The 72,089-nt window shown below is 43.3% G+C and overlaps 3 protein-coding genes across 3 annotated transcripts; 2 read left to right on the top strand and 1 right to left on the bottom strand.

The window, feature by feature from the left end:
- Positions 1-2,048: 2,048 nt before the first annotated feature.
- On the bottom strand, positions 2,049-3,732 carry LOC120877090 (elongation factor 1-alpha 1-like). Its single transcript, XM_040259419.1, has one exon. It carries the CDS (start codon positions 3,661-3,663, stop codon positions 2,275-2,277), a length of 1,389 nt encoding a protein of 462 aa, XP_040115353.1. The 5' UTR covers positions 3,664-3,732; the 3' UTR covers positions 2,049-2,274.
- Positions 3,733-12,830: 9,098 nt separating this feature from the next.
- On the top strand, positions 12,831-13,773 carry LOC120877089 (olfactory receptor 10W1-like). The gene is given in 3 exon segments (XM_040259418.1): positions 12,831-13,209; positions 13,212-13,250; positions 13,253-13,773. Coding segments are annotated over 3 exon segments (939 nt in total).
- Positions 13,774-34,698: 20,925 nt separating this feature from the next.
- LOC120876011 (olfactory receptor 10Q1-like) lies at positions 34,699-57,437 on the top strand. The gene is given in 3 exon segments (XM_040257737.1): positions 34,699-34,921; positions 34,924-35,014; positions 56,816-57,437. Coding segments are annotated over 3 exon segments (918 nt in total). The 5' UTR covers positions 34,699-34,716.
- Positions 57,438-72,089: the final 14,652 nt, after the last annotated feature.

Genomic DNA, 72,089 nt, shown 5'->3' with positions numbered 1-72,089 from the left:
CAAAATTGATATTTATAAAGCACTTCTGCCAGTACCCATTCCATATTCCCTTTGTCCTCAGAATGTACCACAATATTTGGCAGTATTGGAGAGGGGAGGTTGGCAGTATCGGGGGCGTCCCTGGTAGCTCAGTTGGTAAAGAGTCTGCCTGCAGTGTAGGAGACCCTGGTTCCATTCCTGAGTCTGGAAGATCCGCTGGAGGAGGGGCAGGCTCCCCACTCCAGTATTCTTGGGCTTCCTTGTGGGCTCAGCTGGTAAAGAATCCGCTGTAATGTGGGAAACTTGGGTTCAGTCTCTGCATCGGGAAGATCCCCTGGAGAAGCGAAAGGCTACCCACTCCAGTATTCTGGCCTGGAGAATTCCATGGACTGTATTCCATGGGGTTGCAAAGAGTCAGACATGACTGAGCGGCTTTCATTTACATTTCCTTCTTTATGAGGACCCAGCCTGCCCTTAATTCAAGGAGCTCTGGGTCTATAAACTAGCTCAGGTCTGAGAATTGATCCTCTGTTTTACGATTTAAGTTAAGACTGTTGATCATTTGACCTAAAGCTCTTCCACTTAATAGACTTCCCATCTGTTTCACTTTCAGGAGCACTATAATCAACTAGCCAAGGTCATTCACAGAAGTCTGAGTCATAACATCCTGATTGCTGCTTTGACTTCGTGTGCATTAAGACGACCATATCACCTTGCCTTTGGCAATTAAATACCGCACTTGGACCTTGCCACCAAGAATCCAATTATCCCCATTACATTTAAGCTTCTCAAGTCAGTGGCAGAAGATCCCACTGTAATTTCTGAGAAGAGCATTCACAGAACTCCTCAAGACTCTGAAATTCTGCTTGTGAATTTGTTCCCCATGGTTATAGTGAAAAGTGTGTCCTCTGGACCCTCCTGGGGTGGGTGAGCAGGTCTTAAATCCTCTAACTTTCTAAGTTCTAAAGTGTGTGAATTGTTCTCTCAATGTGATACCAAGGCACTCTGGTATTTCTGCTTTCTCTGGTGAAAGCCACCCCGTGGTCCATGTTTCAGCCAAGCAAGCAAACGATTAAAGTCCTTTATAACACCCCAAATTACAAAATTAATTTCAAAATTTATGCCTAGTGTTGTTGTTGCCCAGTTGCTAAGTTGTGTCCGACTCTTTGAGACCTCGTGGACTGCAGCACACCAGGGCTTCCCAGGTAGCTAGGTGGTAAAGAATCTGGCTGCCAATGCAGGAGACACAGAGATGTGGGTTCGATCCCTGGGTCAGGAAGATCCCCTGGAGTAGGAAATGGCAATACACTCCAGTACTCTTGCTTGAAAAATTCCATGGACAGAGGAGCCTGGGCTACAGTCCATGGGGTCGGAAAGTCAGACACAAGTGAGCAGCTGAGCATGCATGACTGGAATATATTGAACATGGGAGTAAACAGTGAAATAAACTCGGAAATTTAGGCTTAAATGGGTTATTGCAAAGATACATGTGCCATGCTTTGCTTTTATTCCAAAAATGATAGAAAACAAATAACTTAAGCAGAGCAGTATCATAATTTGATTCTCAGTGGGCTCATCTCTATAAATTCAGCCCAATTCAGCTTTGTGTTTCTTTCATCATTAATCCACATATTTAATATGCATTTCTGCACATATTCCTCACTTTTGTTTGTGTAAAATGGTGGGGGTGGGGGGCATTGTGATTCTCTTGTAATTTTGTGCAACTCCTCCTCAGTCAAACTTTGTACTTCACCTTTCAGGGCCTACGGGGACTGGAGTCTAGTTTTAGGTCCGAAGTAAAAAGGGTAATGGGTGTGGGTCCCGTGGAGAATTACCGGGGTTTTGTAAGGCAAATACCACAAGAAAGGCTATTATACGTAAAGTAGGATTGATCTCTCTTGCACTGTTCCCTTGATATTTCCAGTTTTCTTGAAGACCTTTCTAGTCTTTCCCATTCTATTGTTTTCCTCTATTTCTTTGCATTGTTCATTTTATTTTTTTTATTTTCTTTTCTCATTAAACTTTTTTTAATGGGTCTCAAATTCTGTGACAGATTTTTGGTCAAGTTGTTTTCATTAAAAAGTACTGATTTTAAAAACTAATAACTTAAACTGCCACACACAAAACATATGGTCCACAAAAACATTCTCCTTTCCTTCTGAAGGTTTTACGATGCATTGTTATCATTAACCAGTCTTTTACTATTAAACTTAAATGGCCAATTGAGACAAACAGTTCTGAGACCGTTCTTCCACCACTGATTAAGACTGGGGTTACAGGTATTGGGGATAATATTCATTTAGCCTTCTGAGCTTTCTGGGCAGACTTGGTGACCTTGCCAGCTCCAGCTGCCTTCTTGTCCACTGCTTTGATGACACCCACAGCGACTGTCTGTCTCGTGTCACGCACAGCAAAACGGCCCAGGGGAGGATAATCAGAGAAGCTCTCGACACACATAGGCTTGCCAGGAACCATATCAACGATGGCAGCGTCACCAGATTTCAAGAACTTAGGGCCATCTTCCAGCTTTTTCCCAGAACGACGATCAACCTTCTCCTTCAGCTCAGCAAACTTGCAAGCAATGTGAGCTGTGTGACAATCCAGCACAGGTGCATATCCAGCACTGATCTGGCCTGGATGGTTCAAAACAATCACCTGAGCTGTGAAGCCAGCAGCTTCCATGGGTGGATCATTTTTGCGGTCACCAGCCACATTGCCACGACGGACATCTTTGACAGACACGTTCTTGACGTTGAAGCCCACACTGTCCCCAGGAAGGGCTTCACTCAATGCTTCATGGTGCATTTCTACAGACCTCACCTCAGTTGTTACATTGACTGGAGCAAAGGTGACCACCATGCCAGGTTTGAGAACACCAGTCTCCACACGACCCACAGGGCCAGTACCAATACCACCAATTTTATAGACATCCTGGAGAGGCAAACGCAAAGGTGTGTCAGTTGGGCGAGTTGGAGGCAGGATGCAATCCAGAGCTTCAAGCAGGGTGGTTCCACTGGCATTGCCGTCCTTACGGGTGACTTTCCATCCCTTGAACCATGGCATGTTAGCACTTGGCTCCAGCACGTTGTCACCATTCCAGCCAGAAATTGGCACAAATGCTACTGTGTCGGGGTTGTAGCCAATTTTCTTAATGTAGGTGCTGACTTCCTTAACAATTTCCTCGTATCTCTTCTGGCTATAAGGTGGCTCAGTGGAATCCATTTTGTTAATGCCAACAATTAGTTGTTTCACACCCAGGGTATAAGCCAGAAGGGCATGCTCACGGGTCTGCCCGTTCTTGGAGATACCGGCTTCAAATTCACCAACACCAGCAGCAACAATCAGGACAGCACAGTCAGCCTGGGATGTGCCTGTAATCATGTTTTTGATGAAGTCTCTGTGGACTGGGGCATCAATGATGGTAACATAGTACTTGCTGGTCTCAAATTTCCACAGGGAGATATCAATGGTGATACCACGCTCACGTTCAGCTTTCAGTTTGTCCAAGACCCAGGCATATTTGAAGGAGCCCTTTCCCATCTCGGCAGCCTCCTTCTCGAACTTTTCAATTGTTCTCTTGTCGATCCCACCACATTTGTAGATCAGATGGCCAGTCGTGGTAGACTTCCCTGAATCTACGTGCCCAATGACAACGATGTTGATGTGGGTCTTCTCCTTTCCCATTTTGGCTTAGGTTTAACGGTGGTTTTCACGACACCTGTGTCCTGGCGGCAAACCCGTTGCGGAAAAAAAAGTGCATTGTTCATTTTAAAAAGGCCTTCTTATCTCTCCTTGAAATTCTCTGGAATTCTACATTCAACTGGGTGTATCTTTCCCTTTTCCCCTTCTATTCCTCACCTATTTGTAAACTCTCCTCGGGCACCACTCTGCCTTCTTGCATTTCTTTTTATTCGGGATGGTTTTGGTCACTCCGTCCTATGATGGTTTTGAATGGTGGTACTGCAGAAAATTTGAGTCCCTTGGACAGCAAGGAAATCAAACCTGTCCATCCCAAAGGAAATCAGCCCTGACTATTCATTGGAAGGACTAATGCTGAAGCTGAAGCTCAAGCTCCAGTACTTTGGCCACCTGATGTGAAGAGCTGACTCTTTGGAAAAGACCCTAATGCTGGGAAAGATTGAAGGCAGGAGGAGAAGAGAGCACCAGAGGATACTATGGTTAGACAGCATTACTGACTCAACAGACATGAATCTCAGCAAACTCCTAGAGAGAGTGGAGGACAGAGGAGCTTGGCGGGTTACAGTTTATGGGGTCACAAAGGGTTGGACATAATTTAGCGACTGAACAACAGCAAGAATGATCTCAGATGGGAGTGAAGCAGCTGCTGCTCCTAGCAAAGAAGACCCATCCGAATCAGGAATTCCATGTCCCCAGTTTTTGGATTATCCCATTGGTGCCCCTTGCAATTTTCAGGATCCCACTCTTTTACAATTAATGCCCTTAGTTAACAGTAGAAGCCCTGTGAGGTTAGGAATTGAATTTACATTGTAAATCAGCCACTCAAAGGATGAAATTCTGGGTTGGGTTTTCAGCTCTGCGACTATAGGATGGTTAAGTTATCCCTTAGTATCTGCAGGGGATTGGGTCCAAGACTCCCTACAGGTAGCAAGATTTGTGGGTGCTCAAGTACCTTATATAAAATGGCATTGGTTCAGTTTAGTCGCTCAGCTGTGTCTGACTCTGCAACCCCATGGATCACAGCACGCCAGGCCTCCCTGTCCATCACCAACTCCCAGAGTTCACCCGAACTCATGTCCATTGAGTCGGTGATGACATCCAGCCATCTCATCCTCTGTCATCCCCTTCTCCTCCTGCCCTCAATCTTTCTCAGCATTAGGGTCTTTTCAAACGAGTCAGCTCTCCATATCAGGTGGCCAAAGTATTGGAGTTTCAGCTTCAATATCAGTCCTTCCAATGAACACCCAGGACTGATCTCCTTTAGGATGGACTGGTTGGATCTCCTTGCAGTCCAAGGGACTCTCAAGGGTCTTCTCCAACACCACAGTTCAAAAGCATCAATTCTTCTGTGCTCAGCTTTCTTTATAGTCCAACTGTCACATCTATACATGACCACTGGGAAAACCATAGCCTTGACTAGATGGACCTTTGTTGGCAAAGTAATGTCCCTGCTTTTTAATATATATTTTATATATTATTTCATCTCTAGGCTACTTATAATACTTACTACATATAAATGCTATGCAAATTGTTGCCATCATGTAACAAATTTAAGTTTTGTCTTTTGAAACGTTCTGGAATATTTTTGATAAGTGGCTTGTTGTATCTGCGGATGTGAAACCAATGAATATCAAGGGCTTACTATGTACTAGTCTCTTTCAGGGCAGACATAGAAGTTTCCAGGTCATTTACTCAGTAGTTGAGCTGAGAATGTGAATCCTCCAGCTCATCCTTTTCTTTTTTACTTACTCTTGTGCAATTAGAAGCAACCCACCAATCTCATTACGTTTGTCACTTTGACAAAAGCATTTGAAGGTATCACATGCATGCTTACCCCACATCTCTCCTGCTATAAGCATCTGATTGTTGTACCCAATGTCACATTCTGCGTCTCTCTATTCCCATGACCTACCATGCCCTCTCAGTGCTCTGCTACTGGAAATAGAGGTATTAGTGTCTTTAAATCTAATCATAAGAGACAGCCATTTCCACAAAACCCAAAGCCAATTCAGAAAACTCACTCTTAAGATTTCTTCCATTTAGAAACAGTTATTGCTATCAAAGGGCTTCCCAGGTGCTGGTAGTGGTGAAGAACTCACCAGCCGATGCAGGAGACACAAGAGACAAGGATTTGATCCCTGAGTGGGGAAGGCCCCCTGGAGCAGGAAACGGCAACCCACTCCAGTATTCCTGCCTGGAGAATCCAATGGACAGAGGCGCCTGGTGGGCTATAATCCACGGGGTCACAAGGAATCAGACACGACTGAAGTGACTTGGCATGCACTCATGTGTTGCTGTCAAAAGCTGTATCAGTCAGGGTTCTCCAGGAAACAGAGCCAACAGGATTTATTTAGAGAAAAGAAAGAAAGAACATTTGATGTTAAGGATTTTCCTTTTTTTAGTTGAAGAATCTGGCAAGTTCAAAATGTGCAGGGTAAGCCAACAGGCTGGAGACTCAGAGAAGAACTGATTTTGCAGCTTGAGTGCAAAGGCCAGCTGGAGGCAGAATTTCTTCTTCTTCAGGAAACCTCAATCTTTCTTCTTCTCCTTAAAGTTTTCAACTGATTAGATAAGGCCCACCTAAATCACTGAGGGTAATTTGCTTTACTAAAGTCTAATTTTTTTGTAATTGTAAATCTCATTTGTTAAAAATACTTTATGTAGACTGATATTTGACAAAATATTTGGGTACTGTGGCCAGGCAAGTTAACACATCACAAACCAGGAAATAAGAAGAGATCTGATATAACTTTAAATCTCAATTGCGTTAATGTTTCTATCTCAGAAAAACTGTGATGAAATGCTTTTAATAATATTTTATTCTGTCAGATACTCATCATACAAGTATTGCTTCAAAACATGCAGTCATCTTCTGAGTCTTAGAAATAAGTACATGCATGCTCAGTCATGTCCAACTCTGCAAACTTAGGGACTGTAGCCATCTGGGCTCTTCTGTTCATGGGATTTTTCAGGCAAGAATACTGGAGTGCTTGCCTTGCCCTCCTCTGGAAGATCGTCTCAACCCAGGGACTGATCTTTTGTATCAGATCTCTTCTTATTTCCTGGGTTGCGATGGTCAGCTTTCTGTGCTAACTTGGCTGACCACAGTACCCAACTATTTTGTCAAATATCAGGGGTCGAACTTGCATCTCCCGCATGTCTGGCATTGGCAGGTGAATTCCTTTACCACTGAGCCGTCTTAGAAATATATTTAATTTCAAACAAGTTTGTACACTGATTAGTTTTAATTGTCAGAAAAAAAGGGTAAATCCTTGGTCTAACGAGTTTGGAAGTCATATGATATTCTCTTAAAAATAGATACTTATTGTCCACCCACTTCCTTGGTGACCCTGAAGAGCTGATGGGTTTTATCACTTGATAATCAGCAGACAGGTAAAGAAATTTTCATTAGCAATTTTAATATGGCAAAGTAGTAGTTGGGAACATGATCAAGCCTATGAAATCTATTTGGTACATTGAGTGAATATCTCTATTTTCTTCACATTCTGGAAGACTATAATAACAGTTTTGTTTTGTTTTTTTAAGTAACAGAGAAGAGTTAACTCTCTGCCTGAGCTCACCCTCACTTTGTCCCGTTATGCACGGCCAAGGTTGTCAGCGCCCCTTTTTCATAAAAGCCATGGGACACGGTGTCAGTGCTCCTGAGCAACAACCGTGTAAGACCTGGCTGAACCTGGCTATGCAAATCTGGTGGGCATGAGCTCCCACTTTATATGTGGGGGAGATTATTTTGACTGAGAATGCTGATAAAAGGTTTAATATTGGCCTTTACTTTGACGAGAACAGATTTAATTTGGACTGGTTATTGGTAACAAGGGAGTTGAGCAAACACCAAAATGCCTTCTGGGAGATGGAATTTATGAGACAAAATCCTGACTAGCAAAGCAATTTTCCACTGCTTTTGTCTGGGGAGAGCACTGAAGTCTCAGTCTCACTGGGCAATCTCTCCAGGCTCACGCTTCTCCCTTCTTTACCCACCAGAGCAGCCAGATAACACCTGCCAGGCCCTGTCTTTCGTGAATGCAGCTAACAGGAGTGGTTCGGTGTACTCCTTTCTCTTCTGATGGTACAGCCAAGAGCTTCGAAGCCTTTGGCAACCTCCTTCTTGATTTACAAAGTTCCAGGCGCCAGCTGACATTAAGTTAGAAAAGTGAGTAATGGCTCTACAACTCAAGACTCCAGTATTTCAGAACTAGTACAGACCATGACTTGTGGTATTTTCTCTGAATCCACTTGGAAGCCCAGTTTATCTGAGTGGAATGGCAATAGCTAATCTCAATCAAAGAAACAGCGAGAGAATAAAGAATATAAATTGTGGTATAGCTTAAGATTATAAAAACCCTCTCCTGATATGGTATGTCATTTAATCTTGACAGAAAATGAAGCAGATATTATCTGTTAATATTAACTTTTCTATAGATTCAAAGAGATACAGGAAGAATTAGCATTTTATGCAAATTAATAGGTTTCATACTTTCCAGATTGCTCAGTGGTAGAAGAATTCTCCTGCCAATGCAGGAGATTCAAGAGACTCCAATTTGATCCCTGGGTCAGGAAGGTCCCCTGGAGAAGGAAATGGCAACCCACTCCAGTATTCTTGCCTGGAGAATCTCATGGACAGAGGAGCCTGATGGGTTACAGTCCATGGGGTCACAAAGAGTCAGAGATGAAGAGCAAACACACACACACACACACACACACACACATCAAGCCAAGTGTTCTAAAAGCTTTATCTCATTTAATCTCATCAAATTCTGGGTATGGTAAGATTTATTATTTGCATCTTTTAAACAAGGAAACCAAAAGTAATGCAAGGTGATCCCCCAGAGGATAATGCTATTAATAGGAAACTGAGATCTTAGCACTGATCTGTTTATTGCCACATTCTCCAACTCTCTTTTAAAATAATGTTTATTAGACTGCAAGGAGATCAAACCAGTGAATCCTAAACGAAATCAATCCTGAATATTCATTGGAAGGACTGATGCTGAAGCTCCAATCCTTTGACCACCTGATGTGAGGAGCCAACTCATTGGAAAAGACCCTGATGCTGGGCAAGATTGAAGAAGGAGGAGAAGGGGGTGGCAGAGGATGAGATGGTTAGATGGCATCACCGACTCAATGGACATGAATTTGAGCAAACTCTGGGAGATAGCGAAGGACAGGGTAATTCTTCTCCTAACATCCTACCAACTGGGGCTGGGCTGGCTGGAGAAGTAAGAAGGAGGGAGGGTATGACATGGGCTGTGACTTGGAGTTGCTGATATGGGGGCGGAACAGGTGTCACTCTGGGCAGATTTCTGAAGATGGTGCTAAAGTGCTCTTACCTTGCCTCAGTTGTATGCAACATATTTGAAAGCAACTTGGATGAACAAGTTGATGATATGTCGATATAATAGGTTTTACTTCTGGGAACAGTAACTACTCCTATTTCATCTGTCCCCCTATTTCATATGGACCCCATGACTCAGCCTGTCCCTCTGCTCCTGGTTAATTTCTATCTTTCAGATCTAAGCTTAAATATGATTCCCTCTAGGAAGACTTTTCAGAATTGCTTAATCAAAAGTTATGGCAGAGCCCCATGTTGCACAGTCTTATCACACACTACTTTTTTTAATATTTATTTGGCTGAGTCAGGCCTCAGTGGTGGCACTCGGGATCCTCAATGTCTGTCATGGCGTGCATGCAGGATCTTCAGCTGCGGCATGTGAACCCTTAGCAGGGGCATGTGGGGCCTGGTGCCCTCAAGTGCATCCCAAGCCCGCTACACTGGGAGCATGAGTCTTAGCCACTGGACCACCAGGGAAGTCCCTATCTTTTCTGGATAGCAGTTAATTATATACATACATATATATATATATATATACACATATATATATATATATAAGCAGATTGTTTTATCAACAGTGTCTGCCTCTCATTAGGATAGACTATCCAGCTGAGAAGCAATCATCCCATTTTGATCACCATTGTATGTGGTGCTTGACACTTAACACACAAAAGGATAGCTAAGATGGGAAGTGGATTTTTTAAAGTCTCAATATTGGCAGACTAGAACAATAGGCCAGTGTTACAGGAATGGTAGAGGACGTTCTGATTCTCTGAAAATGAGAAAAATAATTAGGAATTTTAGCACTAAGAAGTTAACATCCGTCAAAGTGTGAGCAGACCACCAAAACCATCAAACACAAAGCTATAAATCAACCTGATTGTATTAGACTATTATGATATGTTTGAGTTAGTTTTCCTGGAGTACAGCTGCTTTATGATATCGCGTTAGTCTCTGCTGTACAGCAGGTGAACCGGCTACCTCTGTGTGTGCACCCTCTCTTTTGGATTTCCTTCCCCTAGGCCACCACAGAGCACCGAGCGGAGCTCCCTGTGCTATAGAGTAGGTTCCCTCCAGTTATCTGTCTTACTGTATCTTTTTAAGGATGGTCATTTCTGTGATCTGCCCCTTCCAGCATACTTTTAAGGATGATATTTGAAATAAGGGGATTTCCAGAGCTAAAATTGTGAAACGCATCAAAACTATGTCACACGATGAATAGCTAAACAAATCAGAATTAAAATGTCGGGCTGCATGATAATGGCTATTCAGTATCTGAAGTGTTTCCTGTAGAAACAGCCCCATTGCGTAGAACAGAATGAATGAACACATAGAGGCTGCATAGAAGAGTGTGTCTGCTCATTATGAGAAAACACTTTCAGAGCATTGACCCAACCGTGGAGCAAGAGAACCAGGACGCAATGAATGGAAATTCTACTAGATGTCCAATGTTGGATCTTTACATTTTGGGCTCGTCAAAAACACATAACATAAAGTTTATTATCCTCAAATGTAGAGCATACTACAATTAACCACATACTCGTTGTGCAAAAGATCTCCACAAAATTTTCACGTTACAGGATTGACATTCTATCCATTGATAGAATGGTTTGATAGTTCTATCCATTGCTTTTTCCTGTCACCCCTACCCCCAGTAAACACATTCCATTTATAGTTTCTAAGGGCTTGACTAAGGTCGGTCTAGTCAAGGCTATGATTTTGCCAGTGGTTATGTATGGATGTGAGAGTTGGACTGTGAAGAAGGCTGAGCATTGAAGAATTGATCTTTTGAACTGTGGTGTTGGAGAAGACTCTTGAGAGTCCCTTGGACTGCAAGGAGATCCAACCAGTCCATTCTGAAGGAGATCAGCCCTGGGATTTCTTTGGAGGGAATGATGCTAAAGCTGAAACTCCAGTACTTTGGCCACCTCATGCGAAGAGTTGACTCATTGGAAAAGACTCTGATGCTGGGAGGGATTGGGGGCAGGAGGAGAAGGGAACGACCGAGCATGAGATGGCTGGATGGCATCACGGACTCAATGGACGCAAGTCTGAGTGAACTCTGGGAGTTGATGATGGACAGGGAGGCCTGGCATGCTGCGATTCATGGGGTCGCAAAGAGTCAGACATGACTGAGCGACTGAACTGAACTGAACTGATCTGAAGGGCTTGACTACTTCAGATACTATCTATAAGTGGAATCATGCTGCAATTTGCTTTTTCTGACTGGCTGGTTTCACTTAGCATAATGTCCTCAAGGTTTAACCATGTTGCAACATATGACAAGATTTCATTTTTTAAGGTTGAATAATATTCCTTTGTATGTTTATATCACATTAGCTTTATCCATTCACTTGTTGGTAGACAATTACATTGCCTCCACCTCCTGGCTATCATGAACAGTGTTGCGATGAACACAGGTGTGCAAATATTTCCTCAAGAACCAATATACATTTGTTTTAGAAATATACTAAGAAGTGAAATTGCTGGATCATATGGTAATTTTATGTTTAATTTTTCTGAGGAACTTCCATACTGTTTTCTATAGTGGCTACACCATTTACATTCCCACCAAAAATGCAAAAGATTTCTAATTCCTCCACATACTTGCCAAAACTTGCCATTTTCTTTTTTTTATAGTGGCCATCCTAATGGGTGTGAAGTAACATTTCATTTTGATTTTGTAAACCTGATGATTAGTGATGTTGAGCATCTTTTAACATGCCTGTTGGCCATGCATGTGTCTTCATTGAAGAACTGTGTATTCAAGCCTTTTGCCCATTTTTAATTGCATCATTTGTTACTGAGTTAGGCAAGTGTTTTGTATATTCTGGATGTTAAGCCTTTATCAGACATACAGTGTGTAGATATTTTATCTGAATCCAGCGGTTGGCGTTTCACTCTGCTGGCTGTTCTCTGCGGCACACGGCGCTGCTCCTTCTTAAGCAGAGCTCTGATGATGTCATCCCATCACTGCTGCTCTTACCAAATGGTACACACCCTCCTACCGTACTACTCCAAGTATTTACCCTTGTAAAAACTTGTGGCAGTCTCCTCTTTCTGTTCTCCTTTGTAGCATCTTACACTCCATCCAGAATGAATCAGCTTTTCATGACCCTCCCACTGTTACAATTTTAAATTGTGTTTTCCATTAATTTCCTTTCCTTAGTCATCCTTACATGCTTTCTCTCCCATGAAGTCTTGACTGACTCCCAAAATTGAAAATGCATTCTATCTATAAAACTTAATTATCTAATATATATATCTCTTATGACTCTTATCTAGTTTCTGTTACAATCTTGTTGCGTATATTTCACACCATATCATGAACTTTTGAATATTGTACCCATACATCTCCAACTGAATGTCTTAGGAGGTACTGAGTATACATACAAATGAATTAAGTGATGAATAGCTTCCACCCTCCCCTTCATAATCTCTGAACTTTAAAAGTTGTTGACAGTTTCTTGGGAGTTAACTGAAATAACCTTCATTCCACTTCTACTGAAAATAGTTTGAAATTCCACAAACTTCCTCTGACTCTTTTCCTCAAAAAATTCTTACACAATTTAGCCCAACTTTTGGCAGTTAGAAGTATAATTGTAGATATTTGTGTGAAGAAGCTTGTTAAAGGGGAAGAAAAGGAGAGTAAGTCTTAATTCTTGTGGTTTCTACCTCAGTCTTAGATTACATCACGGTGATGCAGATTACATCATACATCACGGGAGTATGAGCTGACGTATCGTTAGTCTGATTCTTTCTTTGTATTAATAACTCTCGACAGAGAAAATCTGTTAACTCAATGTCCTGGAGAAACCGCTCAGTGTGGATGGAATTCGTGTTCCTGGCCTATCCCTCCCAGTCAGAGCTGCGCCTCTTGTCCCTCCTTGGGCTCAGCCTGGTTTATACATGGGTCATCACCGGGAATGTCCTCATCATGGTGGCCTTCCAGACTGAAGCCCGCCTCCACAGGCCCATGTACCATCTCCTGGGCAGCCTCTCGGGAGCAGAAATTGGCTACACTGCTGTGGTGGTGCCCCACACCCCGGCCAACATCCTACCGTCGGAGAAGACCATCACTCTGCTGGGCTGTGCCACTCAGATGGGCTTCTTCGTGGGACTGGGCAGTGCCGACTGCTTCCTCTTGGCTCCCATGGCCTACGACCGCTGCGCTGCCGTCTGCTGCCCCCGCAGCACCCTCTCACCATGCCTCCGACGCTCTGCGCCGCTTGGTGGCGGCCTCCGTGGCCCTCGGCCTCTGCCTGTCCTTCCAGCTGGCGGCCTTTGTCTCCTCTCTGCCCTTCCGCCCAGCTCGGGGCGTTCAGCACTTTCACTGTGATGTGCCCCCAGTGAGGTGTCTCGTTTGTGCCCAGAGCCACAGGCATGAACAGTCAGTGCTGGTGGCGGCCACCCTGGCCATCGCGGTGCCTTTCCTCCTGATCGCCGCCTCCTACGCCTCCATCGTGGCCGCCGTGCTCCGGGCCCACTCGGCCGCGGGCCGCCGCCGGGCTTTTTCCACCTGCTCCTCCCACCTCGCAGTGGTCCTGCTGCAGTACGGCTGCTGCGCCTTCATGTACCGGCGGCCCAGCTCCAGCTACCACTCCGAGCAGGATTGGTTCATCTCCTTGGTGTACACACTGGGGACCCCATTGCTGAACCCGTTTGTCTACACCCTGAGGAACAGTGAGATGAAAGGCGCCATAGCAAGAGTTCTTACCAGGAATCGCCTCCCCCAGGAAAGCTAGTCCATCCTAAAGGAGCTGAGCTACTGAACTGATCACTTTCTTTGATCTCACACGGAGAGACATTTGGGTTGATTCCCAGGCTGCGCACCGAAGAATTGATGCTTTTGAACTGTGGTGCTGGAGAAGACTCTTGAGAGTCCCTTGAACTGCAAGGAGATCCAACCAGTCCATCCTAAAGGAGATCAGTCCTGGGTGTTCATTGGAAGGACTGATGCTGAAGCTGAACTCCAATACTTTGGCCACCAAATGCGAAGAACTGACTCATTGGAAAAGACCCTGATGCTGGGAAAGATTGAAGGCGGGAGGAGAAGGGGACGACAGAGGATGAGATGATTGGATGGCATCACCGACTCAATGGACATGAGCTTGAGTAAACTGCGGGAGTTGGTGATGAACAGGGAGGCCTGGTGTGCTGCAGTCCATGGGGTCACAAGAAGTCAGACACGACTGAGCGACTAACTGAACTGAAAAACTAGGAGAGGGTCTTACCTCTCAGGCAAGGATTAGTTTCCAGCTCATGCAAATTCCCATGCAACAGAGATTTCTCTCAGTTGATGTTAAAACTATCTTTCGAAAGGGTACAAGTTATTTGGACACTATTTAGCTAAGTGTACTAGAGACCTTTAAAATGTTTCTGCCATTTGATTCAGTAATTTCTTTGTCTTTTTCTTTTTTTTGCTTATATGGCTGTGCTGGGTCTTAGTTGCAGCACACAGGATCCTAGATCTTTGTTGGGGTATGCGGGATCTTTATTTGCAGCATGCAGAAAATGTCCTTTTTTTAATTGTGCATGTGTGATCTAGTTCTCTGATCAGAGATGGAACTGGGGCCCCTGCATTGGGAGCAAGGAGTCCCAGCCACTGGACCACCAGGGAAGTACTGACTCAGCAATTTCTATGAATGAAATACATAAGCAAATCATCATAAAGTAATATAGAGTGGTACTTATAAGGCAATATCCAGGTATCAGTTGGAAGCAGATGACCCATTCAATAGATTTTAACTGAAAAAAAATATTCTGATCATATGGAGACATATGAGTAAGGGAACCAATAATTGTAGTCAAGGCACTTACGTACTAGCAATAGCGGGAAGCCATCATCACCCCTACACCTAAAAGGCAAAAGGATGATAGAGTATTATCTGAGACCAATAAGAGCAAGATTTATCGAAAAGAGACTCTTGGTGGAACTCTGGCCTCAGGGGGAAAAGCCTATTATAGAATAAGGGCCATGCAGGGAAAGAGCAGGGAGATAAATACTTAACCCACTCTCTGCCTGTGTCCTCCCGTCGCTTGCCTTTTCTCCCATTGGCTGAGTCCATCTGGAAGCAAGAGGACAGAGAGATTGAGTGATTCAGTCCACAGAAGTGAGACTCTGGGGACAGACTGGAGCACAGAAGGTCCTTGAGAACTGGGGCAAGAAGATAATAATCAGAACAGAAGTTGCTCGTTAGCATATTAGATATAATAATGAAGATACATTAAGAGTTCAGTTTCCTCATAATAAAGGATTGGTTAAACAATTACTTATGAGATAATATTACGTAGCCTTGAAATATGTTTCAAACGCTAGTTGTTGGTTGCTAGTCGCTAGTTGTTAGTGATGGCTGACATTAAGTGCCTTCTGTCTGCCAGAATCTGTGCTAGGGGACTTGCTTTCTCTCCCTTTCCTTCTCCTCTCCCTGCCCCTCCCTATCTCAGTCTATCTACCTATCCATAAAAGTCAGCAGATGGAGGAGGTGATGGACTCGTGTCCTCAAGAACCATCTTAATTTGGGGTAGAATTTAAGTATCTTTCCTTATTTTCTGAGGATAAAACTGTATCAAAGAGATTACATAGCTGGTAGGTGTCAGACAGCTCACGAGTGGCAGGGTTGGGATTTGAACCCAGATTCCAACTTCAGAGGCAATATTAACACTTAACTGGTGAAAGTTGTAAAACTACTTCTACAGCATGACCCAATATTTGGAAAATACACCGTGTGCACATTTTAGGAAAAAGTGGCCACAAATGTACCAAGATGTTGACTATGGTCATCTCCAGTTTGAGGGCTAATGAATGATTTTCATTATATTCACTCTCCATCTCTATCTTTTTCCACACTTTCTATATTACAAATCTATTATTTTTAATTCAGAAAAAAATAACTGTTGAGAGGCATTTTCATAAAGAATCTGATGTTAATGCATTAGCTTGAATCATGTGAAATGACTACCATTTGACCACTTGTGATCTACAAGACAGTGATCTCACATGTTGCAAGCTAGTGCATTTATTTAGCTTAAATCTTCTATTCCTACAAGAACGCCCTTCTACTTTTCATATAACCCTGAATTGATAGTTTTATCTTTAATGTTTCCTTTTGTCTCTTCAAACCCTTGATGATTTCTTAAAATGAGGACAATTATTTTAATATAATTTGACATAGAAATAGTGAGAAGGACTTTACATTTTGTAAAGTGTAAGGCATTCTCCTCCTATCCTCTCAAGACCTCATGCATCAATTTTATCTGCAACATTTTTCTGGGCGTTGAGAAGAATGTAAAAAGGTAGGGGGAGGGAAGCAGGGAAGGAAGGAGAAGGTAAGGTTTTCAATTACATTTCAATGTGACATTTGATGTCATGAATCATATTTCTCATTAACTTATTACTCAAAACAGGTAAGTCAAGAAAGAAAGGATGAATTATAAGGCCAGTGGAGAAATGCCGCTGAAGGAGTGATTCCAAATTATTGAGTAGCTCCAGTCCCCCATCATCCAGACATATAATAAACGATGAGGGCTACTTGCTTATCGAAAATCATTGGCAAACTCATGTGTCTACTGTCTAGTTAACAAGAGTCCTTAGCCATCAAAAGTACATAGTACAGTAGAGTCATGGAAGAAAGCATGCCTATGTCTGCCTGGGGGTAATTTTTTTTACTAGGTCCTCATAAAGCTATATTTCACCACTCATAATGAGTGCCCTAGGGTTCTTTTCCTCTGACTGGATAAACTAGACACCTATGATCATAAATGCCTGAAAAGCACTTCCTCTGTCTAGAGATGGGGCCATAAACACAGAGCTAACAGGCTCTCTGACTGTGTATCAGTGTCTCCTGGCTCTGAATTCTGCTGCTTCTTATTTTCCTTGTCCCAAGTCTTCTGGGATGTGTATCATTGGCCCCCACCTAAGGTACTCTACCTTGTGGAGCTTCCCAGGTGGCGCTAGTGGTAAGGAACCGCCTGCCAACTCAGGAGACGTAAGAGACACGGGTTCAGTCCCGGGTCGGGAAGACCCCCTGGAGGAGGGCCTGGCAACCCACTCCAGGATTCTTGCCTGGAGAATCCCACGGACAGAGGAGCCTGGCGGGCTAGGGCCCACAGGGTCTCACAGAGCGGGAAAAGACTGAGGTGATGTAGCATGCACGCATGTGAAGCTTATTTGGGTTGACTTTCTAAACTACTCTTGGGCTTGATGATGCTTTACCTCAATTGTCTCTTTAGTGATTATCCGTGGGTCTTTGCCTGTGGTTCTGTCCCTCCTTTCCTCTGTGCTTCAACTCTCAAATCGCAGCAGTTTTATCACCCAAATCCCATTAGTCTGGAAGGGAATACTCAGTGAGAAGTATAGCCAGTGCCTTGAGGTAACTAAAGAATAAACTTTTCATCTATCTCTGCATCAAAATTACATTCTCTTAATCACTGTGGATTCACAGTAATGCCTGGTATAAAGTAGAGCAAGCCGACTCATCATGTTTTTCTTCAAGAATGTATGAGCTATTCTTGGTCCTTCAGAAATCCTTAAGATTTGAAGATCAACTTATCAAGTACCTGCCTCTCTCTCTCTCTTACACACACACACATGCACACACCCACATACACACATACATAAACACACCCCTACTGGAATTTTTATTCAGATTGTGATGTGTCTACAAATCAATTTCAGAAGTCATATCTTTAAAAATAGTATACTATGATCCATGACCATGGCATACGTTTTCATTTACTCAGATTTTAACCACTATCTTTCAATGAAGTTACATACTTTTGCAGAAAGAAGTCTTGCATTTCTATTATTTTGGGTTAATGGTCCTTTACTGGGATATAGCATCTTTGCCATAAAATGCACACATTTAAAACTTCAGAGCTCAGTGAACTGTGATAAGTATATCCAGCTGTGTAAACTCGGCTCAGCCCAAGATAACACAGAAAGTTACTTTGTACCTCTTTCTAGTCAATTCTCCACTTCAGAGGCAACCACTATTTATATTATTCTTCCCATAGAATAGTTTTACCAATTCTTGAACTTCATGATTTGGAGTAAACAATGCAACAGTTATCAACCTCTTGCCTCTCAGCTCCCAATTCACTCTTTTCTATTCTGCTTCATGACGCACCACGGCTGCTTTGCTAACTGGCAGAATACGGAGGGTCCTCTGTAGAGAGTTTCATTAGAGGGACACATCGGGAGGGAGCAGCGTCCTTCCTGGTTCTGTAGGCTCTGCTCTGCTGATGCTCAGCCGTGTCTGACTCTGAGTGACCCCCTGGACTGTAGCCCACTAGGCTTCTCTTTCCATGAGATTTTCCAGCAAGAATACTGGAGTGGGTTGCCATATGCTCTTCCAGGGCATCTTCTCGACCCAGGGAGTGAACCTGTGTCTGCTGTGTCTCCTGCACCAGCAAGTGGATTCTTTACCACTGAGTCCACCAGGGAAGCCCTCTGGTAGGCCATTTCTGTTCTATTCCTGTAAGTCAAGGCCAGTGGTGTGTGGGACAGCCATAGACACTCACGTTCCAGTGGCTCTTGCTAGAATTCTAAAGGATGGTTTGGCACTGAGTTTTTTTCCAACATCCCAGCTGGTTTCCTAGCAAGTATCACCAGTGCCTCAGTGGACAGCTTCCCAAAGAGTTTCACCTGCATTTCAAGGAGTATGTTTCTGTGACTTCAGCAAACTTCTCAAACTTTCTAGAAGGCTACAATCACATACTCTCCAGGCAGGTCAGAATCCCAGCCTTGGGGGGTAGGGGGATGCCTTCCTAAAAGTTGTTTCTTCTTTGATTCTTTTTGTTCCAGTGATGCAGGCCTTTTGGTATCCACATAAAGGGAATTTTAATTGGGTGGGTTGGACACCACTGAGCGACTTCACTTTCATTTTTCACTTTCCTGCATTGGAGAAGGAAATGGCAACCCACTCCAGTGTTCTTGCCTGGAGAATCCCAGGGACGGGGCAGCCTGGGGGGCTGCTGTCTATGGGGTCGCACAGAGTCAGACACGACTGAAGTGACTTAGCAGTAGCATAATGTGTGGAGTTTTTAAATTTTTTACTGGAGTATAGTTCCTGCACAATGTTGTGCTAGTTTCTGCTGGACAGCAAAGTGAATCAGCTATACAGACCCCTTAGCCACTTAGCCAGGTGATTCCCAGGGGGATTTCTAAGTTTTCATGTGCCTTTCTTTTCACCAGACAAGTAGGGATTTCTTTTCTCTTTTCCATCTGTAAATAGGCAATACATGTCCATGTACACAATGACCCCTGTCACCCTCTGTCCAGTCTGCACCAAAGTCAACCTCATTTTACTATATATATGACATCATTTATATACATATATATATACACACACACATATATGGATATATATTTACATGTATATCTCTTCCTTGGGGCTTCCCTGGTGGCTCAGTTGGTAAAGAATCTGCCTGCAATGCAGGAGATGCAGGTTCAATTCCTGGGCCAGGAAGGTCCCCTGGAGAAGGAAATGCCAACCCACTCCAGGATTCTTGCCTGGAGAATCCCGTGGACAGAGGAGCCTGATGGACTACAGCTCATGGGGTCGCAAAAGAGTCGGACATGACTTAGCAACAAAACAATAACAAAAGCATACATTTCTTGATTCTTTAGCCTCAACTCTAGAAGTCAAGGATACTCCTTTTATCTTCAATTCCTGTATTAAAGTTCCCTTTGCCCTTTTTGGAGAAGGAAATGGCAAGCCACTCCAGTATTCTTGCCTGGAGAATCCCATGGACGGAGGAGCTTGGTGGGCTACCGTCCATGGGTCGCAAAGAGCCAGACACGACTGAGCGACTTCACTTTCACTTTGCCCTTTTCCTAGATAGCCCCCTATTACCAGACTAGAAATTCCTTTTATATTAAGTTTTCCCTGTCCCCGGTCTTAGTCTGGCTTGGCTCCAGCCTGGGTCTTGACTGCTCCATGTAGTACATACCCTTTTGTGTCTGGTTTGTTTTGCTGAACAGTGTTGCATTGTGTAAGCAGGTAAAAGGTTATCTATCCTTTCTCCCGGAAACCCTACAGAAAGACATTAAAGGGACAAAATAGGCATAAGCCCTTGGGATAACGAGCACGGATGAGGGCAGGCAGCAAATGAATATGCTTTTTGGAAAATGTAAGACAAACAGGTAATTTGTAAACAAGTTAGTAGAAGAAAGTATTAATACCTATCAGCTTGAAAGGAAAGAACCCAATAAAAAGAAATCTTGATTGCAGAAAATCTGGATGAACATAGTAATTGGAACCCTCAGGTGCTTCAAAAAATCAGGGAGGGACTAAAAGGAAGAAAAGTAGTTGAAAATCTATATTGTTACAGAGACTATTAAGTACATTGAGGAATAAAGCAAAGAAGTGATTATATTTGTGTCATGGAATCTTGGAAAGGAAATACAGATAGAAGGCTGAGGTAAAACCTTTATAGTTCTAAATTTGAATGTGAGAAAAGAACATTCCTGTTCTCCAAAATCAAGAAAGAAAAAGACTGACTGCTTAGAGGTCATATGTGTCAGTGGTCCAGTGATCAGCCAGCTGTTTGATGCTTTGCTAGAAGGACTCATAAGATTTAGCTTATAACTCTACTCATGGCTAACACCCATTAGAGTCAACAGCATACACTATAGAAGCAGAAAGGGCATGGCAGTGCGGGCCTCCTGTGTTCTTCCTGACGGAGTCGCAGAGAACACGCCCTTCTACAGAGGCTAAAGGCAGCAACATGTGTGTGACGTTTCTGCCCGGGAAGCCCACTAGAGACTCAGAGCCTAGCGTTTTATCCGGGGCTGGTCACACAGACACGCTACACTTGTATGATAAGGCACGATTATCAAAATTCCAGGCTCCCAAGACGAAAGCAGGCTGCCTGAAAGCAGAAATACGTCAGAGCATCCCATTCAGAATCACCTCTCTCCATCATTGCTAGATCAACTGATATCTCAAGAGAAACTACATCTGAAATTTTTTACCTACTGATTTAAGTGCTTGCCTAAATCAAGAATGACTCCTCCTCCAAGCTAAAATTATTTTTGCTTCCTTAAAACTAATCTACTCACCCACTCATAAGAACATCTACTCATAAGAACTTCCCTGGTGGCTCAGACAGTAAAGCGTCTGCCTGCAACGCGGGAGACCCAGTTTCGATCCGTAGGTCAGGAAGATCCCCCGGAGAAGGAAATGGCAACCCACTCCAGTACTCTTGCCTGGAAAATCCCATGGACAGAGGAGCGTGGTAGGCTACAGTCCATGGGATCGCAAAGAGTCAGACACAACTGAGCTACTCCATTTTCTTTAAAACTAATCAGTGAAACAGGAATTTCCAACCTTCAAGGGACCTGGATATCAGATTTTAAAAGTGTTTTCTTAACGTTTTATTCTCTATTTGAAGAGTATGATAAAACTTTATAGTTGCTGCCTGTTAACCACGAGATAATCACCTTTCATATTCTTAAGCAGAATTGGATATGCATTCTGCAGTGAAGGAGACACAAAGGACTTTGCCGATAACTGGATGTCTGCTTTACAGAGGGGAAGCTTTGTACTCCGTGTATAAAAACACCTGCATCAGATACAATTGATGATAAAAAAAAAACTCCCAATCATAACCTCATTGGCTCATTTTGGCCACATTTAATAAGCTATTTGCTGTCCAGATTTCCCACGGAACTTCTGCAAGCATTACACTTCTTACGAATAATATTTTGACAAAAGTGAATGCAGATTTGATGAGACATACTGAAGCAGAAAACACTAACAATGTGCATCTATATTCTTTCCTGAAATAAAGGGGGAATATGTGGTGGGCAATGAGAGGGAGGGAAGGCTTAGGTCTGTAAAGGAGGATTTAATCAAGGATATCGTAGAATAACAAATAATTATACTTTTTTAAAAATCTCTGGGTGGATGAGTAGTGGAGGTTGGGAGGTGGAAGGAGATGTATCTGCATGCAATTTTGAAGCCAGTTTAGAGTTTGATATTAAAGCATACATAATTTTTAAATAATGAAGATTGACCAGTTTATAGACAGTATTCATCAAGTCAAAAGGAAGAACATATTCTAACATCTAGTTCCCAAAATAACAAATTCTTCTCCCCCAGACATTAGAGAATCTAGACTCAACAGACCTCTTTTTCGTAAATCAATTTAAATGATTGCAAAGCAAGACAAACGAATGCACTGAAATCCAGAAGGGAACGCCTCCCTGAAGCAGCGCTGGCTGCAGGACACTCCTCAGTCCCCAGTGTTCCGATGCCGGCCTGGGGTCAGGACTGCCGTCTGCATCCTTGGCACCCCTCAAGCACATTGTTTGTCACTGAGAGGCGGTCAGTGACGGCACGCCGCAATCACATCGGCATCCATGCTCCACGCTGCCCAGGGTCCCGCCTGCAAGATGAAGTTGACAAATGTCGGATGCGTGTTCAAAGGCAGTGAAGTCAGGCAAAATCAGAAGATGATGCGGAAGTATTCTTCCCCTGGTAATTCACACGCATCTTTCCAAGAAACTGAAGATTGGTTTTCAAAACAAACGCTTTTAATTTAATCACTTTGAAAGCATATTAAAATACACTGGCAGTGCCTGGCATGGCACATAGAAGTAATGTGATGGTCCCACTCCTGGCCATATATCTGGAGAAAACCATGGTTCAGAAGTGTACAAGCACCCCAATGCTTATTTCAGCACTGTTAACGATAACCAAGTCAGGAAAGGAACCTAAATGACTATCAACAGAGGAATGGATAAGGAAGATGTGGCACGTATACCCAATGGAATAGTCACTTCAGTCGCTCAGTCGTGCCCGACTCTTTGTGACCCCATGAATTGCAGCACGCCAGGCCCCCCTGTCCATCAGCAACTCCCAGAGTTCACTCAAACTCACATCCATCGAGTCAGTGATGCCATCCAGCCATCTCATCTTCTGTCGTCCCCTTCTCCTCCTGCCCCCAGTCCCTCCCAGCATCAGGGGAAAGGTGGTGGTGAGGGACAAACTGGGAGTTTGGGATTGACATATAGACACTGCTTTATTTAACATGGATAACCAACAAGGACCTACTGTATACAACAAGGAATTCTGCTCAAGATTCTATAATAACCCAAATGGGAAAAGGATTTGACAAAGAACAGATACGTGTGTGTGTATATATGAGTGTGTGTGTATACGTGTATGTGTATATACGTGTGTGTATACATGTGTGTGTATATGTGTAAGCCTGAATCGCTTTGCTGTGCACCAGAAACTAACACAACGTTGTTAGTCAGCCGTGTGCTGCGCTGTGCTTAGTCACGCGGTCGTTTCTGACTCTGAAACCCCCTGGACTGTAGCCAGCCAGGCTCCTCCGTCCATGGGGGTTCTCCAGGCAAGAATACTGGAGTGGGTTGCCATGCGCTCATCCAGGGGATCTTCCCAACCCAGGGGTCGAACCCAGGTCTCGCCAATATAAAATAAAACTTTTTTAAAAAGGGAAGTAAAATGATGGTCGCAGGCAGTCTAGTCTGCACAGACTCACCCAAAGCTGAGCCTTATGAGCCTGGAGTACAAAGATGGATGTGCCCCGCCTTGTCCCAGGAAAGTGCCGATTGTGTCAGGCGTCTTGGACAGAGAATTCCTTGAACACCGACAGGCCTTTTGGCTATCAGAAAGCTCTTTAAAATGCTCAATACAGAATAATGAAATAAGCAGACGAGGGTTCTGGTACAAACCTGAGTTCCTCAAGAGCAACGTATCTCTAAGGGCGCTGTCAGCTGGATTCCTGCATCGCAATCAGCAGCAGTAATTGGGGAAAGTGTTGCTCCCAACATCCCTTACCCAATGCCACCCAATCAGACGTCTATAAAGAATGAGAAATATCCTTTTGAAACAAATATCCAGTGACCCTGTGTAAACTCAAGTTTACATATCAAAGATGTGCAAACCAATGTTCTTTTCATATTGGCCCACACTGAGATAGCAGAGCCTATTCATCTTCATTCTTACTGATGTTCCTTAGTTATCGTTGATAGTCCTGAGGGTTCAGCTGTTGAGGTCGCATCCCCAGTGACCCTCTGCTAAGCCTTTCTCTGAAGTCCTTACTTTTGCTTTGTGCTTGTCTCAACTAGGACATGAAAGTTCCTGAAAGATGGCATGTGTAGGAATTCCACAAGGAATTTTTCTGCATTGATAATTTATATCCCCACTCACAGTCTTTAATTTTTTTTTTAAGTTGCTCTTTAAAAATAGTTTTCTTGAAGGAAAGTATGCCAGTAAGCTTTACTTCTTCACCCAAATTCCCTTTGGGATTAATTAAATCCAGTCCCTGAAAATCAGGGAAGAGAAGTAGTTATTATTGCAGCAACAAATTTCTCGTTCCATGCAGTGCTTGGTCCATCCTTACAGTGTTTCCTAATGGTTTCATGATAAAATACGGGACATGGGAAACACATTCTTCGGTAACCAGATATGTGAGTTTCCTTCACCTACTCCAAGTGGTTTTCCCCTGAGGGTAAACGAATGGGGATTGGGGGTTGGGGGCAATGGTTCCAGCAGTGCACCCAGGCTCTGACAGGCAGCCAATGGCTTGAACCAGGATGCAAACCCGGGTCAAGGCCATCCCAAAGTCTAGGTGCTTTCTAGCTTTCTGTGGTCAGCTATGTGGCGTGAATGAGTGTGTGTGTGTGTGTGTGTGTGTGTGAGCTCACTGTCATGAGTCTCCTGCCCAACCTTCCCTTACCCTAGATGTGTCTTGAACTCTTAGCTGTAGAACCATTCACTGGTTCCCTCATTCCCCCCAAACAAGGATCCACACAGACAACTTACTTCCATTTTTACCTATTCTCTTTTTAATATTCTTTTCCATTATGGTTTATCACAGGATACTGAAAATAGTCCCTGTGCGACACATCAGGGCCTCATTGCTGACCCACTCTAAATGCAATCACTTTCATCCACCAGCCCCAGGTCCCGAGTCCAGTCCTCTCCTCCTCACCTCCTCGCCTCCCACTCGGCAGCCTCAAATCTGTTCTCTATGTCTGTGAGTCCGTTTCCTTCCTTCTGAAGAAAACTGTCAGACAGAAGTTTATCTATGTTACTTAAAATGAAGAGTTGGTAAGAAAGAACTGATGCTTCCTTAGAAATGCATGAAGAAGATGCTCTGATTTTAACTGAAGTATCTTTACAACAGTGAGGCAAATGCATCACACAATATTTGGGGGATAAAAAGATGTATTCCACATACAGCTCAGTTAGCTGCAATTCTGGGTTCATATACTAACCTCTCAATCTTTATCTTGAATTGAAAATTCCATTCCCATAGAGTCCCAGTCCTGGGAGACTTGAGCTATTTATTCAACAAATAGTTTAGAGGTTTGGGGCCACTCTCTGTGTCCTGTGGGATCTTAGTTCCCTGACCAGGGATGGAACTTACACCCCGTGCGTTGGAAGTGTGGTGTATTAACCATGGGACTGCCAGGGAAGCCCCAACAACAAGTAGTTTTGAGAACCTTCCATATGCCTAGCCCAAAGAGTCTCAACTGAGGGCAACTGAGGCTCCCAGAGAAACATTTATAACGTCTGGAGAAAGGTTTGGTTACCATAAAGAGAGCAGAAGCTACTGCACTGTGACCCAGCAAGGAGGATCCAGGACACCGTGAAATATCCCACAGCAAGCAAGACAGCCCTCACAGCAGAAGCGTCTAGCCCAAGGTGTCGGCAGCACCGAGACTGGAAACGCCTTTCATTATAGACACGGTATGCACACAAGTTGGAGAAAAGGAGACTCAGCCTTTGCCCTCATTGAGCTTACACACACCCAGTGGAAATAGAAGCTAATCCATAAATGTATAGCAGTGATAGTCGCAGTGATGGATGGATAGTGGAGACTCCAAAAAGGAATTTTCCAAAAAGTGCTCTTGACCCTGACACTACCAAGGTCAGGGAAACCTTCCCTGAGAAACTTGTCATGAAATTGGGACAGAGGATAAATGGAACTCATTTATTAAAGAGAAAAGAGAAGAGGGAGCCCCAGCAGAGTGAACAGCATGTGCAGAGGTCCCGTGGTTGGGAAGAGGTGTGGTGAGAAGGAACTGCAAGAAACACACGGTCGCTGGAGCAAAGCACCAGGAAGAAGCTACAAGTTAGTAGGGGCAGCCATTATACAGCCATGTGAGCAACATTACGGTTCATCTTTGGCATAAGAGCCAGAGTTTGTTTGTTTTTTCAGAAGTCTTAAAGTTAATTTAATTTTATATACTACTGTCACAAAATGACAATTCAAATGGCAGTGATATACAATGAAAACTTGATCACAATACCACAGAAGCCAGAGAAAGAACAGTGCAGGTGGATGCTTTCAGGCAATGTGTTTGCAGAGGTGGGAAGTAAACTAGCAAGAAAACACAATGCCACACAATACGTCATCACTGCGTACCTACAGTTCACAATGCATTTGGCCCCTCCCCACACGCACCTACAATTTACTTGGGAAGATGCCATGCATGAGAAAAGCTGCACGTAAGACTGTTATATACAGTCTCTCAGGGCAGACAACTAGCACAAAGACTGCCAAACAGCACATGTCCTTAGAGTTTATACAATGTAGCTCTCTCATTGGGCTTCCCTCATAGCTCAGTGGGTAAAGAATCCGCCTACCATGAGGAGAGACAGGTTCGATTCCTGGGATGGGAAGATCCCCTGGAGAAGGGATAGGCTACCCACTCCTGTATCCTTGGGCTTCCCTTCTGGCTCAGCTGGCAAAGAATCCCCCTGCAATGTGGGAGACCTGGGTTCAATCCCTGGGATGGGAAGATCCCCTGGAGAAGGGAAAGGCTACCCACCCCAGTATTTTTTTAATTAGTTTATTTATTTTAATTGGAGGCTAGTTACTTTACAATATTGTAGTGGCTTTCGCCATACATCAACATGAATCAGCCACGGGTGCACACGCATCCCCCATCCTGAACCCAAGAGCCAGGTTTTACTTTCACTAAGAGATAACAGAGCAATGTGGTTGGATGAAGCTTAATGAAAAGGGGGAAAAAATATGCTTTAGGGTTAAGCAAATGTCACCTCAGCTGCTTGCTGCATCTCCTTTCACAAATTATTCAAATTCTGTCAGTCTTTTACCTTTGACTTTCACCTATTAGATAAGGATAGCACTTACTCTGCAGAGTTCTTATAAGGATTAAATAGTATAATAATGTAATATGTAAGTGGCTTCCCTGGTGGCTCAGTTGGGAAAGAGTCTACCTGCAATATGGGAGACCCAGCTTCGATCCCTGTGTCAGGAAGATCCCCTGGAGGAGGAAATGGCAATCCACTCCAATATTCTTGCCTAAAGAATTCCATGGACAGAGGAGCCTGGTGGGCTACAGTCCATGGAGTCACAAAGAGTCAGACACAGTTGAGTCCTTTCATTTCATAATATGTAAATGGATACCAATAGCACCTGCTTCTTAGAATTGTTGTGAGGATAAACTGAGTTAATACATGCAAACTATGTGAAATTTATTAATAGTAAGTACAACATAAGACTTAGCTATTGTAATTATTGCAATCCTTGGCACAAAAGATACCTCAAAAATCGCTGGGTAGCTCAGCGAGTCAGGTAGCTCAGCCCTGTATGGCTGTTGAGATGTGACTGACCTACAGAAATGCACACAAACACACACACACACACACGTGCACACATATCAAAGAACTACATTAGTCACTCCAGACCCATGTGGAGCACTTTCCCTTGAATAAATGGGGCACATGGAATCATACATTCACACACAGATATTTAAACATTTGTAGACATACGACCAAGCAACATTTTTTCAAGGAATAAGCTACTTTACTAAGACCTAAGGGAGTGTCTCTGCTCACTGGGAGTTAAAGAAAGATACCATGGTAAGTATGCATTGAGGTAAATATTCATTGAGGACCTATTAAATATAGAGCAGTATGCTACATCTCATGAAAGCTAGAGAAGATACAAGTATGGTCTCAGTTCTCCAGGGTGATGTTGATTTGGCACCTGGGCTGAAGCCAGCTGTGATCATCTTGTGGGAGGACACTCCTTGGAACAGGAGGTTCAAATGACCTTGATCATGCGACTTCCCAATTCTCAGAAAATTATTTTGGAGCACTGAGAATGTTGATAAAGGGTTTAACAGTGGTCCCTACTGTGACAAACATACCCTAGATCTTCCGTTGACCGGGTACCCCACGTGGAGAGACCGTTTTAATTGGACGGTTTATCTAGTAAGAGGGGAGGAGCGAGGCAATCACTACACCACTTCCTTCTGGGAGATGGACTTTATAAGACAAGATCCTAGATAGAAAGGTAATTCACTGCTGCCATGGCTTCTAGTTTAGGGAGGCTCCTGGAGTCTCGGTCCCACTGGGCAGCCTCTCTGGGCTCTTGGTCCTCCTTCCTCCACCCATCACATAGGTGAGATATCACCTGCGAGGTCCTGTCTTTTATGAAGGTAACTGGGAACACTGGCTCACTCCCTTCTCATGCTAAAGGTAAAAGGAAACTTTTTCTACCTCCTTGTAGATTTGCAACGTACTTGGAACTTGCTGATGCTGCCTAGGAAAGCACGTAATGTCTCTACAAGCATTTCAGAACGATTTCAGCCCGTGACTTAGCAGTGCTCTCTGAATTCGCTTGGAAGGCTATTCTTCTGGTTAAAATGATAATTACTAATCTCAGTCCAAGAAATATTGAGGGAATGACTAATATAAATCTGGATAAAGTTTAAGGATGTAGAAAAAAAATTTCCTCATAAGGTACCTCATTTAATCCTCTGCTATCAAGAAGTTATTATTATCATCCCCTTAAAAGATTCAAAGGAGAGAAGAATTAACCTTTATTACACAATTTAAAAGATGTCATACATCAAACCAAGTGTTCTAAATACTTTATCTCATATAATCTCATCACAACTCCATTAGGTAAGTATTATTTATATCTTTTAAATAGGTGGAAAGAGAAATTAATGTAAGATGATTTGCCTAGGTGACAATAATAGATTGAGATTCTACCGTGAGTCTGGTTTTGCTAAATCTCAGTTCAGTTCAGTTCAGTCGCTCAGTCGTGTCCGACTGTTTGTGACCCCATGAATCGCTGCACACCAGGCCTCCCTGTCCATCACCAACTCCCGGAGTTCACCCAAACTCATGTCCATCGAGCCGGTGATGCCATCCAGCCATCTCATCCTCTGTCGTCCCCTTCTCCTCCTGCCCCCAATCCCTCCCAGCATCAGTCTTTTCCAATGAGTCAACTCTTCACATGAGGTGGCCAAAGTATTAGAGTTTCAGCTTTAGCATCAGTCCTTCCAAGGAACACTCAGGACTGATCTCCTTTAGAATGGACTGGTTGGATCTCCTTGCAGTCCAAGGGACTCTCAAGAGTCTTCTCCAACATCACAGTTCAAAAGCATCAGTTCTTTGGTGCTCAGCTTTCTTCACAGTCCAACTCTCACATCCATACATGACCACAGGAAAAACCATAGCCTTGACTAGATGGACCTTAGTTGGCAAAGTAATGTCTCTGTTTCTGAATATACTATCTAGGTTGGTCATAACTTTCCTTCCAAAGAGTAAACGTCTTTTAATTTCATGGCTGCAATCACCATCTGCAGTGATTTTGGAACCCCCCAAAATAAAGTCTGACACTGTTTCCACTCTTTCCCCATCTATTTCTTATGAAGTAATGGAACCAGATGCCATGATCTTCGTTTTCTGAATGTTGAGCTTGAAGCCAACTTTTTCACTCTCCTCTTTCACTTTCATCAACAGGCTTTTTAGCTCCTCTTCACTTTCTGCCATAAGGGTGGTGTCATCTGCATATCTGAGGTTATTGATATTTCTCCCAGCAATCTTGATTCCAGCTTGTGTTTCTTCCAGTCCAGCGTTTCTCATGATGTACTCTGCATAGAAGTTAAATAAGCAGGGTGAAAATATACAGCCTTGACGTACTCCTTTTCCTATTTGGAACCAGTCCATTGTTCCATGTCCAGTTCTAACTGTTGCTTCCTGACTTGCATACAGGTTTCTCAAGAGGCAGGTCAGGTGGTCTGGTATTCCCATCTCTTTCAGAATTTTCCACAGTGTATTGTGATCCACACAGTCAAAGGCTTTGGCATAGTCAATAAAGCAGAAATAGATGTTTTTCTGGAACTCTCTTGCTTTTTCCATGATCCAGCGGATGTTGGCAATTTGATCTCTGGTTCCTCTGCCTTTTCTAAAACCAGCTTGAACATCTGGAATTTCACGGTTCACATATTGCTGAAGCTTGTCTTGGAGAATTTTGAGCATTACTTTACTAGCAGGTGAGATGAGTGCAATTGTGCTAAATCTACCAACTTTTTTCGCATGATGCTCACTAGAGAATTGGAAAGCCACTCCAGCATACAGTTTCTGTATTTACTGATTGCACAGGGACAAGGTTTTTCATGACACTTTTGCCAACAAGGGCTGGTCTTGCTGGAGAAGTAAGAAGGAAACAAGAGTGTAACATGGGTTGTGCCTTGGAGGCACTGAGACGGGTGTGGATTAAATGAACAGATGCCACTCTGGGGTAGATTTCTGGGGATGATGCCAAGTGCTCTTATCTTGCCTCTGTTTTATGCAATATATTTAGTATCAACCTGGAATAGCAAGTTGACGACATGTTGACATAACACATTTCACTCTCTTTGAGCCATTAAATTCACTATCTCATCAGTCTACAGTATGAACCTCACTGCTTTACCTGCCTCTCTTAATGTCTATATTTTTGGATCTAAGATTAAATATTACATCCCCTAGGAAGACTTTGAAGAAACTCTTAATCACAACTATGCCAGAGGCTCATGTTGCACAATCTTATTAACACATTATTTTGTTTCACAACACTTAATCACAGTTTTAGTTCCTATACACACATACGTCACACAGTGCATGTCTGCTCAGTCTGTCTGACTCTTTCCAGCCTCATGGACTAGAATCCGCCAGGCTCCTCTGTCTATGGAATTTTCCAGGTAAGAATACTGGGGTGGATTGCCATTCCTTTCTCCAGGGGATCTTCCCAAAGTGAAAGTGAAGTTGCTCAGTCACGTCCGACTCTTTGCAACCCCATGGACTGTAGCCTACCAGACTCTTCTGTCCACGGGATTCTCCAGGCAAGAGTACTGGAGTGGGTTGCCATTTCCTTCTCCAGGGGATCTTCCCAAGCCAAGGTTCAGACCCAAGTCTCTTGTGTCTCCTGCTCTAAGATGTATAACCATTTGGACATCACTGTGCCAATTTGATCATTATTGTATGTGCTTGACAATTGATTTATTTTTTAAAATGTGAAAGACTGACTGTAGGAAGGATAGTTAAGATGTGGAGTCACAGATCAAAGTGTTTTTTTTTTTTCAATCTCAACAGATTAAAACTATGGACCAATGCTAAGGAACAATGGAGGATGCTCTGCTTCCCAGAGTGGGGTGGGAGGGGGGCTGGGTCGGGGGCGGGGATGTTTAGAGTTTTAGTGTCCAGAGAGCTGCGTATCAGTCCAAGTCTGATGATATCATGAAAACAATCAAACACAGGAATTAATCTAATTTTGATAAAAGTGAAGAAATAGACCGCCAGTGAACAGATAGTGACACCCAGATCTTTTGATAGTTGACCTCTTCTGTGATCTGTCACACGCAGTACACTTTTAAGTAAGTATTTAAAATGAGAGCACTTCTAGAGCTAAAATTGTGAGACACACCAAAACCATGCCCATGTGAGGAACAGAAAAAAGGAAAGTAGGAAGAAAACTTACTGGACTTCATGAGAGGAGCTCTGATTCCTAGAGCTTCATGCGGACATGGCCCCATTGTGTAGAAGAGCATGAATGTGTAGAAGCTGCACAGAGGCAGAGGCGCTTCAGCTGGGCTTCGCTGATGACTCAGGAGTGCAGGAGACGGAGGAGAGGCGGATTCGATCCGTGTGTTGGGAAGATCCCCTGGAGAAGGAAATGGCAACCCACTCCAGTACTCTTGCCTGGAGAATACCACGGACAGAGGAGCCCGGCCGGCTACAGTCCAATGGGTCGCAAAGAACTGGACACAACCGAGCAGCTAAGCACTGATTTCAGCCATTACAAGACCAAACTTTTTGCTTGAGAACGATGTCATCCAACAGTGGAACAGACAAGTCAGGAGGTAATGAGATTTTCTAAACTTTGAAAGTGACTTGATGTTCAGATACAGATAGGAGATTGAAATATCTAACAAACCACTGAACTAGACACATTCTGAGGTCTTTTCCAGCACTAAGAATTCATGACCTGTAGAGAACTCTATCATATAAACATTTTGTAACAGATCCTGGAGAGCACCATTAAGATGACATGAGTGTAACTGACTATAGTAAAATCATTATCCCAAAGCCCTGTATCATAATACAGATGGTAGACAAGCTTAAGACATGTTTGCTGAAGTCTTTTACATGTTTCTTTTCCAGAATGCAACTCAAATGTTGGATACCAAGTTGTTTTCCATAAAGGGCTCTTATACAAAGGTTTTGATCATGAAATAATCTTAAAAGTAAAAGATAAAATGGGAAAAAGGGTAAATGACATGTTTTTATAGTATGGTCATCCATACAACATAGATTTATTGAATGCCTAATCTTTGTGCAACATTAGGCTTGGTTTATGTAGGAGATAAAAGTATAAATAAGGGAGAATGGCTGCCCTGGAACTTATGAATAATAACCATGGTTATCCATTATAAGGTTGTTAGTATTACTGACTGATCTTGGTGGTAGACACTTTACATTAAGATCTCAAGAACTAAGCATAATTATTATCCCTATTTTTCAAATAAAAAAACTGGGACTCAAAGACATTATACATAGCCTAATATTACAGAGATGGAATCACTCAAATCACATCATTTAAAATCAAAACTAATTTCACACTCAAACACTGCTCCTCCACCTCCTCATGTTATATATGATATTGGATATGGTATGTAACATTAGCAATCATTCAAAGCATCAGTGAAGTTCAGAAGAGAGAAAGAGAATGAATGAAATGGACACTGCTTGCTAACTGTTGGAAAAGCAGAGGCATTCATGCCCTAGGGGCTCTTGACATTTATTCCTGACAATCTCTAATCACCCTAAGCTGGTTTATGTGAATAGCACTTATCAGAGTGGTGCTTCTGGATATGATTTCTCTTTAAAGCTCATGGTAAACAATACATATTAAACCAGGGAGATTTGAATTAAGGTTGAATGTTGCCTCTTTTCATCTTTCTTTAAGGTTTGTTTATTTATTTATCTTGGTTGCTCTGGGTCTTCGTCGCTGGGTGTGGGCTCTCTCTAGTTGGGGTGAGTGAGGGCTCCTCTCTAGCTGGGGCACGGGCTGCTCGCTGTGATGGCTTCTCTTGCTGCGGAGCACAGACTCCAGGGTGCGCGGGCTTCCGGGGCTGCAGTGTGTGGATTCAGCAGCTGTGGTGCCCAGACTTAGCTGGCCCGCGGCACGTGGGACACCCCAGAGTCGGGACCAACCCGCGTGCCCTGTACTGGCAAGTGGACTCTTCACCAGTGGGCCACCAGAGAAGTCCTTTTCCACCTTCCTGAACGAGTTGATCTTGGAAAAGTAATGGAACAGGTACCCTTTGAGAGTTAGGAATCTACATTAGAAAGTTTTCAAGGAAGCTAGATGGCTTGTCTTAGATTTTACTTTAGCTTCTTAGAAGAGAGGAAACGCAAATGGAAACAGGCTTGGTCTTTCCCATTCATCCCTAAACTCACAGGAAGGGTGCTCAGTTCTCTGACAGCTTATGATCACCTGTTTTCCCATAGCACCACAAGCCAGGAGGAGCCCTGTGATAAAACTCCCTGATTGGACATGGCTACAACCCCCGGGAGTGGGGTGGACTTTGGCTTCGGAGGGCTATGCCGACACTGTCAACCCTGGGCCCATGTCAGCCCTTTGTCCACGGGCACTGGGTTTTCTTCCTTCATTTTCTATCATGTCACTAGTTTTCAGTGTTATATTCTTGTATCTCCAAGCCAATGCCTCAGGAGGCGTTGTGTGTAAACCTGTGAATAAATACTTCCTGTTCTCAACAGGCTGGCTCTCAAGAATTTCTTGACACTTTCTTGTGAATTTACTAAAACAATTGAATTTTCATTCCACATCTACTGAAAATAGCTTTGAATTCCATAAAACTCTCTGCCACATTTCCTCAAAAAATTCTTACACAACTTAGCCCAACTTTTGGCAGTTAGAAGTGAGAAAGTGAAATCGTTCAGTCGTGTCCGACTCTCTGTGACCTTGTGGACTGTAGCCTACAAGACTCCTCTGTCCATGGGATTTTCCAGGCAAGAATCCTGGAGTGGGTTGCCATTTCCTTTTCCAGAAGAATCTTCCCAACCCAGGGATTGAGTCCGGGTCTCCTGCATTGTAGGCAGACGCTTTACTGTCTGAGCCACCAGGGAAGTGACATCGTTAGAAGTGAAGTTAGAAATGAAGCTGTGGCTATTTATGTGAAGAAACTTGTTAAAAAGGGAGGAAATAGAGAATAAGTCTTAATTCTTCTAGTTTCTAACTCCAGTCTTAATTAGATTGCCTCATGGCTCAGAGTATGAACTGATGTATTGTCAGTCTGACTCGTCTTTCTTTGTATTAATAAATCTCGACAGAGAAAATCTGTTAACTCAGCGTCATGGGGAAACCGCTCAGTGTGGATGGAATTCGTGTTCCTGGCCTATCCCTCCCAGTCAGAGCTGCGCCTCTTGTCCTTCCTTGGGGTCAGCCTGGTTTATACATGGGTCATCACCGGGAATGTCCTCATCATGGTGGCCATCCAGACCAAAGCCCGCCTCCACACGCCCATGTACTATCTCTTGGGCAGCCTCTCGGGAGTAGAAATTGGCTACACTGCTGTGGTGATGCCCACCTCCTGGCCAACATCCTACGGTCGGAGAAGACCATCACCCTGCTGGGCTGTGCCACTCAGATGGGCTTCTTCGTGGGACTGGCAGTGTCGACTGCTTCCTCTTGGCTTCCATGTCTATGATTGCTCCCAGGTGGCATTAGAAAGAATCTGCCTGCCAGTGGAGGAGACACAAGAGAGAAGGGTTCCATCCCTCAGTTGGGAAGATCCCCTGAAGTAGGGAATGGCAACCCACTCCAGTATTCTTGCCTGGAAAATTCCATAGACAGAGAAGCCTGGCAGTCCACGGGGCTGTAAAGAGTCAGACTCGATTGACCACAGTGACTGCTCTGTGCCTTTTCCATGCCTTTCAAATGAAAAGTGTCTACTACCATCCAAATTGGGAATGGATGCTAGTTATAAGATTCAGGATTTTGAGTCTGGGTTATAACTTTTGTCACTGACTGTCCTATGACACGTGTTTTATTGTGATGTCTCAGGTGCCTTTCAAAAGAATGTGTATCCTGTAGCTGCTGAGTGCAGGCAATTGAATTAAGTTGGCTAATATATGGTTCTAATCTCTATCATTATATATCTTCATCTACTTGTGCTGTCCATTCCTATCAGAGGTAGGTAAAATTTGCAAATATGATTGTCGATTGTCAGTCTCTCCCTTTAGTTCTGGCAATTTTTGTCTTGTTCTAGTTCTTTGATTTCCCTTTTTTCTGAAGCTCTGTTATTCGATGTATATATATTCAGCATGATTATATCTTGTTGATGGCTTAACTATCTTATCATTAAGCAATGTTCATTTCTATTGCTGGTAATATCCCTGGTCCAGAAATCTACAACTGATCTTAATTTGTCCACACTATCTTTTTTATGATTGACATTTTCATGGTACATATTGTTCTTCCTTTGACTTCTACCTGTATTTCCTCATATATAAGGTATGGCTCTTATCAAGAGCATATAGTTTATACTTTTTCTTCTTAATCCTGATTGGACAATTTAGAGTACCGTATTTCCATGTGTATTTTTTTCATCTGTTCTCTTGTTTTTTAGTTTCTCCTTATCAGCCTCTTTTTGGATTTGTAAACATTTTTTTCCAACAGCTTTTTAGATATGTCTTTTGTTTCATATTTTGTAGTTGCATTCTTATCATGGCCTACCAAGAATTGTTATAATACTTTTGAAGTAAATGTGTAAGAAACTTTGAACAGTTTAATTCCATTTTCTGCCCCCATATTTGTGCTCTTATCATAACATCTTACTTATAAATTCCATCATACATTTTCATTTTGTTTTAGTCAACATTTTTAAAGGTATTCTAAAACTAGTCTTCTACATTTTAATTTTAATTTTAAGAATATTGTCACTGAATATAGAATTCTAGAAATGACCATTTTTCTTGCATCTCTTTAAAGATGTCATCCCATTGCCCTTTGGCTCCCATTTTTCTGATGAAAAATCATTTGTGGTTTTGTGGAGGGGGGCAGAGGTTACCACCTAAAGGTACATTTTTTTCTCTTTATCTTTGATTCCCAGCCACATAAATACAATGAATTTAAGGTTCGGGTAGGACTGGGGGACGGGGGGAAAGTAAGGAATTCATCATGTAAAAATAAGATAAAATGGAGACTACGCTTGAAAATCCCCTGAGCAGACAAAATCAGTTAGGCCATGTAAGCAAAATGTAATCTAGCTTATTTCATGAATATAAGTGAAACTCTACTTAGATAGTCCTTCTGTCTCTGATAATCATAAATAAAATTGAAGTCATCTTCCTAAAGTGGTATAACACCTTTTATCCAAGTCCTCTTTCATCTGGAAATTCCCATTGTAATAACCAATCATTGTATAAGTTAAACAACTTCTCCATCCTCACTTTATAAGCCATCTTGTATTAATAACAACATGCCTCTGAGCTCCAAATCACTTTCACTTTGAAGTCTCCCTTTCTGCTTAGAGTTTCTTGCTCAATAAAATATTCATATCAAGTAAAGTTCTCTAAATTTTCTTTTGACAATTGTATTTAAAACACATCTAAAATGTAAAATAAATTCACCCTCTTCCAAACCCCCCGAAGCCTCATCTGATTATAGCATTAACTCAGGTCCAAAAATCTTATCTAAATATCATTAGTTCAAACGTCTCAAATCTCATCATCCAAACTACTTAAATAAAGGTCTAGATGAGACTTAGAGTACAAACATGGTAGGATAAAATTCTTCCCCTTCTCCAGACCTAGAACTACAAAACAAGGTGTCTGTTCCCAACACACACAGTGGGGCAGGCATAACATAACAGTTACAGACATTTCCATTCAAAACGAAAGAAACTGGAAGGAAAAAATGGATTTCTTGGTTCCAACCAATTCTGAAATCAAACAAGGCAGATTTCGTTAGTTTTTACGGCCCAGGAATAATCCTCTGTGGCTCACAACTCCAAGCTCTGGGCCCGAGGAATCCCTCTCTGTGGCCCAAGGCCTCACTGCTGTCCCCAGAGTCATCCTTTCTTTCTCTTGAAGGGTAGAACATGTTTCCCAGGTGGCTCAGCAGCAAAGAATGTGCCTTAAAATGGAGGAGACAGGGGTTCCGTCCCTGGGTGGGGAAGACCCCCTGGAGGACAGCCCACTCCAGTACTCTTGCCTGGAAAATCCCGTGGACAGAGGAGCCTGGTGGCTGCAGTCCCTGGGGTCACAAGGCGGATATGACTGAGCGTGCACACAGCACGTGTCTGCAGTTAGGTGGTTTTATCAGACTGTTCCCTACTTGCAGAACTTGGGGAATATAATCTCCTTTTCTTTCTTTTATTTCCTTTTAAGCTACATTTAATGATTCTATTTGACTGGCTGATTAGTTTTTTTGGTTTAAGCAAAAAGTGTTAACTATTATTATATGTTCTGTGATTTCCAAAATTGCTGGTTTGGATAGAAAGGTATGTTATGTGAAGCTCCTGGGGACAATTTCTGGTCCCAGAATTTCACTGCTGCTACCAGAATCAGAAATCCACAAAACCCAGAAGATGCTGGCTATAAAATCTTGCCCCTAAACTATGATCCATGCCAGCAAAGTTGATGACTTGCATATTGCTTTGCTCCTCTCATTTTCCTCTTTTCTAATTGTGGTAAGACCACATGAGGTATACCCTTTTAACAAATCTTAAAGTACATAATACAGTTTTGTTGCTGCTGCTACTGCTGCTAAGTCGCTTCAGTCGTGTCCGACTCTGTGCGACCCCATAGACGGCAGCCCACCAGGCTCCCCCATCCCTGGGATTCTCCAGGCAAGAACACTGGAGTGGGTTGCCATTTCCTTCTCCAATGCATGAAAGTGAAAACTCAAAGTGAAGTCGCTCAGTCGTGTCAGACTCTTAGTGACCCCATGGACTACAGCCTACCAGACTGCTCCATCCATGGAATTTTCCAGGCAAGAGTACTGGAGTTAAGTACAGCCATAATGTAAATCAGCTCTTTAGAACTCATTCTTCCTGCATAAATGAAATCTATACCGATTGAACGGCAATTCCCATTTCTCCCTGTACCAGCCCCCCAGAAACCATGATTCCACTCTCTGTTGCTATGAATCTGACTATTTTAGATACTTCAGATAAGCGGAATCATGCAGTATTTACTCTTCTGTAACAGTATCCTCAAAGTTCATCAATGTTGTCACATATAATAAGATTTCACTTTTTTAAGATTGATTGATATTCCATTATATGTATATAGCACGTTTTCTGTTTCCACTCATTCCCCAGTGGACACTTAGGTCATTTCCATATCTAGGCTGTTGTGAATAATCTTGTAACAAACATGGGATTATGGATATCTTATCAAGGAGGCCTTGTAAAAAATAAATCTGTGAAGATCATTTATATTGTATATACAGCCTACTTAATTAGATACTATAGTTGGCAAGTATATAATCTAAACTTTTTAAAGTTGATTTCTTTAGAATTTTCCTTTATGTTTTAAAAATACTCTTCCTGCACTTTTTAAAACTTTATTGTGGTAAGAACAGTTAACATAAGATCTATCCTCTTAATAAATTTTAAGTAAACAATACATACTAATTACCTTCTAAATCATGCATAAATATCCAAGTAAATTAACAAAGAACAATAAGAAAGTGCACATTTTCAAAAACACGATGTTGGATGACTAACTGAATCAAATCATCTATATTACTGTATGTTCATCTAAACTCATGAGAAAATAAAAAAACATCCTAACTGTTCAATATTAGGGATTCATGTAATAAATTGTGGGCCATCAATACTAGTCATATTAAGTTGTCACAAAAAACGTGACTGTGAACACTGTATTTGAAAACACAACCTACTTTTTGGTGGAAGTACTACGTGCTGTCATTGCAAGAGTGTAAAATATGTTTGCAGGAATGAGGTCATCTGAACAAATAAACATGTCTGGGTGAGAAAAAAAGGAAAATAATCTGAGTATAGTCTCTGTATGCGTGTAACTATCCTCCAATTTTAAGAACCAGCACAGAGCTATTTAATTCATGATTGCCATGAATATAAAAGCAAGCTGTCTTTCCTCACATGGATTTGTAGATATTTTGGACTTTATGGACAAGTTTGATATGCTTATCTGGGCTTCAGAAAAGGCCATGTCGCCTACTGTGGCTTCTGCCCTAAGACTCTTTCCCTTCTCTTTTCCCGACGGGCTTGTCTACTCAGATCACCACCTACCTAGAGCCTAAGAGAGCCCTTCCCAGAACTCAGGTAGCCTCTGCACCTCTCACACATCACATCACTCTCAGGCTCAATCCCCAGCGTCCTCGCCCTGGTTTGCTTTTTGTCTGTAGCACTCACCCCTTCTGACACATTGTCTCATGTTCTTTTTTTAAATTTATTTATTTTTAATTAGAGGATAATTTCTTTTACAGTGTTGGGCTGGCTTCTGCCATGCATCAGCATGAATCAGCTCTGGGTATACACGTGTCCCTTCCCGCTTGAGCCTCCCTCCCATCTCCCACCCCATCTCAGCCCTCCGGTTCGTCACAGAGCACCGGCGTGTGCTGTATGGTGTCTGTACGTCCCTGCTGCATACTCTGAATTCCCACTGGCTAGCTGCTGCGCACACGGTAATGTGTGTGTTTCAGGGCCTCTTCTCAGCTCGTCCCGCTCTCTCCTTCCCCACCGTGCCCACCGGTCTGTTCTCTATGTCTGCGTCTCCACTGCAGTCCTGCATATAGGATCATCGGTACCATCTGTTTAGATTCCCTCACATGCTCTTATCCCTACTTTCTGCTCATTGCCTTTCTTCCCCCCCTCCAAGAACACAGCCTCTATGAGGGCAAAATTCTCATCTATTTTGCACACTGATATATCCCAAACGTTGGAAATAGAACCTGGCTCATAGTAAGAATTCAATACATATTTGCTTCATATTAAATAAAGATACATTATTAATAATGGGAATAAGACAGGGAGGGTTTCCCTGGAGGTTCAAGTTCCCTGGTGGCTCAGACAGTAGAGAATCCACTTGCAATGCAGGAGACCCAGGTTCGATCCCTCAGGAAGATCTTCTGGAGAAGTGAATAGCTGCCCGCTCTAGGATTCTTGCCTGGAGAATTTCAGGGACAGAGGAGCCTGGCAGGCTGCAGTGCATGGGGTCGCAAAGAGTAGGACACAAGTGAGCAACTACTTTTCACATCAGACAGGGATGTGGAACTTGACTGAAAATTAAAGGCAACAGTGAGGATAAAGTATATGATTTTAATTCCATGAGGTTGAAGGGAGGTGGGAAAGGAGAAACAAATTTTTAGATGAGTAGGTTAAGAGGTGGGGATATACAGGGAACTCTACTCCATGCTCTGGAGTAACGTAAATGGGAAGAAAATCCAAGGAAGAGGGGATATGTATATCCATGTGGTGGATTCACTTTGCTGTACAGCAGAAACTGATACAACATTATAAAGCAACTATACTCCAATTTAAAAAGAGGTGGGAATATAGCTATAATTACCAAAAAAATAGATACCGATATATAAACATCTTGAAAGACTAGAAAAGTATCATCATAGGGAAAACTTGATCAAGAAATAGAAATAAGTAAGATAAGAAAAAATGAAACCGACAATCAAAAGGAATAATTATAGGAAAATGTTTCATAATTTTGCTTATCAAGAAAAAAAACCACAGTTCATAGAATTTTAGAGCTGGAAAATTCCTTGGAGTCTCTTTAACCTGACACCTCAGATCACAGGTATGGAAACCTGCCTACATAAGAGCTCCACTGTTTGCCTGAGGTCAACGGCTATATGGCAGATCCATAATTAGATTCCAGGTCTCCAGATGCCTAGGCTAGGGCTGAATTAGTGCATTATACATGTTCCGTGAGCTCAAGCTGAAAGGCACGTGTGTCTTCAGCAAGGCTCACCGGGATATTGTCTGGAACACAACGTAAGTTCCCTGCTGGGTATAGAAAAGGAATGACGATACCCATCTGGAATTCCCGCATAATGACTGTCAATGGCGACCACGCAGAGGAGCTGCCCGTGAGTCTTGTTTAGTTGATCAACTCAGGAATTTTTTCTCAAATATTTTCTCTGGCTGGCGTCAGTGAAGGGGAACCACAGGGGACATTCCTCTTCTGTGGGGACTCATTAACTTTAAAGAGGTGTCATAGACTGAAGCAGGCTAGACTGGACCCTGCATTAAGCAGGAGCTGCAGGGCTTCCCACTCAGGACTTGGGGTGATTCCACAGGAACATCCTTCCAAGGGACGTGCCTCTTATCCTGCTCTGTCCTTGCCCCAAATCTCTGAGAGGTGTCTCTTCTTATGAATATCAGCATGCAAAGGGTACTCTTCTCCACTCTCACCTAGACATTATGGAGGGATCACCCAATGTCCCCCTGTCCTCCCTAAGAGACGCTGCACAGCATGAGGCTCGTGGATCCCCATTCCAAGTCATACTTTGAGAAGAAGACAAATAGGGTCGGTGACTTCCCTGGAAGAGCTCCTCTATCCTCCATGCCAAGAACTTTTAACATCTCGGCAAGAAAAGGTAACCTGATGGATTGAAGCAAATTTCAAAGCGGTAAGGGAGCATCTCAAGAGACAATTTCTTTTATTTGATTTTGACTTTATTTCTAAAAATAGTAATAAAACACAAGTATCTATAGTGCTTTGCAATTGGGGAAGAATATCCATATACATAAAATTGTGCAAAACGAATAAGTTACCAGAGTAGGTACTACTATGCACTTTTACAGATACAAAAAGGGTTGAATTACCTCACATCCTATACCTAAGAAGTGTGAGGCTAGGATAAAACTTGGGTCTTTTGTCTCTCCTTTTAATATACTGTCCACAGGACTTTTTTCAATGGTATGGCATGGACCTCACTTTTCTTTAAGTAGAATTAAATCACGAATTCTTATTGGTGCCATGTGAATATATATATATATATTCTGTGGTGAAACAGATTTGGAAAATGTTTGAGGTAAAACAAAACTGTTTGCTTTACAACAGGGCCTCCCATAACTTCACTGGGCTAATATTCACTGTAATTCTCGAGAAAAATGCTTCCCAAGTTGACCATGAACATTTTCATTTCTGAGGTGTCAAGAAGAAGTCTATTCTAAGGAACACAGTTTAGGAACTAGTTCCTCAGAGGATGTGTAAATTCTTTTCCATGTCATGTTCTGTTATGTGGCTGAAGCTAGCGATTACGTCTTATAATTTTCTTACACATCTCCACATAGCTGAGCCCAGGACTTGAATTCTTTCAGATTCCATACATGCTGGTCTGTTTGATCTGTATACTGATCAGTTACAGTGGCCTCAGAGCTGAGGTGACAAGGCTTTGGGGGAAGCCCGGAGAAGTACCTGTCATTAGAGTTGGGGAAAGAAGAGAGTGAAGGAAAGCTTTACAGGAGAAATGGCACCTGAACACAACTCTGAAGGAGAAGGTGCAGCTAGGGAGCAGAAGAGGAGTGCCCAAGGTGGAAGGAGCAGATAATGCCAAACCCCCAGAGCAAGAGGGGCCGTGGGAAGGAAATGAAGGTGGTCCAGTAGAGCTGGGGCATAAAGCACAAGGTGGAGGGTGGAAAAACCACACCTCCTAGAAGTCAGGCAGGTCTTTCCAGGTGGCGCAGTGGGAAACAATCCGCCTGCCAAGCTGGAGACGTGGGTTCAATCCCCGGGCCAGGATCTCCCCCAGAGAAGGAAATGGCACCCCACTCCAGTATTCCTGCCTGGGATCCCATGGACGGAGGAGCCTGGTGGCCACAGTCCACGGGGTCACAGTCAGACAAGACCGAGAGACTAAAGAACAACAGCAAAGTCAGGCAGAGCGCTTGACTCACCTTACTGCTGACTCACCTTACTGCTGACTCACCTTACTGCTAACTCTGTTAACTCACTGTGAGAGCTAATTCTCACAACCACTCTATAGGGTAACCATATATATCCTGTGTAGCTAAAAATCTGAGAATCGTGGAGATTCGGTAACTTTGTCCCAGATTCTGAAACGATGAAACGGCAGATCCAGAACCCACACTCTTGTCAAGAGATCAAATGTCTCTTCATTATCTTGGTCTTGGTAATCATTTATATATATATATACATCAAATCATCATAATTACATTTGTCAGTGTTTCCTCAATAAAACTGGTGGTGGGAGAGACTGCAAAAAGGTACAATTAACTTGAGAATGGCTTAGTGGTCATCATTACGGGAAATTGTTTGGAACAGGAGAAGTTTTAAAGAGCTTTCAGATTGTTCTATGAAAGATGTTGCTCCGCTTAGCTGTGTGCATAGCAGCAGAGTGTGGGTGTGTCTCCTGGCAGCTCTGCCAGACTCATCCCGAGTCCTTTCTGCTGGGTATGTGCACTCTCTTAGCTTTCATATCACCTTTGTTGTTTACATAAAACGGGAAATATACTCAAGGCCTGTATGTACACTTTACACTCTGGTAACTAATCACATAGAAAATAGATTCGGGCCCCATATATGCTTGTCACTAGCGTTATACCTCTGAACAAGGCTTAATCTCAGCAGACCTTGAGTTTTGCACAAAGGATATATGTGGGACCAGCTACCTCTTAAGTTCTCTTATAAGTTACCAGACATAGAGGTCCAACTTTACATACGCTTTATAAATAAGCACACATTTGACCTATAGGCTTTGCTGTGGTTTCCTGGCTCACTGATATTTCCACAAGTGTTTAGGTTTTATATGCACAGTGTTTATGGATTAGCAGGAAGCATATATTACACCTTGAAATACTGTTTCATCAGTCATTAAGGAATAACTGCTAACTAGATGAGCTTCACAACATTATCCAACTTATTCAATAAGCACATCAATAGCTTAATTGCTGTGCTTCCCACTAGCTACTAATCAAGTGAATCCATCCCATCCAAACCTCTTTTTTGCATGCAGCAGACAAATATAAACAAAATGACCTTTGGACTAGGAAAGCCCCAGTCTCCGTGGGGCTAAAGAAGTTGCAGTGTAAGTGGGCTATAGAGGTGCCATTGGATATTGGCTTTGAAAGAAGTTTAAAGGACATGAGATTTAACTATAATTTAACTATAAACTATTTTACAATACAAAATAATTCAATCTAGTTCAAATCAAATTTATTGTGATGAGATACTCTGATGAACAAGACAGACATTCTTGTCTTTGTGGAGCTTAAATATAGCCCTGATTGAAATGTTTACCAAAATGGCATTGCCAGGAGCGGAGTGTTCCCCAAGGAAGGAATGTGGGCATCCAGAAAGAGAGTGAACTCTGCGAGTAGCAATGATAACAGGCCTGGGATAGTTTTTGAAAGCGTAGTAGAAGACAGAATAAAAAATGCCGCCTTATGGATTTGCATGGACCGTCATGTAATCAAGAGATGAAGTTCTGAACGCCTCCTAAAACGTCTCATGAAACACAATAGGATGATAAAGACTTTGAACACAGAACTGTGTTGCTCTTTGCACAGTACTCTTTTGGACATGAAAAAATAAAGAGCTAGCACAAGGATAATGCCTGTTAAGAACTTTTTTAGATACAGTCAACCTCTCGTACGCTGTGTGCGTGCATGCTCAATCGCTTCAGTCGTGTCCAACTCTTTGTGATGCTATGGACTCTAACCTGCCAGGCTCCTCTGCCCGTGGGGTTCTCCAGGCAAGGACACTGGAGTGGATTGCAGTGCCCTCCTCCAGGGGATCTTCCTGACCCCAGGACTGAACCCGTGTCTCTTACATCTCCTGCACTGGCCAGCAGGTTCTTTGCCATCAGCACCAGCTCTCATACATTAGCCAGATGAAAATGTTGACGTGGTCAGATTTTTCATTTGTGTCAGTGGAGAGATTACTTCATGGTCAGTGGCCAAAAGAGATGAATTTGAATGACAAAATCCATTACTCAGAGTTGAAATTGAGTTGAAAACATGAGGAAAATGTTCACAAAGATTGTGCCACACATCTCAAATGGTACACTTAATAGTAATGATAATATTTATTCTTTTATTTCTTAAATAATTGAAGAAAAATGTATGTTTCTACTATACAACAATATCAGCTTCACCAACTCCTGTTTTGCTCAAACTCTATATAGCAAAATGGGGTCACCTAACTTATTACTCTATTTTATTTCGCTGTACCTCAAATGCTTTGCTATTAAGAAAATGAGCAAATGTATCCTCCAAGTGTGAACATATGTCACAACTAATGAGATAAGAGAAAATGTGCATTCTTTTAAAATAACCCTCAGTGGCACTCCAAAAACGGTTTGAAAGAAACATCATTAAAGTAAGTGCAAATCCTTTGAAAGTGGCCGTTGAAAGGAAAAATGCTTAATTCATAAGTACAAAGTTTGATATTTGTTTATATTTTATAGACTCATTTTGAATATATGTGGTAGTTTTTTCCTTGAAATTGCCCTGACATAACTTGTCCTAGCAGACATCAAGCTCCAACACTATATGTCTTGCTTTATCCACACATTAAGTATGTTTTGCACCAGATCTTGACGGTTCCCATCCAAGTTAAAAGCTGCTTATTTGATTTTCATGTCTTAATAGGGGCTTCCCTGGTGCTTCAGCTGGTAAAGAATCCACCTGCATGTTGGGAAGATCCGCTGGAGAAGGGATAGGCTCCCCACTCCAGTGTCCTTGGGCTTCCCCGGTGGCTCAGCTGGTAAAGCATCTGCCTCCAGATCTTCCCTGGGTTGGGAAGACCCCCTGCAGAAGGGAAAGGCCACCCGCTCCAGTATTCTGGCCTGGAGAATATACAGTCCGTGGGGTCACAAAGAGTTGGACACGACTGAGCAATTTTCACTTTCAGGAGGTGCTAGCGGTAAAGAACCCACCTGCCAATATCAGAGGCACGAGAGACATGGGTTTGATCCCGGGTGTGGGAAGATCCCCTGGAGTAGGAAATGGCAACCCATGCCACTATTCTTGCCATGGAAAATTCCCTGGACAGAGGAGCCTGTTGAACTACAGTCCATGGGGTCACAAAGAGTTGAATACGACTGAGCAACTGAAAACACACACACACACACACACACACACAAGTCTCAATAAGATAGATTCGTTTTTAAATGTTTTCCTGAGTTAAGATCTATCTTACTTGCTTTTGGTGATATGTAATCACATTATTTTACTGAAATCTCTCTTCCATTTTATTCTTCTTCCTTTTCTCTTTTACTCTTCTTTTTATTTTCAATGCTTAGTAGAGCAACTTAAGACCTGGGAAAACACAGCTCTAGAGGAACCTCAGTGTCCACTGGGGGAAAGATAAGAACTGAAGGGTGACTGGCCAAGGGGAACTCGCCATCATGAGAAAAGAGAAAGGCGTCAGTGGTGTTCGCTCGACACTTATCACGTCCCAGCCACATGACATATTTGAAACATTCAGTCTTCATAAATTTCCCACGTCACATCTCCAATCACACATGAGAGAATCAAGGCTCATCCAGTAATGTAATCAATGTGAAAATTAAATTAGTAAATCAGGGCAGTTTTCACACTCAGATCTAATTTTTTTAATATTTATTTGTTGGCTGTGCTGGGTCTTAGTTGCAGCATATGGGATCTAGTTCCTTGAGCAGGGATTGAACTCAAGCCCCTTGCATCGGGAGCTTGGAGTCTTAGCTACTGGACCACCAGACAAGTGCCTGTACTCAGATCTGACTACAAAAATACATGCGATCAACACTCTACCATTCTTCCTTCTCAACATTATGTTAAAATACCAAAAGATAAAGGAAATTTTTAAAATTTGTTAAACGATTGCAAAATTGAGTACACTTACTGTCACATGTGTAAATATAGAAAAGCATAAACTAAAATCCCACCAACCTGGTAATACTCATTGTTAATATTTTAAGATATATTCTTTTCTTATGAATAGAAATCACTATCTCTTAAATGGAATCCTGATTTAACACTTTTTTATGATCTGTTTTTTCATGGGTCTCCTGATCTCATAAAGCATTTTTCCGCAACATCATTTTCAAATGATTGCATTTTTCCATAGCATGGCTAGACCTCAATAAATTTAAGCATTTTCTCATTAATGATATTTAGGTTGGCACAATTTTCACTGTTATATCAGAAACTGTAATGAATATTCCTGTCAACAATTTTGTGCACATACACATGGTTAATTTATAAGAATAAATTCCTTAATACATTATTGTTGAATCAAAGTGAATGCATTTCTTCAAGTCTTTTATGACATATTACCAGACTGCACTCCACACAGCTTTATAGCACTGTTATACTTCCAGTAACTAGAGCTTCCCAAATAGCTCAGATGGTAAAGAATTTGCCTGCAATGCAGGAGACCTAGGTTCAGTCCCTGGGTCAGGAAGAGCCCCTGGAGAAGGGAAGGGCTACCCACTCCAGTATTCTGGCCTGGAGAATTCCATGGACTGTTCAGTCCATGGACTCACAAAGAGTCAGATATAATTAAGGGACTTTCACTTTCAGCAATGTTTGGGAATATATCCCTCTTTGCAACTTTCACAACACTAGATATTATTATTTTTCCAAAACAATCAGTTTCTAAGCAGAAAATAATATCCAATTTTATTTACGTTTATATTTATTTGAATGATAATGAAATTGAATGTTTATATGACTTTGAAGTTTTCTTTTTTGAATTGCTTGTTCTTCTGATGAACTTTTTGCTGGGAGGTAAATTTTCATTTTCTTTTCAGTTTGCTGATTGTATTTTTGACACACAACTTTTAAATGTTTATTCTGTCCCAGTGTCAATATTTTTATGTACTCTGCTTATTTGGTTGTAAGTCACTTGGTTGTACTCTGAGATCTGAAAAATATCTTCTAGCTTTCTTCCACTTTTTAAAAATTTGAATCTTAATTTAATACAATTACATCATTACAAAAATGAATCCAAATAGCCGAAGTAGGTTTGGGTGAAACCCAGCTGAGTTTTAAACGTACAGCTCAGTAGGTTGTAGGAATGCTCAAACATGTCAGAGAATAAGCCGCAGATCTCTGTGTTCAGTGTATCATGGGCTTCATATAGTGCCTGTACAGAGGGAAGGAGGAGCATTGGTTAATCTGACACACCAGTTAAGCTTAGTTAGGAGATTCCTTATTATATTTCATTCGGAACCAGCCACCGTGATGAATGTCTTATTCATCTCAGTTTTTCGATTTGTTCTGTTGTGTCTTAAATTAAACAATCAAATATTCTGCATCCTTTTTCTATCTTCTTTCACAGGCTACATCCTAAAACACAATGCTAAATAAAAGTGATGCTAGCCTTTTAATGTCACTATATGTAAACTTGGTTGAATTTTTTTCTCATGTAAGTGTGAGATACTCTTTAATAAGACATAAACCTCTCTTAAACTTATTTCCAGAAGCAAAATACTTTTCTCAGCTTACATTAAGCTATTTTTTGCTTGCTCACATTTTCCTTTGTTTCCTTTTCCTCTCTGCACTATATTTACTTTTAAAATCACATTGTTTGGAGTGGATATGCTGTGTGTTTATTCTACTGAAGACTATTATTCAAAAATTTATGTTTGAATAGGTATTCCTCTAATTAGTCATATCTACATGAAATAGCACTTGAATTCTTGCTTCCATTGATTGAAAAAATTAGTATACTTACATTTCTCCCATCTTTCACTACCAATTTCCCAGTTGTGCACTTTGTGGTTTTAAATATGCAGAGCTATTCTAACTTTTTGCATTTGATATTATGCATTCTTTCAATAATTATCTTTAGATTTTTTTGCTCTTAACAGTATTTGCATTAACCATTTAGTGTTAACTACATATCTTATTCTTTGATTTTTCAAACCAAGTTTTTACATTGCAACTCCCTCAATCTTGAATTTGGTTAATTACCCAATTCAGTCAGTTCAGTTGCTCATTCATGTCCAACTCTTTGCAACCCCATGGACTTGCATGGACTAGTTTCTCCAATTTAACTATGAATTTGGCAACAAGGAGTTCATGATCTGAGCCACAGTCAGCCTCCTGTCTTGTTTTTGCTGACTGTATAGAGTTTATCCATCTATAGCTGCAAAGAATATAATCAATCTGGTTTCATTGTTGACCATCTGCCAATGTTCATGTGTAGAGTCTTCTCTTGTGTTGTTGGAAGAGGGTGTTTGTGATGACAAGTGCATTCTCTTGGCAAAACTCTGTTAGCCTGCTTCGTTTTGTACTCCAAGGCCAATCTGCCTGTTACTCCAGGGATCTCTTGACTTCCTACTTTTGCATTCCTGTCCCTATAATGAAAAGGATATCTTCCTGGGTTTTAGTTCTAGAAGGTCTTGTAGGTCTTCATAGAACCGTTAAACTTCATCTTCTTCAGCATTACTGGTTGGGGCATAGACTTGGATTACCGTGATAGTGAATGGTTTGCCTTGGAAACGAACAGAGATCATTCCGTCGTTTTTGAGATTGCATCCAAGTACTGCATTTTGGACTCTTTTGCTGACTATGATGGGTACTTCCTTTCTTTTAAGGGATTCCTGCCCACAGTAGTAGAAACAATGGTCATCTGAGTTAAATTCACCCATTCCAGTCCATTTTAGTTGACTGATTCCTAAAATGTCGACGTTCACTCTTGCCATCTCCTGTTTCAGTTCAGTTCATTCGCTCAGTCATGTCCGACTCTTTGCAACCCCATGAACCACAGCACACCATCCATCACCAACACTCCCTGTCCATCACCAGCTCCTGGAGTTTACCCAAACTCATGTCCATTGAGTTGGCAATGCCATCCAACAACCTCATCCTCTGTCATCCCCTTCTCCTCCTACCTTCAATCTTTCCCAGCAACAGGGTCCTTTCCAATGAGTCAGCTCTTCACATCCAGTGGCCAAAGTATTGGAGTTTCAGCTTCAACATCAGTCCTTCCAATGAACACCCAGGACTGATCTCCTTTAGAATGGACTGGTTGGATCTCCTTGCAGTCCAAGGGACTCAAGAGTTTTCTCCAACACCACAGTTCAAAAGCATCAATTCTTCGGTGCTCAGCTTTCTTTATAGTCCAACTCTCACATCCATACATGACCACTGGAAAAACCATAGCCTTGACTAGACGGACCTTTGTTGACAAAGTAATGTCTCTACTTTTCGATATACTGTCTAGGTTGGTCATAACTTTCTTTCCAAGGAGCAAGCGTCTTTTAATTTCATGACCGCAGTCACCATCTGCAGTGATTTTGGAGCCCAAGAAAATAAAGGCTATCACTGTTTCCAATGTTTCCCCACCTATTTTGCCATGAAGTGATGGGACCAGATGCCATAATCTTATATTTCTGAATGTTAAGCTTTAAGCCAACTTTTTCACTCTCTTCTTTCACTTTCATCAAGAAGCTTTTTAGTTCTTCTTCACTTTCTCCCATAAGGGTAGTGTCTAGTGTCATCTGCCTATCTGAGGTTATTGATATTTCTTCCGGCAATCTTGATTCCAGCTTGTGCTTCTTCCAGCCCAGGGTTTCTCATGATGTACTCTGCATATAAGTTAAATAAGCGGGGTGACAATATACAGCCTTGATGTACTCCTTTTCCTATTTGGAACCAGTCTGTTGTTCCATGTCCAGCTCTAACTGTTGCTTCCTGACCTGCATACAGATTTCTCAAGAGGCAGGTCAGGTGGTGTGGTATTCCCATCTCTTTCAGAATTTTCCACAGTTTATTGTGATCCATACACTCAAAGGCTTTAGTATAGTCAATAAAACAGAAATAGATATTTTTCTGGAACTCTCTTGCTTTTTCAATGATCCAATGGATGTTAGCAATTTGATCTCTGGTTCCTCTGCTGGATCACTTCCAATTTGCCTTGATTAATGGACCTAACATTCCAGGTTCCTATGCAATATTGCTTTTTATAGCATCAAATTTTACTTCCATCACCACTCACATCCACAACTGGGTGTTGTTTTTGTTTTGACTCCATCTCTTCATTCTTTCTGGAGGTATTTCTCCACTGATCTCCAGTAGCATATTGGGCACCTACCAACCTGGGGAGTTTATCTTTCAGTGTCCTATCTTTTTGCCTTTTCATACAGTTCATGGGGTTCTCAAGGCAAGAATACTGAGATGGTTTGCCATTTCCTTCTCCAGTGGACCACATTCTGTCAGAACTCTCCACCATGACCCATCTGTCTTGGGTGGCCCTACACGGCATGGCTCATGGTTTCATTAAGTTAGACAAGGCTGTGGTCCATGTGATCAGTTTGGTTAGTTTTCTGTGATTGTGGTTTCCATTCTGTCTTCCCTCTGATAAAGACGGATAAGAGGCCGATGGAAGCTTCATGATGGGAGAGACTGAGGGGGAAACTGGGTCTTGTTCTGATGGGTGGGGCCATGTTCAGTAAATCTTTAATCCAATTTCTGTTGATGGGCGGGGCTGTGTTCCCTCCCTATTATTTGACCTGAGGCCAAACTACGGTGGAGGTAATGAAGATAATGGCACCTCCTTCAAAAGGGCCCATGCACGCACTGCTACACTCAGTGACCCCAACCCTGCAGCAGGCCACCGCCGAGCCACCACTGCCTCCGCAAGATACTCCTGGACACTCACAGGCAAGTCTGGCTCAGTCTCTTGTGGGGTCGCTGCTCCTTTCTCCTGGATCCTGGTGCACACAAGGTTCTGTGTGTGCCCTCGAAGAGTCTAGTTTTGGCAGTCTGTAAGTTCTGGAAGCTCTATGGTAGGGTTAATGGTGACCTCCTCCAAGAGGGCTTGTGCTACACCCAGGTCTGCTGCACCCAGAGCCCTGCCCCTGCGGCAGGCCACTGTTGACCCGGCCCTCCGCAGGAGACACGGAAACACAGGTCTGGCTCAGTCTCTGTGGCGTCTCTGGGTCCTGGTGCACACAGTGTTTGTCTCTGGCCAGTATGAGGTTTGGTTCTAAATGCAATTTCACGCCCCCTACCGTCCTGCTGGAGCTTCTCCTTTGGATGTGAAGTATCGTTTTTTGGCAGGATCCAGCATTCTCCTATCGATGGTTGTTCAGCAGTGAGTTCTAATTTTGGAGTTCTGGCAGGAGATGATGAGCGCATGTCCTTCTACTCCACCATCTTGGAGTAATATTAATCACCCAGCAACCCAGATTTTTTGTTGAAGAATTATTTTAATTGTATTTAAATTGAATGGCATGCAAATGTCAACTTAAAAAATATTCACAGCATAAAAGTTGAGAGTTATGTTTTATTTGGTGGGAATTTTTTTAGGACTTCAAGACAGCATCTCAAGTGACCCTGAGAACTACTCCAAGGAGGTGAGGGGAGGAGCCAGGTCATATAGAAGTTTTACAGCAAAGGGCAGGTAGTCTGAATGTCAAAAATTAAAGGTTATTATTAATTAAAGAAAACCAGGTAATCCAAGCTAAGGAATTTAGCTCCTGTCTATGCAGGGGGAAATGCCAGAGTCTGGGTTCACTGAAATCATTCCTTTGACATGCACGTCAGCTATCTGGGACCAATTTCCTGTGTTTTCACATCCTGAGCTTCCTTTCCTCAAGGTTCACCTTAGGGAGTGACCATAGGTCTGCTGGCTGCTAGAAGGCAGATAGTCTCCTTTCTGTGACCTTCAGGGCTCACCAGCTCACACCGGAGGGCTGGAAACGCTGATGACTGTGACATCCTTATTTACTGATAACACAGGAAATATTCCATTTCTCACAAGCATACCTCATTTTCTTGCGCTCCACTTTACTGTGCTTCACAGATATTTCATTGTTTGACAAGCTGAAGGTCTGCCCTGCATCGAGCCAGTCTACTGATGCCATTTTCCAATAGATCTGCTCACTTGTTCTTTCTGTGTCACATTTAGGTAATTTCTTGCAATATTTCAAACATTGTCATTATTGTTCTACTTTTTATGGTGATTTGTTTTCTGTGATCTTTGTATTATTCTTGCAAAAAGATTATGACTGGCAGAAGCTCAAATGATCATTAGCATTTTTTAGCAATAAACCACTTTTTAATTAAGGTCTCTATATTTTTATAGTCAATGGGGTCACCAAGAGTCGGACACAACTGAGTGACTAAGACTTTCACTTTCACTTTCATATTTTTAGACATAATACTATTATTGCACATTTAATAGACTATAGTATGGTGTAAACATAACTTTTAAATGCACTGGGAAACAAAAAAATAATTGTGACTTGCTTTATCATGATAATTGCTTTATTTCTATGGTCTTGAACTGAACTCAAAGTACCTCCAAGGTATGCCCATGTTTCCTAAGCCCTGGTAAATTTGAGAAAGTCTTTCTGTTGCTTTTGAACATAAAGCTCTAAAGCCCGGGTATAGCATTCTTTCACAAAAATTGTTTTTCTTTAACCTCTGTAGACATTGCTCTATTGTCTCCTGGGGTTTTATATTGAAAATAAAAGTGTAGCCCACTCTAATATAAAAGTGCTTAGTTGACAGGAATTTTCCCCTTCCCTCATAAAACTTATTCACCTGATGGTTTTAATGCCTATTTGAATTCTGCTATTGCATCTTTAGTTTTCTTATTTTCTTTTCTTACCTCAGGCAGCTCCACTTCATTATTACCTGATTCCCTTTACATGTTCCTTTCATCTGAATTTGTCCAAGTCTTAAAAGTTTAGGTTCATGGTTGAAAATATTTTTTACATATCCAAATGAAAGGAAATACACAAAGAGTATATATCAGAAAGGCTTGTAATAAAAGATGTTTGCCTAGTTTCATATAGAGTCAAAATTGGATGAAAAGTGAAAAACTCATGAATAAATTATAGTGTAGCCATAAAAAAATGGGATACTATAACACAGTGGAAAGAACAAAGTCTTGCTATACAAAACAGCAAGACTAACTTTGCAGACATAATGTTGAAGCCAGGTACAATAAAGCACACACTTTATTATTACATATGTAAATTGAAGCACAGTTTAACTAATCTTCAGTGATAAGGCCAAAAGAGTGGTTATATTTGTGAAGCATAAAGACTGAGAGAAAATATAAAGAATGTTTGTAGGTTACTAGAATTTTTCTATTTCTTAATCTTGATAGAGTTTATGCTGGTACCTTTACTGTGTAAAAAACAGATCAAACTGTACATTTAGAATGTGTGTAGTTCTTTCTGTGTATGCTATATTTTCAAAAAGAATGTTTACCAAAAATGTAAACAATACATTGATTTACCTAATTTTGAAAATATCTACAATTATTAATAGAGTCAGTTCTCCCTATCCACATGGTCTGTACCCATCAGTTCAGTTCAGTTCAGTCATTCAGTCATGTCCGACTCTTTGTGTTCCCATGGACTACAGCACACCAGGCCTCCCTGTCCATCACCAACTCACTCTCAGAGCCTACTCAATGTCCATTGAGTCGGTGATGCCATCCAACCATCTCATCCTCTGTCATTCCCTTCTCCTCCCGTTTTCAATCTTTCCCAGCAACAAGGTCTTTTCAAATGAGTCAGTTCTTTGCATCAGGTGGACAAAGTATTGGAGTTTCAGCTTCAGCATCAGTCCTTCCAATGAATATTCAGGATTGATCTCCTTTAGAATGGACTGGTTGGATCTCCTTGCTGTCCAAGGGACTCTCAGGTGTCTTCTCCAACACCACGGTTCAAAAGCATCAATTCTTCGGCAGTCAGCTTTCTTTATAATCTAACTCTCACATCCATACATGACTACTGGAAAAACCATAGCCTTGACCAGACAGATATTTGTTGGCAAAGTGATGTCTCTGCTTTTAAATATGCTGTCTAGGTTGGTCATAACTTTTCTTCCAGGGAGCAAGCATCTTTTAATTTCATGGCTGCAATCACCATCTGCAGTGATTTTGGAGCCCAAAAAAATAAAGTCTGTCACAGTTTCCACTGTTTCCCCTTCTATTTGCCATGAAGTGATGGGACCAGATGTCATGATCTTAGTTTTCTGAATGCTGAGTTTTAAGCCAACTTTTTCATCCTCCTTTTTCACTTTCATCAGGAGGCTCTTTAGTTCTTCTTCGCTTTCTGCCATAAAGATGGTGTCATCTCCATATCTGAGGTTATTGATATTTCTCCCAGCAACCTTGATTCCAGTTTGTGCTTCATCCAGCCCAGTGTTTCTCATGATGTACTCTGCATATTAGTTAAATAAGCAGGGTGATAGTATACAGCCTCGATGTACTTCTTTCCTGATTTGCAATCAGTCTGTTGTTTCATGTCCAGTCCTAACTGTTGCTTCTTGACCTGCAAACAAATTTCTCAGGAGACAGGTCAGGTGGTCTGGTAGTCCCATTTCTTTAAGGATTTTCCACAGTTTGTTGCAATTCACACAGTTGAAGGCTTTGGCATACTCAATGAAGCAGAAGTAGATGTTTTTGTGGAACTCTCTTGCTTTTACAATGATCCAACGGATGTTGGATCTGCACCCATGGATTTGACCAATCAGCAACAGAGAATTTTTTTAATTTCCAGAAAATTACCCAAAGCAAAACCTGAATTTGCAGGGCACCAGCAACTATTTACAAAGCATTTGCATTGTATTAGGTATTATAAGTAATCGGAAGGAAATGGCAACCCACTCCAGTGTTCTTGCCTGGAGAATCCCAGGGACAGAGGAGCCTGGTAGGCTGCTGTCTCTGGGGTCGCACAGAGTCAGACATGACTGAAGTGACTTAGCAGCAGCAGAGAGGATATAAAGTATATGGGAGGATTTGTGTAGGTTATAGGCAAACACTATCCTATTTTATGAAAAGAACTTAAGCCTTCCTGGACTTTGGCATCAATCTCCCACAGATAACAAAGTACAATTGTACGCAACTCTAACTAAATACAAGCAAAGAATTAGCCCTTGTCAATTGGATTTTAAATAACAGAGTTGGGGGCGGGGGGGGGGGGGGGGGGGCGGGGAGACATCTCTGTCATCAGAAACTTCTGCAGATTAGAATCTATCCCATTCATGAAGATTGCCAATATTGTGAATTCATTTCCAAACATCAAGATTGGAAACTGGATACTAAATAGGCAATTCCAAATCAAAAGCAAAATTTTAAGTCCTTGATTCTACTCACACAATTGAGTAATTCAGGAAAGACAGTCTCAGCATCTTTGGTCCTCTTCCGCAGGAGACATGTGTGCGAGGAGCCCTGTCCTCAACCAGTCCGGCCCCACGGAGTTTGTGTTTCGGGTCTTCACCACCGTCCCGGGACTCCAGGTCCTCCTCTTCGTCCTCTTCCTCGTCCTCTACTTGATGATCCTTTGCGGCAACACGGCCATCATCTGGGTGGTGTGCACACACAGCTCACTCCACACCCCCATGTACTTCTTCCTGTGCAATCTGTCCTTCTTGGAAATCTGCTACACCACCGTGGTGGTACCCTTGATGCTTTCCAACATGTTTGGGGCCCAGAAGCCCATCCCACTGGCTGGCTGTGGGGCCCAAATGTTCTTCTTCGTCACCCTGGGCAGCACTGACTGCTTCCTCTTGGCGGTCATGGCCTATGACCGCTACGTGGCCATCCGCCACCCGCTGCATTACACGCTCATCATGACCCAGAAGCTCTGCGTCCAGATGGTGGGCTGTGCCGTGGGCCTGGCCTCCCTCCTCTCCCTGCAGCTCACCATCCTAATCTTCACCCTGCCCTTCTGCGGGCACCGCCGTGAAATCAACCACTTCCTGTGTGATGTGCCCCCGGTCCTGCGGCTGGCCTGCGCAGACATCCACGTGCACCAGGCCGTGCTCTATGCCGTGGGCAGCCTCGTGCTGACTGTGCCCTTCCTCCTCATCTCCGTCTCCTACGTGCTCATCGGCTTGGCCATCCTGCGCATCCGCTCTGCAGCGGGCCGCCACCGGGCCTTCTCCACCTGCTCCTCCCACCTCGCCGTGGTCCTGCTGCAGTACGGCTGCTGCAGCCTGGTCTACCTGCGCCCCCCGTCCAGCACCTCGGAAGACGAGGACCGCCAAATCGCCCTGATCTACACCTTCGTCACCCCTTTACTCAACCCCCTGATTTACACTCTGCGCAACAAGGATGTCAAAGGCGCTCTGAAGAATGCCTTTGTCAGTAAAGCAGCGTCAGACAACACTTGAAGGCTTAGGGGGCTGGGGTGGGTGTTAGTCACTTGCCATCATGACAAAGAGAGCACTTTCATGCTTTCCCACCCTGTGCCATTGACTTGACGTTTTGCCCTATTTGGCCCAGGTCCACAACCTGTACTCATAATAGCAGAGTCCAAGACGAAAGGCTTCCTCTTCCTGCCTGATAATGAGGCATGGGGCCCTTGCTTGCAGTGCAATGCTTGCTCATGGCTCTCCAAAAGTGGCAGTGGGGGGCTGGTCTGATAATGAGATTGCACATGTGGCATCACCCTCCAATTAAAAATTAATTTAAAAAATAAATTGGTATAACCTTTTGTAACTGAAAATTAGGCCCCTGCCCCCAGTGCTGAGTGAGTAATGAGGGCAACCTATGTTCCAGTGTCTCCTAGTTTATGGTCTATAGGAACTTAAAAAGAATTTGTATCCTACTGTGTGTGAACATCTTATAAATCTTTATTATGTTGAATTGGTTCACAGTGCTTTTCATGTCTACTATATCCTTCTACTGAAATGGCAACCCGCTCCAGTACACTTCCCTGGAGAATTCCCTGGACAGAGAGGCCTGGCAGGCTACAGTCCAAGGGGTCACAAAGAGTCAGATGCAACTGACCAACTAAACATCAACAATACCCTTCTACTTTTCTGTGCATCCATTCTATTAATTTTTGATTGTTTGATATTGAAACTCCAACTAAAAATCTTAATTTATCTTCTTAAAAAGATAATTGTAATATATAGTGGAACTAAATGTAAATTTGTTCTGTATTTTCCAAGTCTCCTGTAAATGTACTATCAATAATTAAAAAAATAACAAAGAAAGAGTAATGAGGTCAAGGTTGTGAGGACAAAGAAAGAGAAATTTATTAATTTGCTGGCAAACAAGGAGGGTAGCAGACTAGCATCTTGAAAACTGCCCTCCTGCTCTCTGAAAGAGGACAGGTCAATTTAAAGAGAATTATGAGGGTCGGGATGGTAGGACTATGTGACCAAGGCTTCACTGAGCAGGTGCCACTATTTTTGACTTTCCCATGATTCATGGCCATTGTGGTTGTCTGCCTTTGATCAAGATGTTCCAACAGTTTTTCTGCCAACCACTTTGTCCTAAGCACCTGTGACTCCAGATAAGAACAACTAGCAAAACAGGAAAGAAGTTATCAGCGTAGTTAGCAGAAAAAAGCAGCATGTGTACATTATTAGGTTTAACATGAGTTAAAAGAGAAGGTTAATTAGATTTTTAACTCTGTAGTCAGCTACACCTTCTGAATGCTGTGACCAAGTACTCTGAAGGCCTAGAAAACTTTCTATTCTTTGATTCAATAATTCTTATTCTAAAAGTGCAACCTCAAATAACTGAGTCAAACAAAAATGAAAATACAAAACTGTTTCTTAATTTATTTTTAAAAAGCTATTAAAATATAATTTCAAATACTGGATACAAAAGTAGAGTGTACTTTGAATTACATTTAATATTTCATAATAAAGGCACATATAAGTGATAAAAAGCAAGGTACAAATCTTTATTTACAACAGGAACCCAATTTTTTAAAAATGCATATGTATAATGATGAATAGTAATACACCAAACAGTTAACAGTTGTTATATGTGATTTGTAGAATTATGGATAATGTTTTTCTTCTATACCCATTTAGGCATTTTTCATGATTTTTAATATAAGATTCTGTTACTCTTATAATTGGGAAAACAGTCATTTCTAAGAGGAATCTGAGGCTCTTATAAATTTATTTGACAAGTAAACTTTCCATCATCACAGTAATGATGCTTTTGTGTTTTTCCTAAATTTTTAATGTTCTTCCTATGATTCTTCCTAGATTAACACTTTTTGCTTTGGTTATGTCCTCTCTTCAAAACTAGATTTAATACTTTAAAATGTTTTATATAATTTCACATGGTGATAAGGAGAACTAAACACGTGTTACTTATTCCAGGAACAGCTATAGATTTAACAATATTAAAAATGCCTTTGCTTTCAACTAAACATTGAAAAAGAGAAAGAAAGTTCTCTGGTGGGCAGGTTGCTTATGAACAAACCCAGGTCAAGTCACATCAGAACATAATGAATCAATTAAATGTATATACTGAACTTGGCACTGTTGAGAATGCAAACAAAAGTTTTGCAGCTGCGTTTTCTTGCTTCCTTTCATTTGTACTCATTGTCACAAATTATAGAGAAGACTAACCTGGAATTCCAAAGGAAGGGGCTACCCTGTGGCTCAGTGGTAAAGAAGCTGCATGTCAATGCAGGGGACACAATAGACGCGGGTTTGATCCGAGCCAGGAAGATCCCCTGGAGGAGGAAATGGCACCCCACTCCAGTATCCTTGCCTGGCGAATCCCATGGACAGAGGAGCCTGGTGGGCTGCCGTCCATGGGGCTGTGAAAGAGTCAGACACGACTGAGCGCTGCGCAGAGGGAAGAGCGTTGAAACGTTACCCTGTTGGGAAGAAGGCTCTGAAGTGCTGATCAGTCCTTTCTTGCCTTCCTGAGTATATTTTAGCTGAATGTAATGAGCTCCTCCTTCTTATTAATAAATTATTCCCTTAAGGTAAGAGTCTTTGCATGAAGATACCAGATTCTGGAATTAGAACACCGAGTGGAATATCAGTGCATTGTCAGTCATATCTTGGGACTGACTTGTCAATCGATGATGTCTCTTTGAGAAAATGATGGTGCCCCTCCCCCACACACCCCGCCCCCAGCCCCCAGCCCCTGGTGACAAGGTAGACTCATGGCAGCATAAGTGGAAGTCAGAACTTACAAAATTATTCTAGGTTTCCTCCACTTTGCATCTCTGCATCTTCACTGCTCCTTTCAAATTTCTACTTCCTCCTAAGCCCTGCTCATCCTTTTCATGATCATCCTTTGGGGTTTGTGAGTCTGTTCTTGGTATCAAATGACTTACAGAGAAGCACTTGCCCAGGAGGTACACTCCCCTTCTGCTGGCATTCTCTAACTATGCCTGTCTCATTAGAACTTTATTAAAATGCAGTTTATCACATAATATAATCGAGTAACCATGTGATTCCACTGTGAATCAATAAGCACACTGTGGCCAGAACACATGACAAAAATGTCACTAGTGTGTTGATACAACGGGTTCCTCCAACTCTTTTCATACAGTTTTACTGGTGGATGAGAAAAAGGATTAGTTATAGCAGCAGGAGTGGTGCTTCTCTGTGGAAATTCCTTCCCGGCGTTTCTCCCTGCCCGCCCCCCTAAAAAAAAAGTATTTACTTTTAAATCCAAAGTCTGAAAAAAAGTAATTGTGAAATCAGGAAAATTGAGAAAGTTATTATAATTACGCTGCAGGAATTAAAGCATAATCATCACTAATTATCAGGGAAATGGAAATGAAACCCTACAATGAGACGGCACCTTACAACTGTCAGAATGGCTGTCAGCAAAAAGTCGACAAGAGTTCTACAGAGAAGAGACTAGTGGGTAGCAGTAGGGAGAGGGAAGAGAGGAGAGGCAAGGCAGGGAAAGAGGAGGAAGAGGCACAAAATATATACTTTTATGTATAAATCAGATACGAGGATATATAGTACAGCATAGGGAAAATAGCCAAAATGCTCTAAGTTTAAATGGAATACAATCTACAACAATAACTGAATCATTATGTTGCATGCCTAAAACAAATATAATGCTGCAGATAAATTACAGATTAATTTTTAAAATAAATAAAATTTAATTTAATTTAAAAATAAATAAACAAAGCATAACCATCAATGTAGAGAGGTTACTGGTTCAGAGGGATCCACTCATGTCAGGAAGAAAGTGGGGACCAACCAGGAAATGTGAACGTGCAGTGTCAGAGGCTGAGTCTGCATTTCTGAGACCAGAACTAGAAGCCCTGGGAGAAACTGTCACGATCTAATCAGTCAGTCCTGATGGCAGCTGTTCCCATATGTGTATTTATGGCCCATTTGCTGTTAACAGGGAGTTATTCTTGCAAGTAAAGGAAGTAGTGGTTAGTTCATGTGCATAAGATACTTTATACAAATCCTGTGAGAGATGTTCCAGGAAATAATACATTATAGAAACACGTAAGTCCTTAAACTGGCCGTTTTGACATGATTCTGTCTAATGCTTTTAATCCTGTTGGGAGACCTGAACGCTCACTTATCCGAGTACCGCCCAGTCACGTCCCTGGAGCGCTGTTCAGTGTTTGGCTGACCTCTGTAGCTGGCGATGGTGGTGGTTTGGTTGCTAGGTTGTCTCTCTTACTACCCCATGTACTGTAGCCTGCCAGGCTTCCTGCCCATGGGGCTCTCCAGGAAGAAAACTGGAGTGGGTTGCAATTTCCTTCTCCAAGGAATCTTCTTGACCTGGGAATCTGTTAGATAGTTAGAATAAGGAAAGGGAGTCCAGAATGGCGGTGGCTAAAAGATAAGGAAGAGAAAAGCTCGTGAAAATAGAACAAAGGAAGGTCCGAGGACCCGGAGTGAGGACCTCCAGTAAAACAGACAACACTCCTGGCTGGCCCAATTTACATAGGACAGGCCCAGGGCAGGAGAAAAATACATAAAAAGAGGAGCCAAAGCTAGCTCTCTCTCTCTCCCCCACGTGCTGGGGCGCTCTTCTCTTCCCGTCTTTGGATCAACGTGCCCTCACGCCTCGAAGATGGATTTTCCTGCCATCTTCTAAATAAAAGAGAGCTGTAACACGGTCCACTCGAGACCTGAGAGCTGTAACACGGTCTGTCCAAGACCCGAGAGCTGTGACGTGCCGAGGGGGCTTTAATGTCCGTCACTCCAAATCTTTGTTGTGACGAGACAAAAACCGAGGAACGTGTACTCGCGTGACAGACCCAACCCAGGTCTCCTGCACAGCAGGCAGCCTCGCGCATTACAGGAGGATTCTTCACCGACTCAGCCACCAGGTCATCCCCCATAGTCTGCAGCACTTAGTATATACTAAAACACCTAAAATTTGTAATTATTAAGCAAATTTTAGATTCCTGAACTAATGAGTAAAGAGTACTAAGAATGCTGAAAATACTTTAAGAATGACTTATAACCTTATGGTTTTCATAAAAATTCCCAGGAATTTCAAGTTCCCATTCCCACATGTTGAAGACCAAGAAAACCACAGAGAGTGCTTGCCCAAGGACGTCGGTGTTATCCAATTACAACTAATGCCTAGAGAGGGAGAGATGGCTAGATGAGGAACTCACTGAATGCGAGAGATTACCGTACAACAGTACATCTTGGGCAGTTTATTTCAGGGATATTGGGTGGGTTAAAAATAAGCTGCAGTACACCGTCAAGAGTCAACACAAGAGGTATTTTCGTAACGATTATCTCTTTCTCAGCAGTGACGTTGAAAACCACATAAAATCACAGATTCTGCTAAAGAAAGTTCAAACTGCCGCACAATTGCTCTCATTTCACACGCTAGGAAGGTTATGCTCAATATCCTTCAAGTTAGGCTTCAGCAGTATGTGAACTGAGACACTCCAGATGTGCAAGCTGGGTTTAGAAAAGGCAGAGGAACCAGAGATCCAATTGCCAACATCCGTTAGATCATAGAGAAACCAAGGGAATTCCAGAAAAAACATCTACTTCTGCTTCATCGACTGTGCTAAAGCCTTTGACTGTGGATCACAACAAACTGTGGAAAATACTTAAGGAGATGGGAATACCAGACCAACTTAGCTGTCTCCTGAGAAGCCTGTGTGTGGGTCAAGAAGCAACAGTTAGAATCTTACATGGAACAATGGACTGGTTCAAAACTGGGAGAGAAGTAAGACAAGGCTGTATGTTGTCAGCCTGTTTATTTAACTTATATGCAGAGTGCTGTGTGCTTAGTCGCTCCGTCACATCCAACTCTTTGTGACCCCGTGGACTGTAGCCCTCCTCTGTCCATGAGGATTCTCCAGGCAAGAATACTGGAGTGGGTTGTCATTTCCTTCTCCAGTGGATCTTCCCAACCCAGGGATCGAACCCGGGTCTCCCGCATTGCAGGCAGATTCTTTTACCGTCTGAGCCACCAGGGACGCCTCATATGCAGAGTACATCATGCAAAATCCCGGGCTGGATGAAGCGCAAGCTGGAACCAAGGTTTCCAGGAGAAATATCAACAAACTCAGATATACAAATAAACCACTCTAGTGGCAGAAAGTGAAGAGGAACTAAAGAGCCTCTTGATGAGGGTGAAAGAAGAGCGTGGAAAAGCTGGCTTGAAACTCAACATTCGAAAAACTAAGATCACAGCATCCAGTCCCATCACTTCATGGCAAATAAAAGGGGAAACAGTGGAAACAGTGACAGATTTTATTTTCTTGGGCTCCAAAAAGTCCAAATTACAGACTGTGACTGCAGCCATGAAATTAAAACACACTTGCTCCTTGGAAGGAAAACTATGACAAACCTAGAGAGTATATTAAAAAGCAGAGAGAGCACTTTGCCAAAAAAAGGTCCGTATAGTCAAAGCTATGGTTTTTCCAGTGGTCGTGTACAGATGTGAGAGCTGGACCATAAAGGATGCTGAGCACTGAAGAAATGATGCTTTTGAACTGTGGTATTGGAGAAGACTCTCGAAAGTCCTTGGACTGCAAGAAGATCAAACCAGTCAATCCTAAAGGAAATTAACCTTGAATACCCATTGGAATAATTGATGCTGAAGCTCCAGTAATTTGGCCACCTAATGTGAAGGGCCAACTCATTGGAAAAGACCCTGATTCTGGGAAAGATTGAAGGCAAAAGGAGAAGAGGGTGGCAGAGGATGAGAAGGTTGGATAACATCACTCAATGGACATGAATTTGAGCGAACTCCAGGGGAGAGTGAAGGACAAGGAAGCCTGGCGTGCTGCAGTCCATGGGGTCGCAGAGTCAGACACGCCTCAGTGACTAGACAACAAGTACATATTTTAAATGTGATGGTCATCATTGCTTGGGCTTCCCTCTGTACACTGGACCCAATTTGTGAATTGCCCTGGTTTCCTTTTTTTTGGTTTCAATCCAGTCCTCATGAGAAGGAAAAGTATGGCACTCACAGCATTGGGAAAAGGAGGCTATTCAGCAGAGATGGAGCACCATCTTCAGTGACATAGACCACACACTTGGGTGATCTTTATGAAGCAACTTGAGAAACACCATTTTATGCCTTCATTTAGGATTTAGTGATGGCGGAGGGAAAGGAAGAATATTAATCAGAGTCTCAGCATCAGCTACAGACTTGAGGACTGTGATGACATCCTGGCCTTAGTTTTCCCTGAGGTGACTCTGTCCACCACCTGGAAGTGCGGGAGGTCTCAACCAGGGTGATACTGCCCCCACGTGGTCAAAAGTTAGTACTTCATGGGTGAAAAAGGAAAACAAACCTTTTAATGGTTTGTGCCTCTCCAAAGCTCAACGCTGACTCATTTGAAAAGACTCTGATGCTGGGAAAGATTGAAGGCAGGAGGAGAAGGGGACGGCAGAGGATGAGACGGCTGGATGGCATCACCCACCCGATGGACATGAGTTTAAGTAAACTCCGGGAGCTGCTGATGGACACGGAGGCCTGGCATGCTGCCGTCCATGGGGTCGCAGAGAGTCGGACACAACTGAGCAACTGAACAACAAAAAGCTCAGCCCAGTCTGACAAAAATCTTATTTCACAGTATTTGATTACATGGGAGCAGAGAGAATTGAGAAGAAAAGATCTATCAGTTCAGTTCAGTTTAGTCGCTCAGTCGTGTCTGACTCTTTGCAACCCCATGAACCGCAGCACGCCAGGCCTCCCAGTCCATCACCAACTCCCAGACTTCACCCAAACTCATGTCTGTTGAGTTGGTGATGCCATCCAACCATCTTATTCTCTGTTGTCCCCTCCTTAAAGGGATCGCTGAGCAGTGATGAATAAAAGGATGAGGACCTCTAGATGGACTAGACTTGTACTTCCCTTCTCAGCATTTCCATTGTTTTACAAAAAACTATTCCATAGAATCTAGAGATAAGGAGAAGGCACGAATAGATACGAGTAGCACAAGAGGTGGATCGTATTGAACACAAGCCTTACATCACTCTCTTCTTTCTAATGACATAGTTCTCCTTCCAAACGCTGCCGCCTCTTTCCAAGCTCTCACAGCCGACTGGCACCCTCACTGACCCTGGGCCACACGTGACCACCCAAACGCCCCGCAGCCTCTGGACTCAGAGCAGCAGTCACACTGAGGCGCGCAGTTCCCGACCTTCTGTGTGGCCAGTGAGGGGCCAGGTGATGCAGCCTGCAGTTCAAGAGACTCAGGCCCCCACAGGGTGAGCCTCGGCGCACGGGAAGCGAGAGAGGAAAAGAAACGGGTACACAGGTGTCCCTTTCTTCTCTCCCTGGACCAACCCCAGCTACGGTTTCTCCTTGCAGAGGAGTCTAACGTGATAAAATATGTCTGATGAGTAGTTTTCTCCAGCTCTTGCATCTCGTTGTGAACACTCACCCTTGTAGTAATTCATTTCATTGCATTATACTGCATCTAGCCCAGCCTCTGTTCCTTGTCTTGTCCTCTTCCTTACATCGTGGGATTTCATCTTCCCAATAAAATTTCAAGACCTGGATTCTTCCTTCCGGCTCTAGAAACGAGAAGACCCATACTGAGATAGTAGTTATCATAGTCTCTTCGGGCTACTATAACAAAATACCATAAATTGGGTGGCTTATAAACAATAGAAATGTATTGCTTACAGTCCTGGAGGCTAGAAGTCCAAGAACAAGGCTCTAGCAATTCAGTGACTGAGAGCCTGCCTCCGGGTTCACGGACTGCCATTTTCTCATTGCATCGTCACGAAGTGGAAGGGGAAAGGGAGCTTTTTCAGACTTCATTTATAAGGATGCTAATCCCATTCCTGGGGGCTCTGTCCTCATGACCTAATCAGTTTCCAAGACCCCACCACCTGGGGTCATGTTTCAACATGCGAATTTTAAGAGGACACAAACTTTCAGACCATAACAGTAGTAGGAGAAGGAACGCAAAAATATGCCTCATGGCCAAGTTGTAGAAAGGATTCTGGTTCCACAGATATTTCCTTTCTAGTCATGTCCAGACAGATGATGATACGTAGATAAAATAACTTGCCTTTGCTTTCTTCTCCTAGCCAGTTATTTTGGATGTTAGTCATGAATTCGATCAGTCTATAGGTTAAGTCATCTCCTGTTAAGGGGGAGTGAGTGTTCTTGTTTAAGGTGAGAAATCACTGGATTATATTATGAAGCAGGTGCAATCATTAGCCGTAGGAGTCTATGAATTTTGCTTATGTCTCTGGTTGTATATCACCCCTTTCTCCTGTCTATCTCAGGGTCCATATTTGCAGCCTTCCCAGTGTATCTGCGAACCACCCAATATCATTTCAATCTGTTCCTTCCATTCCTAAAAACCTGGAGTTTATTTCTTCAGTTTGCAACTGTGAGCCCCAAGTGCTGAATCCCTCAGTCCCCAGATTCCCTTCCAACCCTGACCTTCACTCAAGTGGGAAGGAGACTGTCGCCTACCCCCTTCCACGAGAGGCGGCGTCTCTTTGGAGTCATAATCCCTAGTGCAGGAATTACCCTCAGTTCTCAGGGCACTTACCATTTCCCGATTAGGCACTACCGAGGACACAGAAGGCAATCTCAAATGCTTGCCAGTTCACTGGGAGCGTAAGACACGCAGCAAACAATTCAGTTGCTACAAAGAGCAATAAGCACCTAAGTTACAGATAGGAAGTCACAGGTGGGAAGAGGCCTGGAAGACAAACAAGAAAACATGTGTTTCCCATGCACACTGTGGAGCCTGGGGTGTGAAAACAGCCATCTGTCCTGAGGAAAGCCTTCAGGGACACTCTCCCCAGGGACCAAGGAAGAGCTGACTGTCCCATGCGAGCCCGGCCCGGACCTTATCAGCTCTGTGCTTGAGGAAAGAGCCTGCTTCTGGGAGTACGTGGGACCTGCTCTCTGTCTCCCCCTGCAGCCTTGTCATCAACAAGCTTCGCTGCTGGGTCTAGAGCCCAGTGACTTCCTGAGGTCCTAGCGTCTTTCAGAGGTGAGCCCGTTCAGACTGTAGCACCGCGGCTCTCAGCTAGTTAGGCAGGGGCCCCAGGGACTCGGGCGAGTTTTGCAGGACTTCTGGGGGCAGAACAGGTAGGGCAGGAAGGTGAGATTGTCACTCAAAATACACACTTGCTCATGCTAGTCAAGCCCGAACCAGTCCAGGGCTTAACCTTCACAGGACCCTCTAAGGCTGCTCCGTGTCTGGCCCGGAGGTTAGCTGGAGATGCCTGCTGGTCCTTTCTCTCACTTTAGCTTTCCTTGTCACTTCTCTCCTACATCGAAGCCTCAGTCTCTCTCTCTCCTTCTATCCCCATCCCTCTTTCTCCTGTAAGTCAGGCTTCTCGGGTCAGAGAGACCTGAGACCCTGCTCCAGTCTCTGCTCCCTTTCAGCCGTCCAGGACCCTGGCGTGGAGGTTTCTCTTTCTTTCTGTCTTTCTTTTCTGGCCTCTTCATGGAAAGAAAAGCTACGTGGGGACCTGGCTGTCTCTCATCCTTTAAGGACAAGAATTTTGGGAATAAGTAGAGGAGAGCAAAAAATGAGGAGAAATCAGGAAAGACAAGACCAGCACCGCTTGGCTCTCCAGACAGTAGTCTTCCCAATAAGCCACAAAGAAAACCGTATTGGGTCTAATCTCCCTTCCCTGACCCTGGGTAATATCTTGGGAGGTCTCTAAGCCTTTCTGGTTGCTTCTAGTTTTACCTTGGCACTAAAGGCCTACTTCACCAGGGATTCAAAAGCCCGGCCCAATTAGAAACTTCAGTTTCGCGTCCTTCGCAGCCTGCGCCCTCCCTTCTGAGCTGAGTCTGCTCTGCAGCGTGGGGGTGTGTCACAGGGAGCCGCAAGGAGAAGGCTGGCGGTGGAAAGGGGGCATCATCTGTCTGCTGCCGTGGAATACTAGGGGGCGGCGAGTTGTGGGTGGCAGGCCTGCTCCATCGTGAGAACACGTGGGATTCTTCGGAGGCCTTTCAGGGACTTGTCCACGAAGCATTTCCTTAACAAGGGTGATGAGCTTTCTCCCTGATCCCTCTATGAGTGCCATTTCCTAAGACAGCCCCTCCCTGATCCCTTATTCCATAACCTCCTCTACCCGAAAAGGCTTCTTCCTGGTTGGAGTCCCAACAAGGAGGCTTGAGCTCAATGACCTCCTGCAGCCACCGCTTGGCCTGTGGGCAACTCATGCTGTGTCCATGTGAAGATATAGGATGGTCCTGCCATATCAGTCGTGAGCTGATGCTCTGAGCTCCCAGCTTTAGACAGAGAGACAAACACGAGTCTTTAGGTTCTTACATGCCCCCTAAACTTCTCCATCCACCTAACATCTAAGCACAAATAAAGAAAAATTCCAGTCTCTTCTTGTACACATTCTCCAAGAACAGTTCTTTTGGGGGGAGTGTCCCCCTAACTTGAACAGGAAGGAGCACCCACATGGCAGTATATTCCCGTAAGGGTTCCGAACACTTACCTGTTTCTATTTTTCCAAACTCTTCACTTTAATGACTCTTCAAAAGGATGCAGGTGAATGGTGGGAAAGGTCTTAGGACTAGTTAGTTCAATTTTTAAGTAACTCCTTCAGAGCTAATCGAGCATCTTCAGAAAACAGCGTACATCACTTATTGCCCTCAATTCAGAGCACCTAACCACATTTGGAGCCAACTTAAAAATCACATTCGGAACTTAAAACATAAGTTAGAGCTTAAAACATCTTCATCGAGAAGTATCTACCATGCCCCTGTCTTTTCTCTCTAAGGCATTTCCTGAGCCTCTGCACTGCTGAAACAGTTCCCTTATTAAGTAACCTTTTTCCACCCTTCAGTCCCCTTCCGCCTAGAGGGAGTGCCCACCTCCCTGCCGTGACCCCAGCTGAATAGTATACATTGGGTTTCCTTGTGGGGGTGAAGACTTTGCGTTCCTTTCTCCAGATGGGCAGAAAGATGCATCAAGGGAACCACACGGGCATCTCCGAATTCCTCCTCCTGGGCCTCTCCGCCCAACCTGGGCAGCAGGAGCTCCTCTTTGCGCTTTGCCTGGCTATGTGCCTGGCCGCCGTGGTGGGGAAGGGGCTCATCGTTCTGGCTTCGGCCTGGACTCTTACCTCCACACCCCCAGGTACCTCTTCCTCACCAGCCTGGCCTTTGCTGGTATTTCCTCCATTTCCACCTCAGTCCCCAGGATGCTGATGAGTATTCAGACCAGGAGCCCCTCCCTCTCCCGTGAGACCTGCGTCTCGCAGGTGGATCTTTCCGTTGCCTTCGCCGTCGCCGACGACCTCCTCTCGGGGGTCACGGCCTGTGGCCGCCTGTGGCGCTGCCGCCTCTGAACCGCACGGCCGTACGGGACCAGGCCTGGCCTCTGGCTGCCCGCCATCCCCGGGGCCTCAGACACGCCGTGGGCCTGACTCACACCCCTCGGCCCCTCACCCGGTCCGCCGCGGCGGCAGGGCTCCCCCGCGCGGCTGCGGCGCCTCGGCCTCGGCCCCGGCCCCACCGCTCAGGCCGTCCTGCGCAGACGCGGCGCCGGCGAGCGCGCTCGGGGTGGCGGGCGCGTCGGGCGTCACGCGGCCCTGCGCCCGCCCCCGCGTCTCCCGCGCCTGCGCCGTCGGGGCTGTCCCGAGACTCTCACCCGCAGGGGCCGGGAAGGCCTTCTCCCCGCGGGGCTCCCCCGACAGCCGTGCTCCTCTTCGACGGGACCGTCGCAGGGGGCCACTTCTTCCCCTCGTCCCCCGACCCTGACAGCAGAGACAGGACCGGGGCGGTGCTGCTCACCGTGGTGACCCCCATGATGAGCCCCTTCATCGGCAGCCTGAGGAACAAGGACAAGAGAGGGGCCCTGAGGAGACTCCTCCGTGGGAAAAGGGCTCGCCCTGCGGTGCCCTGGGCATCTGAATTCCTTTGTCCCCATTGCAACATGGCTGATTCTGCTGAGTCCATGGCACAGATGTGATGGTTTAACTTTTGATGAACTTTCAGAAATCTGCTTCCTGTTCCGGTCACTGTGGGGCTGGGGCTTTTCCACACAGCACCGATTTTTCTAAACAAGACCCCTAACCCCCATGGTACCTCACAAGAGCTCTACACATCTTGATTGTAGTCTGCGTTACTACTAACTTTGGTACAAACTATTTATAAACTTAAAAACCAATTTGTGATTTTTTAATAGCAAGCACATGGAGTGCCTACAATCTAGTTGGTGGCTCTTTCAGGACAGCTATCATTGATTCCTTTATTCAGGCTAGCTTTCTCAGTGGCAGCCTTCCTCACAGTTTGTTTCACCAAATTTGCCATTCATACAGATGTTTAATAGTTGTAAAAATGAAGGTTCCCATGTTCAAATAATTTGGGGCATCTCTGAGCTAAATGGAGCAAAAATTCTTAACTAGATGATTTCTTAGAGCCTTTAGTACAGTATAAATCTCCAGGAGGTTAGGTACGCAGCATTTCTCCAAACTAAACTCATTCAGTCATACAGAACACGGTTCATCACAGAGTGATACGTGGGGCTAGCATTGTGCAAAGCACATTCTGGGGAGTGCATGCCAATGGAAAGCCAGAGAGCATGTATACAGAAGACTTGAGTTCTAGTCTTGACTCTGTCCACAAGCAGCTGTGAGACTTTAGGCATGTCAGCTCACCTTCTTGAACCCAGTTTCTCATCTGCAAACTGAGGCCACTGATCACAGTTGCTTCCAACGGAGGGTGCCTGGAGGGATTTTCCAAAACTCACATCGTCAGACGCTGATGCCTTCTCTGCTTGATCACCTGCAGCGGTCTTGGGTTCAGGTTGCCAGTCAAACTCACAAGATGCACAGAATCGAGCTTCACGCAAACATCAAGAAAGGATACAGGACAGCCTTACGACACACAGTGACCGCCAGGTAGAGATCTCGTGGTGCCAGACCTGCCTGCTAAACATCTCGCTCACTCCACACTTTGAATGATGATCATAAGACAGAAAGCAGTGGATATGGACCACCGGGAGAAAGAGCTGGAAGTCAAGGAAACTTTGTTTATCACATGAATACCCTCAGGGGTGTGCAACTCGGCCCTAGCACATAGCTGCATCTCATCAAATAAGACCCCTCATGATCCCAGATCACCCCGACCAATTTAAGCAGATGCAAGTGCCCTCGTCACCTCGGAGCTGTTTCAGCAGGGCTTCCTCGTGTCTTGGATCCAAGGCACACCTTTACAATTCTTGAGGTAGTGCAAGAGGGATTTGATGGCGTGTCAAAGCTCAGACTTCTCCAAGGCTGAGAAGAGGCTGCAGACCATCTTTGACGGCTTTCCCTCTGAACCCTTGCCTGGATCTATTAACCCAGACTCCAGTGAAGGAATCTCAGTTCCCTTGTATTCCGAAAATGCCTAAGTTGCACTCCAGCTCCAGGATTTTGTGAACTTAGATGCCTACTGCCTAACGGACAAGTCCTTCATTCATCCATCTTAAAAACACCCTGTAGCCAAGGAGGAGAGTCAGCAAGACATTAACAGTGGCAGTGGCAGGGTATGTTTTCCAAGAATGGACACGATAACATTTCCGTCCCACGTGCTCTTGGAGGACTGGCTACTTTCTCATCAAGAAGTGGATTCTTAGGCCCTCCCCCTGACCCTGAGCCTGGAGGACT

Source organism: Oryx dammah, unplaced genomic scaffold (genome assembly GCF_014754425.2).
Source record: "Oryx dammah isolate SB20612 unplaced genomic scaffold, SCBI_Odam_1.1 HiC_scaffold_17, whole genome shotgun sequence".
NCBI lineage: Eukaryota > Metazoa > Chordata > Mammalia > Artiodactyla > Bovidae > Oryx > Oryx dammah.
This window is presented reverse-complemented; position numbering and strand designations above follow the sequence as displayed.

Coding starts and splice junctions, on each gene's coding strand:
- LOC120877090 (XM_040259419.1), bottom strand. CDS start 3,663: ATGGGAAAGGAGAAGACCCACATCAACATCGTTGTCATTGGGCACGTA.